General features: G+C 43.4%; 2 protein-coding genes across 3 annotated transcripts in view; both read left to right on the plus strand.

The window, feature by feature from the left end:
• Nucleotides 1-3,616: 3,616 nt before the first annotated feature.
• On the plus strand, nt 3,617-46,385 carry thbs3a (thrombospondin 3a). The gene is made up of 23 exons (XM_061717745.1): nt 3,617-4,207; nt 11,179-11,385; nt 15,586-15,839; nt 19,052-19,154; nt 20,046-20,072; nt 20,167-20,249; nt 21,288-21,339; nt 21,677-21,825; nt 22,949-23,086; nt 24,051-24,125; nt 25,218-25,370; nt 27,205-27,315; nt 27,396-27,503; nt 27,597-27,756; nt 29,737-29,855; nt 29,943-29,995; nt 32,194-32,375; nt 32,461-32,639; nt 33,237-33,285; nt 33,377-33,573; nt 35,473-35,645; nt 43,453-43,592; nt 44,521-46,385. The coding sequence occupies exons 1-23, from the start codon at nt 4,126-4,128 to the stop codon at nt 44,580-44,582; spliced, it is 2,856 nt and encodes a 951-aa protein (XP_061573729.1). The 5' UTR covers nt 3,617-4,125; the 3' UTR covers nt 44,583-46,385.
• A 17,953-nt stretch (nt 46,386-64,338) lies between these two features.
• hjv (hemojuvelin BMP co-receptor) overlaps nt 64,339-72,089 on the plus strand; it is a 17,104-nt gene continuing 9,353 nt past the window's right edge. For both annotated transcript variants that reach the window (XM_061718596.1, XM_061718597.1), the window contains exon 1: nt 64,339-64,478. The gene's annotated coding sequence lies outside the window, so the exon portion shown is untranslated. The remainder of the gene's footprint in view (nt 64,479-72,089) is intronic.

The following is a 72,089-nucleotide window of genomic DNA, read 5'->3' on the forward strand; positions in this document are numbered from 1 at the left end:
CAGGTCCTGGTTCAGGTTCTGGTCCTGGTTCAGGTTCTGGTGTGTTCGGGGCCCGTTGGGCCCGTTGGGAGTAAATTGTTCCAGCAGAGCTCCACCCGTCCCAGACATGTCTGGCCCGTTCCCAACCGAGCCCTCGGTTCCCTCACCGGTTTATAATCCTGCACTTCCAGAATCTGGACTAAATCCTCCTTAAAAACCCGGTCCAGGATCTGAACCAGAACCAGAACCAGAACCCAGCACTGGTAGCGGACTCTCCTGCAGATGTTTGTTGATAAAGCAGCAACATGAACCCAGAACAGCTGGGGGGGTTCTGCCCCGAGTTCAGACTCTCAGGGTGCGTCCGAAAAGCCAGACTAAACAGTATTTACTAAAAAAGTATACTTAAGTTCGGCACACTTTTGAGTAAATATCAGTAGTCTGCATTAATTGGGTGGTGCCGGGTCGGGCCTCCCCTGGCCGGGCGGTGCACGGGCGGGCGCGGCGGCGGGGTGGAGTCATTCTTAGGTGTCTATGTCTTATGTTGTCGGTATGAATGGGGGGATGTTGGACCGTTTCCCCCTCCGTCTGGGGGCTCCGGCGACGCCGGTGGCGCCCGTGGAGGTACGGTGGGGCCCTGGCCCGGCTTGGAGGTCCGGCCCCCGTCTACTGGATGGCCGGTGGGGGAGCGTGGGCGTCCTTCCAGGGCCGGCTCTACTGGCCCTGCCTCCTGGCTTCAGCTTCTGCTCCCCCTCCTTCCCCCCCTACACGATTCATACGCACATAGGCAGGGGCGGGGGGTCCGGGTCGTGGGGGGCATTGTCCCGCATGGCCCGGCACTTCCCTCGCCGGGTGGGGGTCATTGGCCTGGAGGGTGAGGGCCTCTGGTGGCCGGGGATTGCCTGGGTCGTGGTCCGCCGCTGCGGGATCCCTGGCTGCTTCTTCCCGTGTCGTGGGGGCACCGCCCGCGGGCCCGCTCGGCCGCCGCCGGGGGGGGGGGCCTCGCAGGCGGTGGGTTGCCTCCCGCCCTCTTCTCCCCTCTGTGGGGTTGCTGGTGGCCTGGGTTCCGGGTTCTTCCGTGTCGGCCCCTGGTCTCGCGGGTGGCGGGATTGCTCCCCCCCCCCCCCCCCCCCCCCCCACTATAGATGCACTTCAGGTGGAGCTTTGATAGGACTCACACACACACACACACACACACACACACACACACACACACATGTACACATACACACACACACACACACACACATGTACGTGCACACACACACACACACATGTACACACACACACACACACACACACACACACACACACACACACACACATGTACACATACACACACACACACACACACATGTACGTGCACACACACACACACACACACACACACACACACACACACACACACACACACACACACACACATGTACGTGCACACACACACACACATGTATACACACACACATACACACACACATACACATAGCCACATAGACATATACACACACACTCTCTCAAGCACACATACACATATATATGTATGTATTCATACATGCACACATACGCACACATAGCCACACAAACATGTTACCATGGTAACAACTCCTGTCACAGCAGCAGTAGCTCCGCTCTTTTCCGTTTATTCTGGCCCAAACAAGATGACATTATATAATATTATTAAATACGAATATTATAATATTAATATTATATAATAATATTATTATACTTAATATTATACTTATGACATATACGTATCACTTAGCAACCAAACACCGCTGCATTGCATTGTGGGTTTCTGTTTAGCTAGTGTACATCAATCCACACTAATAAATGTCTCCAGATTGAGTATGGATAGTACATACTATTGAGTATGGATAGTACATACTATTAAGTATGGATAGTACATACTATTAAGTATGGATAGAAATACTATTGAGTATGAATAGATCATACTATTGAGTACGTACTAATGTTTCGGACGCACTAAAACATTTTTTTTGCTACTCATTAGGTGGAAGTTTGGGATTTCGGCCGCAGCTTTAGGTTGAGGTGGTTCTGCCCCGAGTCCAGACTCTCAGGCGGGTCGACGCCTTCAGGGTGAGTTCAGAGGAGAAATGCGGTTCCTCCACGACCAGCTAGGGTCCGGGTCCGGGTCCAGGTCCGGGTCCGGGTCCGGGTCCGGACCTGGGGTTCTTCTGCCGACCACAATGTTTTGGATACGGACCCGGAAACCGCGGCTCCTACGCAGACCGGCCTCCTGCTTTGGTTCCAACAGTGGATCCCCCTCAAACCCCTTTTCCACCAAACCGGTTCCAGGGCTGGTTCTGGTTCTGGTTCTGGTTCTGGTTCTGGTTCTGGTTCTGGGCCAGTGCTGAGTTTGGAACCGGGCTTTCTGTTTCCACTGACAAAGAACTGGCTCCGGGTCAGAAGAACCGGTTCCAAGGTAGCAGAAACTCTTTACTGGGCTAAGATGAAAGAGCCGCTGGTTCACCAACTTGTGAACCAGAACCAGAACCAGAACCAGAACCAGCCCTGGAACCGGTTTGGTGGAAACGGGGTACCAGTGGTCCAGTCTGGTTCAGACTGACTGAAGACACCTGAAATGTCATCACAGGACACTTTAGTCCAACACGTCACCATGGAAACGTTATTTACATCTTTTACTGTCGGCTAATAATCCGTCCAGACTACTTCCGTTTGTTTGTTTAAATTGATTTATTTTTATTTATTCTTTATTTCAATCATTGATAAAATAAAACAACAAACAATTCAATATGAACACAAACGTTCCTAAATTGTGACTGAAAGGTAGCAGAAAGAAGAAGAATCTTATTTAATCTCCCCTTTTTCCGAAAAAATCAATTTACAAAGAACATAAATTAAAAAATTGAAAAGTAAAGTAAACAAAAAACTAAAATAAAATAGCCGACACAGACAGTCACATTCCTTTTTACTTCCCAAGTTCCAATTCAGTTAATACCAATACAACAACAAACAATGTTCATACCTTTCATGTCAATCAAACGTAACTAACATATTTCATTATATTTCATTATATTTCCTTAACATACAGGCTTTAATTGTTCTTTTGAATGTAATGTTTGATTTGATTCTTTCTTTTCTTTGTTCAGATTGTTCCATAAACTGATTCCTTTCACAGAAACACAACGTTCCATCAATTTAGTCCTGAATCTTGGTTTTTTAAAGATCTCTGTTCCTTTTAAGTTTTACTTGCTTTCTCTTTTTTCAAATCTTTTCTGAATGTTGATTGGTTAAATTATTCTGTTGAACAATTACAAAGTGAAGTCTGATTTTAACCAGGTTGTGTTTAGTAAATTATACTGAATTAATTAATTAATTAGTTATTAATTCACTTAATTAGTTAATTAATACTTTGGTTAGTTGTAACTGGATGGGGTTGAGCAGCTCTGACGTCATCACAACAACAATTCACTGATGAAGTTGTTATTTTGTGTGAATCTGTCTTTTGTTTTAGTTTTTAGTTGTTTTTTATTTGTTTTTGTTTTTTGTTGCTTCTATTAAACTTGTTCAGTCTCGTCTGCGCTCGCGCGCGTCCGCACGAGCGCTCTGAGCGCGCGACACGCACTTTCTGAAGTTTCTAGTTCAGTTGCTGCAGCGGCGCTCGGTCCAGCCCGTCTCTGGTACCGTCTCCTCCGGCCCGGTTCCGTCTTTATCCTGCGGTTCCGTCTAGTCTCGTGCAGGTCCAGTTTCCTCCAGCCCGGTTCCGTCTAGTCCAGTCTTTTATCGTCCGGTACCGTTTACATTCGTCCGGTTCCGTCCAGTCTCGTGCGGTACCGTCTCCTCCGGTCCGGTCCGGTCTTATTCCGTCTAGTCTGGCCCAGTCTGGTCCAGTCTTCTTTTCTCCGGTACCGTCTAGTCTCGTCCGGTACCGTCTCCTCTGGCCAGGTCCAGTCTCGTCTCCTCCGGTTCCGTCCTTCTCTGGCCGCTCAACGGGACCGTTTAGACCCAGCTCGTGTCCCGGTACCGGACGGTTCGGAGGATCCCGGAGAAGAAAATTGGATAAAACCAGAAAGTGTCCCGGCTCGGTTCTGCCTCAGAGGTTCGGTCAGAACCCGGACTACTGGAACCCCTGTTGCCCCGGTTCTGCTCGCCTCCCCCCGGTCCAGCATGGCCTGGTCGGTTCTGGTTCTGCTGTCTCTAGTCTGGTCCCGGTTCACGGCGGGAGTCCCGGACGGAACCGACGCTCAAGGTAACGAACCGAACCGAGCCAGCAGAAAAGTTCTGCTGCTATTAATACTAGACTGGTATTTGGTTTATTTTATTTTTATTTTATTATTTTATTTTATTATATTATTTTATTATATGATTTTTATTATATAATATATTATATTTATTTATTATTATTTTATTATATATTTATTTATTATTTTAATTATATTATATTATTATTGTATTATATTTTATTGTTTTATTTTATTATTTTTATTATTGTATTTTTATTATTTTATTATTTTATTATTTATTTTATTATTTTCTATTATTATTTTATTTTTATTATTATTATTTTTTATTTTATTATTATTATTTATTTTTTATCGTTTTACAGAACCATTACAGAACCTTATTGATGATTATTGATCTTATTGATGGTTATTGATCACTTATTTTGGATGTTGCGGTAGATCCTCCTGAGGGACACTACGGGTGTTTTTGGTTCTTGTTAAAAACGCATATCTGTCTGTCTCACCTGTAGCTCAGTTATATAGTTATATAACCACATATTTCACCCAAAACAAACTTTTATTGTGAAGCAGAAACTGGAAACGAACCGAACGAACCCGGAGCGGTTCTGCTCGGATCGATAGTGACGTCATACGGAAGAGTCTCAGGGCCAGGCAGGAGGAAAATAAAAATGATATTTTAGAGGAAGGGTTTTTTTTCATTATGCACTTCGAGAAAAAAGTCGAAATTTTAATTTTATTCATGAAATTTTGATTTTATTCTTTAAATTTTTACTTTTTTCTCGACTTTTTTCTCGACATTTTGACTTTTTTCTCGAAATTGTACGACTTTTTTCTTGAAGTGCATAATGAAAAAAAAATCTTCCTGTAAAATATCATTTGTATTTTTCTCCTGCCTGGCCCTGATCCTCTTCCGTACGTCACCCGTGTTTGTCGGTTGCCATGGCAGCGAAACCCAAAACCGTGAGTCTGCGACCCGTAAACCTTCACCCCGAGTTTCTGCTCGTTACCCAGAATCCCTCTGTGACTCCGGTCCCGTTTGCTTCTGGTAGAAAAAAACTTAGTCTGAAACATCTTGAGAAAAGGTTTCCGGTCATTATTGTAAACACGACTGTCTACGTAGCAACCGTAACTAAGGGGCGTGGCCTGGCCAGCTGTTTTCAGGACCGTCTGCGTAGCAACCGTAACTAGGGGGCGTGGCCTGGCCCAGCTGTTTTCATAGCAACTGTAACTAGGGGGCGTAGCCTGGCCAGCTGTTTTCATAGCAACTGTAACTAGGGGGCGTGGCCTGGCCAGCTGTTTTCAGGACCGTCTGCGTAGCAACCGTAACTAGGGGGTGTGGCCTGGCCCAGCTGTTTTCATAGCAACTGTAACTAGGGGGCGTGGCCTGGCCAGCTGTTTTCATAGCAACCGTAACTAGGGGGCGTGGCCTGGCCCAGCTGTTTTCATAGCAACCGTAACTAGGGGGCGTGGCCTGGCCCAGCTGTTTTCATAGCAACCGTAACTAGGGGGCGTGGCCTGGCCCAGCTGTTTTCAGGACATCTGTCCCTCAGCCTGGACGGTTTTCCTCCCCATGACGTGGACATTAACTCAGGTTTTATGGATCTGAATGTCTGTCTGTCTGTCTGTCTGTCTGTCTGTCTGTCTGTCTGTCTGCATGTCTGCATGTCTGCATGTCTGTCTGTCTGTCTGTCTGTCTGTCTGTCTGTCTGTCTGTCTGTCTGTCTGTCTGTCTGTCTGTCTGTCTGTCTGTCTGTCTGTCTGCATGTCTGCATGTCTGCCTGTCTGTCTATTCAGCACATATGTTAACAACAGAAAGTGATGAGGTTTATTGTTCCAGTTTATGACAGTCGGGGGGTAGGACATCGTTGCCGTGGCAACCTCCTCTTTCTGCAGGTGTCCACCAGCGACGTCTTCACTTAATTAGTGCCACGGCTGCAGCAAGAGGCACTCCTCCTCCAAAGCTATGCAATAGCAATGGAGGAGGAATGCTACTAATGTTATCCTGCGGGTTTATTTTTCTGATTCATTTTCAGGACAAAACTTCGGTTCGCTACTCCTCCTACAGCTTTGAGAAAACGCCAAAAGTAAAAACGTAGAAACGTGCGCCTTAAGCGGGAATCGTGTGCTATGACTTTTATTAGCGATTGGCATGCACGTTTTTGCGCAACGTGCACAAACGTGCGCTTTTTGCCCCATCCGGAACTCATTGCGTGAACTTTGGGGCCTCACCACTCGCACACCGTTACTCGAAAAATTCTGAACCGATTTAGAAAGTTGTAGGTCCTGAATTTAACTACAGTCCTGTGGATTTTCAGAGCGATTGCACAAAGGGTTTTTGCACGAGGTGCAAAAACATTTCCAAATTTCCAAACTAATGGGGAACTATTTTCCCATGTATTTGTATGGCCCCATTAAAAGCGGATGGGAAAATGTCGAGAAAAAAAAGACAAAATTCACCTTTTTTCTGAGTCATCTAACTTGCTCATACTTGCACGTAGAACTGTCATTCAAACTTCAAAACGGAGGAAAACTTCTCTTCTCTCTCCAAACCTGAAACAGTTTTTTCCTAAAATGTACACTTTTCAAGATATGAGCGCTCAAGCGAGGAATGGAAATCACTTTTTTGTCAAATCTAGAGTGAAGTTCTAATTTTTTAGAGTGAGAGAAACATTCAAAAATGACCATAATTTTTATTTGTAACTCGAGCTCACGGCCGAACCGTAAAAGCTGGACAAATAATTTTTGGTCAAAATGTAGACATAGGTGTTGGGATTCATATAATGTGACTTTGACAGGCGGGGTATGCACAAAATATAAACGGGGGGGCTAACAGCCACGCAAATTCCTGCCTCGGTCTCCATTGACTGCAATGTAATAAAAAAAATAAAAAAGTTTTCTTCAAAAAAATCTCACTTTGTTTTCGAACTGCCGTTACTAACACATTTTAAGGAATATCTGAATAAAATTAAGATTGTCAGAATCTGCCGGGTTCTGTGTCTCTCAGGATGTCTTTGTTTTTCTGCTAGGAGCTATGGTTTTCTCACAAATCGGAGTTATTTGAGAACTTTCACAAGGCAAAAGCTGGGGTTTACTCACGGTGAACCTTCCTCAGGTTCGAGGTTCTTGTTGTCGGGGCAACCAGAGCACAGCTGTTGACTGATTAGACTGAGCATGACTGGTCACATGACCCAGTCAGTAAAGACTTCATATACTTTAACCTGGAAAATGGAGAAATCTGAACCCTGACCTTTTGACCTTAGATGATCAGCACTCCTGCTGGGAACCGGTTCATGGGATATATATATATATATATATATATATATATATATATATATATATATATATATATATATATATATATATATATATATATATATATATATACTATATATATATAAATATATACATTTGTATATTATATATACAAATTAGCCCCGCCCCTTCTTCTCATTGGCCGATATGTTATAGTCCAATAACTTTTGAATGGTTTGACATAGAGAGTCATGGGTGGTGTCATTGGACTCGGTATTGAGTCCTTCACCTTTATTGCTTTTAAAATGTGCACAAATGTGCAGCAGCCCGCCGTGGTACTCTCGAAATTTCTGCGAGGAAATTGGCTAGTTATCTGTTACTGTTGTTGTTGGTTTCAGCTCATCTCAGCGACCGTTTCTTCTTCTTCAGGGTAAAAGTTACAGTAAGGTAGATTTCACCGGGATGCTGTTCCTGCATTTCCACGACAACCAGTAGTTCCTCATGGGCTGATCTGAGTTTAGCACCGATGAGGAAACGTAGTCAGAAATGTGTCATAAAAAGATAAAGAGGTGAATCTGATGGTGTCTGGAACTCTGAAGTATCTGCAGGGAAGTTTCTCCCACAGCATTCCCGGCGTTCCTGGTGTTCCCAGCTTTTCACGGGGTTCCCAGGGTTCCTGGCGTTCCTGGTGCTCCCGGCGTTCCCGGTGTTCCCGGCGTTCCTGGTGTTCCCAGCTTTTCACGGGGTTCCCAGGGTTCCCGGCGTTCCCGGTGTTCCCGGCGTTCCTGGTGTTCCCAGCATTCCTTGTGTTCCCAGGGTTCCCGGGGTTCCTGGTGTTCCCAGTGTTCACCGGCATTTCCGGTGTTCCTGGCATTCCAGTGTTCCCGGTGTTTCCGTCGTTCCTGGTGTTCCAGGTGATCCCGGTGTTCCTGACGTTCCTGTCGTTCCTTGTGTTCCCAGCGTTCCCGGCGTTCCCGGTGTTCCTGACGTCCCCGATGTTCCCGGCATTCCCGGTGTTCCCAGCGTTCCCGGTGTTCCTGGTGTTCCCGCTGTTCCCGGTGTTCTCAGTGTTCCCGGTGTTCCCGCTGTTCCCGGTGTTCCCAGTGTTCCCAGCGTTCCCGGTATTCTTGGCGTTCTAAGTGTTCTCGGTGTTCCCAGCGTTCCCGGTATTCTTGGCATTCCAGTGTTCCCAGTGTTCCTGACGTTCCTGGCATTCCCAGCATTCCTTGTGTTTCCAGTGTTCCTGGTGTTCCCGATGTTCCATGCATTCCCGGGGTTCCCAGTATTCCCGGCATTCCCGGTGTTCCTGGCGTTTCCGGTGTTTCCGGTGTTCTCAGTGTTCCTAGCGTTCCTGGCGTTTCCGGTGTTTCCGGTGTTCTCAGTGTTCCCAGCGTTCCATGTGTTCCCAGTGCTCCTGGTGTTCCCGGTCTTCCTTGCAATCCCAGCGTTCCTGGTGTTCTCAGTGTTCCAGTGTTCTCAGTGTGCCCGGCGTTCCCCGTGTTCCTGGTGTTCCCAGCGTTCCTTGTGTTCCCAGTGTTCCCAGTGTTCCTGACGTTCCTGGCATTCCCAGCAATACTTGTGTTTCCAGTGTTCCTGGTGTTCCCGATGTTCCATGCATTCCCGGGGTTGCCAGTATTCCCGGCATTCCCGGTGTTCCTGGCGTTTCCGGTGTTTCCGGTGTTCCCAGCGTTCCTGGCGTCCCCGCGTTCCCAGTGTTCCCGGTGTTTCCAGTGTTCCCGGCGTTCCCAATGTTCCCGGTGTTCCCGGCGTTCCCAGTGTCCCTGGTGCTCCTGGCGTTCCTGATGTTCCCAGCGTTCCCAGTGTTCCCAGCGTTCCCAGTGTTCCCCATTTTCCTGACGTTCCCCATGTTCCTGATGTTCCTGGCGTTCCTGATGTTCCTGGCGTTCCCGACGTTCCCAGTGTTCCCGGTGTTCCCGACGTTCCTGATGTTCCCAGCGTTCCCAGTCTCAGCTCTGAGCTTTAATCAGCAGCAGAGTCTGAGTCAAAGTTTTCACGAGCAACGTGTTTTCAAACCTCCTTCCTCTTGTGGTTTCAGCGTAACGAGCTGTTCTGCCTTCACGGGTTTTAATCAGGTCCAGGTGTGAACCGGCCCCACCAGGCCCCTCCAGGCCCCCCCGGGGACCGCAGGGACTGCAGGGCTGGATCCCCGTCAGTCACTCTGGGTTATGTTTCCCCCCTAACAACGAGAGAGGGGGGGGGGGGGGGGGGGGGGGCGTCAGGTTTGCAGCTGTGGTTTTAGTCCAGATGTTGAGCAGCTCGTTCCCAGACCATGAAACCGCCGCCGCAGGCTCCCAGATAATTTAAGAGACGAGAGTTTCCACGACCCGGGAACCTGACCCGGGAACCCGACCCGGTCCCCTGCAGGTCCTGCTGCCACATTCAGGTGCGTCGTAACCTCCATCGGTGCAGCGGCGGGTCGGACGGGAAGCCACAGGTTGTTGGGTCGAATTCTTCCAGTCAGAATCCTGAAGAGTTCAGACGCTTTTATTGCACACGTGTGTTTAAGTTTCACAGTCAGTGCGTTTACATGGGAAGTTTAATTCCTCTTTAATTCAGAATTAAAATTAAATCCTATTCAAAATGAGTAAAAATTACCATGTAAACACCTAATTCTGAATGAAAATGGCCATTCAGAATTAAACTTAATTCCGAAGTAAGTGGCTGGTTTATTTCGATTTTAAATCTGAATAGAATAATTCCAGATCATGTATAAACTCATTCCTCTTTAAATTAATCCCGGTCTTTCTTTCTGCTCGTTCCCTCGCCCGTCTGTCTCCATGATCTTATATTCCACTGGGCTGGTTTTCCAAACAAAGTTTCAAGATGCAGCAGCAGTAAACGCTGGTCAAGAGCAGAGAACATTTATTTAAGAAATAGAAATCATTAAAAGAACAGATGGAAACAGGAAACATCAAAATTGTGAGCTTTTCAAAGTTGTAGCGGCTAATCAATCAATCAATCAATCAATCAATCAATCAATCAATCAATCAATCAATCAATCAATCAATCAATCCAATCAATCAATCAAATTTTATTTATATAGCACCTTTCATCCAGGTACATGAAATAAAAAGTGCTTTGACATTTTGACTGAAAAATAAGCATAATAAACAAATAAATAAAAACTGGGAGACCAAAAAATAAAAACTGGGAGACCAATGCACCCTGACATACAATATAGTTAATTAAAATGAAAAAAGAAAAAAAAAAGATAAAAGTTCAAGGATTAAGGCTAAAAAATAATCAGTCCACAACAATAAAAAATAATAAAAACATTATAAGAGATAGATAAATAAATAAAACACATACCTTTAAAAAATGTTAAACAGAATAAAACTATAAAATGTGATGCTACATAAAAGCCAGACCAAAGAGATTAGTTTATAGTCTACGTTTAAAAATGTCCACATTTCCAGCTCCTCTCCTCTAAGTTAGTTTTTCTTCCGGTAGTTTAACTTCCGGACCGGTCCCCCCCCCTATCCAATCAGAACCTTCCCAACCCCCAGACCTGGAGAGGAATTGGAGAAAGACCAGCAAACGTTTTTTCCATGTAAACCTAAATTCAGAATTACTATTTCCATGTAAACTCCAAGGAAAATAGTTTAATTCTGAATGATTTAATTCTGAATAATGAATTCTGAATTAAAAACATCCTGTAACCGTGTCCAGTAAAAGCCTGATGTTTGATCGCTCTGCTCCGCAGTGATCGACGTGTTGGGGCTCCAGGACTCCAAGCAGAGCGTGGCCGCCGTGGAGAAGCTGTCGGGCGGACTGAGCGCGCTCAGCGACATCTACCTGGTCTCCACCTTCAGGCTGCCGCCCAAGATGGGCGGAGTCCTGCTGGGCTTCTACAGCAAGCAGGACAACAGGAAGTACCTGGAGGTCGCCGTCATCGGGAAGATCAATAAAGGTTGGTGATCGTCCGACTGCAGGTGTCAACGTCTCTGCAGGAAATATGTTTCTCTGCTATGGAAAGATCGAAGCCCCTTTCCACCAAACCGGCTCCAGGACTGGTTTCTGGCTCACAACTCGTTCAACTTCTGAACCGGTTTGTTTTTCCATAACTCGGGTTCCAAGGTACGGAAAAGTATTAGAGCCAGACAGGAGAAAAATAAAAATAATATTTTGGAGGAGGAAGATTTTTTTTTTCATTATACACTTCGATAAAAAAGTCGAAATGTCGAGAAAAAAGTCAAAATGTTGAGATTAATGTTGAAGTAAAATTTTGAGAAAAAAGTGAAAAAAGAACTTGTTTTCTAGGTGTAGGTTATCACTTTTAACCTACACCTGCCAGCCAATCAGAATCGAGTATTCACACAGACCGTGGTATAAAAAACTTGGGACGTTAACACTTAAACGTTAACGTCCCAACTTTGATAAAACAAAAGAAATGTATTATTCGTAGGGCTGTCAAAGCTTAACGTCCTCTTAATGCCAACAATTTTTTTAACGCACGATTAACACGCAGGTTAAAAAAAAAAAAAAAAAATGCGTATTCTATTATTTCTGGCGGTCGACGGCAACGCAGCTTGAGGAAAAGTACGGTGGATTACTGCGTGAACCTTTTTGAAAAGCGAGGAAAGATGGAGAATGAAAAGGGACTTTTGAACGGCTAGTTCACTTTCAAAAAGATGCAGATGGTTCGCTGGACAAGACTAAGGTTATTTACATGTTCTGTCGATTTGAAATGAAGTACCATGGAAATACGTCGAGTCTCAAATACGACTTTCAAGCCAAAAACACGACCGATGCAGTAACAGCATCACCCCCATCAAAACCAGACAACGCTGGATAGCAGCTGCAGAAAAGGCGCCTGGACGAGTCTGCACTTTATAGGTTGTTACTCCCTGCTGGTACATGTGCACTTTATTTGTTTGTGTTTGTAATTAATTTTTTTTTATCACCCTGTTTTCATCCCTTAGGAGAAGATATAATTACATGGAAAATTTAACTGCACTTAAATGCACTTCTTGTACAATGTTTGTGATGCATATGGTGTTTTACATTGAGCTGCTTAAAAAAACCAGGGATCTTACGTTTTTGTGGAAAGTTTAATAAACATTGGCATAAAGCAGCATATTTGCCCTTTCTCATGTTGTTAACAGTATTAAAAACATTAAAAAAAAGTAAATAATGTGTGATTAATATGCGATTAATCGCGAGTTAACTATGAACAACATGCGATTAATCGCGATTAAAAAAATTAATTGTTTGACAGCCCTAATTATTTTTACCGGTAATTCAGAATAAATAATGACCAAAAACAGCTTTAGAGCGTGAATGCGCCAGACTTAGAGGGTTTAGCGCTCAGAGCTCCTAAGAAATGTGAATTTTTAACCTCGTACCACACGGCGTGTTTGGAGCCACCTAGTGGTCACAGGAGGAACCGCAGCTTTGCTTCTGTCCTCGTTGCTTCAGCCTGGAAGTCGGAAACGTTTATTGTATGGAGGTAGATTTGTGTCTTAAAAAAAAGATGGCTTCAATCAAAAAATATATTTTCAATTAAAAAAAAGAAATTCACTTTCAATCAAAAAAAATGATTTTGACACTTCAAAATCACTCAAACATGTCTGACTCTGGTCTGACCAATGGGAAGCTCCGCCCACTGCGGGATGTTTGTGTCAAAATCATTCAATCAAAAAAAAAAGACTTCAAAACTTTTTTCACTTCAATCATCACTTCAAATCGAAAAAAAAAATATTTTCAATCCAAAAAAAACTGTTCAAATGCAATTTTTTGGGTCTCAAATATTTTTTTGCATTCAAACACTTTTTTCTTTGATTTAAAAAGTTATTTTTTATTGAAGTGATTTTTTTTCATTGAAAATATTTTTTTTCTTTTTGAAGCAACTTCTTTTTTGATTAAATGATAAAGACACAAATGTCCTACCCATAATAATACGGCCCAAACACAAAACAACACTACTTCAATTAAAAAAGTTGCTTCAAACTAAAAAAAACTTCACTTCCATCAAAGAAAACATGTTCAATCAAAGAAAAACAGTGTTCAAATGCATTTTTCTTTACTCTCAAATAATTTTTTGCATTCAAACACTTTTTTTCTTTGATGGAAATCATTTTTTGATTGAAGTTCATTTTCTTTAATTGAAAATATATTTTTTGATTGAAGCAATCTTCTTTTAATTGAATTTGAGACACAAATCTACCTCCATATTATTGACTTTTACACATCTTTTATGCATCAAACTCCCCGATTCTCCAAACTGAGAGCGCTGAAACAGAAACCCCTAAATTACCCAGAAACCCTTCACAAAAACCCGCTGCAACACATCCAGACTCTCCCGCTGAGGGTTTCCAAAGGTCACGAGGAAACCTGCGGTTAACGCCGCCCCGCTGCGCCGGCTGACTGTCACGTTTTAGGATTTATGGTCTTCTGTTTCGCATTTAACACGTTCTCGTCAGAAGTCGTCCCGGCGGACGCTCGGAAACATTGAGGAAACGTTGAGGCTCGACGGTTCCGGTCGGGAGTTTGAATCCAGACGGCGTTTGAAGCCGAGACAAACCCGTCGATGACGAAGTCTGCGGCCGCCTGGAACCGGTTCCATCTGGTTCTAATGAGCTGGTCTTCGTTCAGTTCAGCCGATTACTTTAATCTGACACGTCTCTTAAGCCGGGTTTGTGTTCTGACTCGTCCGGATCTCCGTGTGGCGTAAAGTTGCTTTCGTCAACGAAAATTATGACTAAATATCGTCGTCAACGAACCTTCATCACCTGAGGAAAACGGGACGAGACTAGGGATGGGCGGTATGGACTAAAAAATGTATCACGATAATTTCTGGCATTTATCCTGATAACGATAAAAAAAATACCAATTCAACTGCATCTTTGTAACTATAAATCTATCACCACATTCAGTCTTTGGAGCCAAATCACTGCTCTAAAAGATACTAAATACTAAACTACACCAATTACATTGAATTAATAAAAAACAATTAAATATGTTACACCTGTACTGCAAAACTGGAATGACACAAACACGTATCAACGGGAATTTATCCTTCTTTCTTTCTTTCTTTCTTTCTTTCTTTCTTTCTTTCTTTCTTTCTTTCTTTCTTTCTTTCTTTCTTTCTTTCTTTCTTTCTTTCTTTCTTTCTTTCTTTCTTTCTTTCTTTCTTTCTTTCTTTCTTTCTTTCTTTCTTTCTTTCTTTCTTTCTTTCTTTCTTTCTTTCTTTCTTTCTTTCTTTCTTCCTTCCTTCCTTCCTTCCTTCCTTCCTTCCTTCCTTCCTTCCTTCCTTCCTTCCTTCCTTCCTTCCTTCCTTCCTTCCTTCACGTACGTTGTGCGTGGATTTAACACAGAACCGCAGAGAATTTTTTTGACGGTTTATCGTGAATGGTAAAATATCACCCATTCCTAGACGAGATGCAACGAAAATGCTGGTCATGTGACAATAACGATAATTAAATATACAATGCAATATCGTAGAGGAATAAAAACAAGACTAAAATGTAGATTACAAAATAAAAACTGCTAAAATGTGTCTTCATTTTCAAAACGAGATGAGACGAAGTGTTATAACAAAGATCTTTTTTTAGGTTTTTCCTCTGGTTTAGTCTTTAAATCAGTTTAGTCTTTAGATCTCTGGATCCACTTTCCTACATAAACGTGGAAAAGAAAACCCAATGTGTCGTTGAAAAAGAAAAAGATGGGGAAAAATGCAGAAAAATAAATATGTTGTAAACTCAAATGAGAGTCTTCTGTATCTGGAATGAATGTATTCTGGAGTCTATAAGGTAACAAAAATATAATAACTAGACACAAAATTCCCTGGAAATGTTGAACTGCCACGGTACTGCCGGATGATTGATTTTGATGACATTCCCTTTATCAAAAAATTCAAAAGTTATTTCAGAAAATAGGAACTATCACATATCGACCAATCAGAAGAAGGGGCGGGGCTAATTTTCACCAATGAAGGTCAAATACTCAAAACCGAGTCCGATGACACCACCCACGAATCTCTATGTCAAACCATTCAAAAGTTATAGCATTTACTGTGGGTTATTCAGGAAGAATAGCTGCAGTTTTGCTGCAGCTAATGGGGATCCAAATAAAACTATCAAAAACTATAAACTATCCCTCCTCTCCTCAGTCCTGGTCCGCTACGTGAGGGCCGACGGGAAGATCCACACGGTGAACCTGCAGAACGCCAACCTGGCGGACGGACGCAGCCACTCCATCATCGTGCGTCTGGGCGGCCTGCAGCGCAGCAACATGGCGGCGGAGCTTTACGCCGACTGCCGTCTGGCCGACTCCAGCCAGGGCCTCCCCCCGCTGGTGGCGCTGCCCCGGGAGGCCGACATGGTGGAGATCCGGCACGGACAGAAGTCCTACGCCCGGCTGCAGGTGAGACGGGGGATGCACCTCCACACAACGGTCACTGAACTAAATTAAAACTGACTAAAATAATATTAAATACTAGGGCTGGGCAAGTTCACGCGTTATTATCGCGTTAACTCATTCATTTATTAACGCTGACATTTATTTTATCGCGCATTAACGCATGTTGCTCACATGCTTTTGTTTTGAAAAGTCTTTTGCCGGCTGCTGCGGAACCGGAAGAGAGTTGGCGGAAAAACATGCGGAAAAGCTAAAACAGACATGGAGAGCGGTAAAATTACGGTAACATGGACATTTTCATTTTAAAGTTCTCCCAGACGGCGGATTCGACCCCTGGAAAGGAAATTTCAATAGTGATTTTTTTTTTGGTGCTTCACACTTTCTAACAGGGACATTTGGTGCTGAATATAGACGGTAATGCTGCTCCCCGTTAAAAGTTTCTGCTGTTAACTCAGAAATTGCCTGTTTTAATGTCATGATTGTGGATCAGGATTTTGTTGGTACTTTTTTTATTTTTCATAAAAAAACAGGATGACATTAATGCCCTGGCAGTGGCAATAAACTATATTTTATTTGACATTTTTACACTAAATATGTGTTACTGACAAGTGCTGATGTTTGCACAACAAATGTTATGGCACTCTGGTTCATACCTTTATAAATAAAAATGCACTTTACACAACTTTTGAATTCATTATTTGATTTTGCATATACAATGTGGTTAATCGTGATTGATCAGGGAAATCATGCGATTAATTGCGATTAAAAATTTGAACCTGAGGTTCGCCACAGCGGTCCCGGAGGACGCGGTCCCGGAGGACGCGGTCCCGGGGGCGTCGGAGGCGGAGACTGAGGCGTGGCGCTGGAGTGGGTCACTCCGCTGGTCCCGCAGCCTCTGCCTCCCGGCCTGCAGGCTGCGGCGCCAGCAGCGCTTCCAGCGCCGCGAGCTGCCGCTCACCCTGGCCCTGAAGCACGGCTGCCAGGTCTGCCATTGCTCGGCCAGCGCCTCCAGGGCCCGCTCCGTGCCTCCCTTCTCCATCCCGTTGGGCCCCACGTTGGGCGCCAGTGTAGCACGGCGAGTGCCACGGGGCCCGACCGACAGGACAGAGAGGACACAGAGTTTCAGTGCAGGAACCTTTTATTTCACCCAACACCAACTTGCGTGCTTCAGCTCCTTCACAGCAGACTCTCAGTCCGACATCAACAGCAGCTTCAGTTTCCCACGAACCTTTTTCTGCTGTCCAGCCCCGCCTTATCAAGGCTGGCAGGGTGGAGAGGTTGACGGGCCACACCTGTGTCCCGTCAGCCTGAGTGGCTGCAGCTCCTCCACCCTGCCACAAGTCCTGACCTACATCCTGTTGGACATCTGGGGAAACATCTGGAACCTGCATCTGGAGAAGAAACAGTTCACACCTGAGACACCTGGAGAAGCTTGTCCATGAGGACCAGGACACCTGTCTACAGGTGGACAAGTGTCTGAATATGAAGTTGAGGATCCATCGTTTCTGTCCAGGACCGTTTCATTGGTTTTTTCTACCATTCTGTTGATCAACATTCGTTCAGTTAATGATTATTTGTGTTTATTTTTGTCAGTTTTAAAGTTTCTCAGTGACTATTGTGGTTTTCTTCCTTCTTGACCAACAAAGTTTCTTTTAGACTGAGCATTGTTTTGGTCTGAGCTGGATGTCTCGGCCTGACGTCACCGTGCCGGTCGGGCCAGAACTTGGTTCCTGTTTTGATTAAACTTTTAATCTCCAGAGAGCGGCATCACGGCGGGCGGGATCCGGCCCCGCGGGCCTTGAGTGTGACTCATGTGTCTTCCACCTTTGATTCGTCTAAAATTAGATATTTCAAGAGGTTTATTTCCGTTGAAAGTGCCAAAGTGATTTATCTTAGGTTGTAAAACGTAGTCAGGCCTGGATTTGAGATTACACGAGGGGCCGCTTGTTCTTGTTTCAGCCGTCTGGGGCGTCGGAGAAAAATGACTCATAAACTCGACTGGATGGAGGTTTGTGAGCCGTCCAGATGATGTTCAGATCCCTCCTCCCCTCCACCCAGGGGAAAATAAAATCCACTTCCAGCAGAGTAGAGATGATGAAAGTGAGTCTGAGAAAAACAGAAGCGTTGGTAAGGAAAGGAAAGGCAAGTTTATGTGTACAGCACAACTCAACACAAGGTAATTCAAAGTGCTTTACATCAACATTAAAAGCAGCAAGACACAATTAAACAGTAAATAACAAATAAACTGAAATAAAATGATAAGAAAAGAGGTGAAATAATAAATAGCACAAGTTGTTGAAAAATAATATGGTCCAGTTTCCTGGTGTAATACGGTCCAGTTTAGTCCTCTTTATAGCCGGCCTGGGCTGAAATAAATCGGCAGTGGCCCTTTCTGCGATTTGGGGTTCATGCCCAATGAGGGGGCTATTCCTTATCACCGAAGGGCCGTGAACGAACGAACGAACGAACGAACGAACGAACGAACGAACGAACGAACGAACGAACGAACGAACGAACGAACGAACGAACGAACGAACGAACGAACGAACGAACGAACGAACGAACGAACGAACGAACGAACGAACGGTATTTATTTCGGTCTTAAGTCTTTTACAAGTTATTTAACAAAACAAAATGAAAAAAGTAAAATAAACATAGCTTTTTTTGCCGTAGCTTATAGTGCCTACCCTTTTTATCTTGTGATCAGCTTAAATCTGAAACATTAGCATTAATCCGTGAAAACAAACAATGCATAAAGAAGACAAAAAATAAATAAGACAAAATATAAAACTGACGTTTCACATTCTAGAATGTTTTTGATCATATACTTTATAGTTATAGTGTTTATATTTATTAACAATATTTTCTTCAAACATTTTCTTGAACTTGTAGATAGAACTGCACATTTTTAGGGCGTTGTCACAACTATTCCATATTTCTCTAGCCTTAATCTCTTTTTAATATTTGTTCTTAAGCCTCCTGGGGCTTTGAGTCATTATGGAGGTTCCTTTGTTTCAAAAACATGCGGTCAACGTTAAGAAATCGAGGCTGAACTCAGAGTTGGGCCTCAGAGTAGAAAATTAAGTCTTTCCATGTTCAACCTGGGACTGTAAACTGTCAAAGGTTTTGTGTCGTCAGAGTAGACGAGCTGCTGACCTAAAAACTAGAGGACGCTGCTTTTAAAAGAAGCAGTTTTGATGTGTCCGTGTGTCCGTCAGGGGGCGGTGGAGTCCCTCCGTCTGGTTCTGGGGGGCAGCGTCGTCAAAGCCGGAGCTCTGACCGACTGTCCGTTCCAAGGAGACTCGTCGGACTACAACTCAGGTCAGTTCACTCGCCCCCGGTTCAGGTTCAGGGGCCGGATTCACAAAACATTAAGAAAAAAAATCTTCTTGAGTGTCTTTTTTTTCTTAAGTTCAGTCTTAAGAAGAAAAAAGAGAAGAAGTCCCATTCTCCAAAAAAGTTCTGAAGTATTTTCTCAACTTTCTTCTTAAGTTTCTTCTTAAGAAAAAACTCAAGAATAAATGGTATTCTTGAAATAAAAGTTCTTAAATTTGTTCTTGACTTTTTTCTTAACTTTAAGACAACCTTGACCTGTCTTAAAATGTCTTCTGTGAAAAGGTAAGCTTGAATGAAATGAATAATAGATATAATTTTGTATACCAAGTACGTAGAGGTGCACTAAATAAAAACCCAAACATATGTAGCTTAATAAAATAAAATGAAATTCAATAGACTGATATGTTCATTTTAATACATTTATTAAAATTGTGACGGCTCTGATGTACAGGCGTACTGAATCCTTCATTTTGTCCGCAGTATACAGTACACACTGATGCAGTTTGTAGCATGTAGTACTTAGTATGCCATTTCGGATACAGCCATATTTTAAGAAGTTCTTAAGTAGGAAAAATAAGAAATTCGTGAGAAATGACAGTTCTTAAGACGGTTCTTAAGAAAATATTGAGGAATTGCACTTAAGAACTTTCTTATGAACTTCTTAATTTTAGATCTTAAGACATTCTTAAGAAAATATTGAGGAATTGCACTTAAGAACTTAAATCTTAAGACATTTCTTAAGATGGTTCTTAAGAACATATTGGTGAATCCGGCCCCGGGTCTTCTCTGGTTCCTGCTGCTGTTAGCATGCTAGCATGTTAGCATGCTAACGTTCCTGCTGCCGGTCAATAAACCTCCATGACGTTTCCTTTGCAGTGAACGGGGAGATCAACTCCATCCTGGGTGAGGCTCGTTTGTTCAGCACGATTCAGACGGTTCCCGTCCGTCACCTCCGAGAACTCACTGTACGCCATGTTTGTCTCTGGTCTCTGGTCAGGTGATCACACCAAGGCTCTGATTGGACAGCTCATTATCTTCAACCAGATCCTGGGAGAGCTGCGGCAGGACATCAGGGAGCAGGTGAGACAAGGGGGGGCAGGACATCAGGGAGCAGGTGAGACCAGGGGGGGCAGGACATCAGGGAGCAGGTGAGACCAGGGGGGGCAGGACATCAGGGAGCAGGTGAGGCCAGGGGGGGCAGGAAGTGAGACAGGGCCGGTTCTAGAAAATGATGACTAGGCTGCATCTCAGATCAGAGGGGGTGCACATGCCTGGCACGTTATTCAACACTAAATTATGCATTTTCCCATAATTTCAAGCGGAATGATACTAGCAAAACAAGAATATTTAAAGTGTATTTCAAGTGCACTTTTGCAGCAATATTGCTGCAGAACAAAGAAAATGCTGCATTTAGTCTGGACTACCTCACCCATCAGACAATCTAGCAACAGAAAATAAAACATAGCAACAAAAATAAATTTAACCATAAATATACAGGACTGTCTCAGAAAATTAGAATATTGTGATAAAGTGCTTTATTTTCTGTAATGCAAATATGTCATCCATTGTGGATTCATTACAAATCAACTGAAATATTGCAAGCCTTTTATTATTTTAATATTGCTGATCATGGTTTACAGCTTAAGAAAACTCAAATATCCTATCTAAAAAAATTAGAATATTCTGGGAATCTTAATCTTAAACTGTAAACCATAATCAGCAATATTAAAATAATAAAAGGCTTGCAATATTTCAGTTGATTTGTAATGAATCCAGAATGTATGACATTTTTTTTTTTTAATTGCATTAGAGTGACGTACACTGGCTGATTTATGGTTCCGCGTTGCACCAATGCAGAGTTTACGGCGTAGGATACGTGTTGACGCGAACGTATGGTGCGTGTCGCCGCATATCCTACGCCGTAGGCTACGCCGTCGATTTAACGCGGACCATAAATCAGGCTGACGGGCGCGCATTTGTCAGTTTTCTTTTCGTCTTTTCAACTGAGCATGCAAACACATAAACTGAGGGTGCGATGCTTATGCACCCTCGTAGACCCGGGCCTGAAGTCAGGGAGCAGGTGGAGCAGCAGTGACTCAGCAGCTTGTCTCGTTCCAGGTGAAGGAGATGTCTCTGATCAGAAACACCATCCTGGAGTGTCAGGTCTGCGGTGAGTCAGCAGTTTCTGAAGCTTTGGTGGGAGTCTGAGGACCTGATTGAAGACGACCTGCGTGTGTGTGTGTGTGTGTGTGTGTGTGTGTGTGTGTGTGTGTGTGTGTGTGTGTGTGTGTGTGTGTGTGTGTGTGTGTGTGTGTGTGTGTGTGTGTGTGTGTGTGTGTGTGTGTGTGTGTGTGTGTGTGTATGTGTGTGTACATGTGTGTGTGTGTGTGTGTGTGTGTGTGTGTCTGTGTGTGTATGTGTGTGTATATGTGTGCGTGTGTGTGTGTGTGTGTCCATGTGTGTGTGCGTGTGCGTGTACATGTGTGTGTGTCCATGTGTGTGTTCAGGGTTCCACGAGCCGCGCTCCCGCTGCTCCCCCAACCCGTGCTTCAAGGGCGTGTCCTGCGTGGAGAGCCTGCAGTTCCCAGGATTCTCCTGCGGGCCGTGCCCCCCCGGGACCACGGGCAACGGGTCGCACTGCCGCGACGAGGACGAGGTAGCCGCCGCATGCTAACACATGCTAACATGCTAACGTAACTCCTCCCCCCACAGCGGGCCGCGGGTCACATGCTAACATGCTAACTAGGGTTGTCCCGATCAGGATGTTTTTGCTCACGATCACTTGAGTTTAAATATCTGCCGATCCCGATCCGATCACTTTTTTTGGCTCCTGATACATTTCCGATACTTTTTCCCGATCAGATACATTTTGGCAATGAATTAAAAAAAAAAAAGGACTAAAACTAAATGATCCCAAGTTTCTTTTCTTGTCCATTGGAAACAACATGGACATTTATTTCAACAAACTTATCAGTTCTGGTGCCACAAAATGTAAAAACAGGAAATTGTAAACTAAAACAAAAAGTGCAGAATAGTGCAATTACAAAAATAAATACATTTAACTTCAAAAGAAGAACACAAGAAAATGTAATTACTTTTTGGCTTAACCTTAGTGCAACATTCTGAATGGATAAAAGAATAACAGCAGCTTAATGAACATGAACATACATAAAATTTCACAATTCAAACATGTAAACCATGTTAGTTTCTCTTACTTCGTCACTTCCGGCCGGTGGCTGGAAGTGACGTTAAAAACAACGATATATAAAACGATTTACTATATATTAAAAACATTAATAACTAGGTTTGTCCCGATACTTTTTTGGCCGATACCGATGTTTTGAAAATGCCGTGATCGGACCCGATAACACTAATGCTAACCTAACTCCTCCCCCCCACGGCGGGTCACATGCTAACATGCTAACCTAACTTCCCCCCCCACGGCGGGTCACATGCTAACATGCTAACCTAACTTCCCCCCCCACGGCGGGTCACATGCTAACATGCTAACCTAACTCCTCCCCCCCACGGCGGGTCACATGCTAACATGCTAACCTAACTTCCCCCCCCACGGCGGGTCACATGCTAACATGCTAACCTAACTTCCCCCCCCACGGCGGGTAACATGCTAACCTAACTTCCCCCCCCACGGCGGGTCACATGCTAACATGCTAACCTAACTTCCCCCCCCACGGCGGGTCACATGCTAACATGCTAACCTAACTTCCCCCCCCACGGCGGGTCACATGCTAACATGCTAACCTAACTTCCCCCCCCAGTGCGAGCTGCAGCCCTGCTTCAGTCCGGACGCCTGCGTCAACACGGTGGGCGGGTTCAGCTGCAAGCCCTGCCCTCCGGGCCTGTGGGGGGCGCCGCTGGCCGGGACCGGGATGGACTACGCCAAGAACCACAGACAGGTCAGAACCGGGCGGGTCAGAACCACAGACGGGGTTCTGGGGGAAGTATTCAGGGGGGGTTGAGCCGCATTTTGTAATAAACGTCCAAAATGTAATAACTTTGTCATTTCATTTTGTAATACATTTTGCCGCATTATGTAATAAGTTATTACATTTTGAGAAGATTATTACAAAATGCACTTGCAACTTTTTTATTCTCTAAAAAAATAAGAAAATATAATAACATGGTGCATTATGTAATAACAATTCTAAAGCATAGTTTATTTGTTTGTTATTGGCCTATATAATTCCAAACTTCAAATTGGCAACTAAAGTTATATTTGGAGTATTATACATAGATTTATTGGGCTACATGGCTCTAAGGGAAATAAGGGACAATAATAACGTGCAATAACCATATGTGCAATAACCATATGTGCAATATCTGTCTACCTCACACTCATTTTACCTGCTTTTTTGCACTGTTTTTCTTCCTTTGCACTATTTTTTTATCTTATATTTTTTATCTCCACTGTATATTGTGTATTGTGTATATACTGTCCATATTTTTTTATTATATCTTTTACCTTTTTAAATCTTTTTACCCCCTTCCCCGCATGCGTGTGTGTGTGTGTGTGTATGTTAAGTGTACTGCTGCTAACACAGGAGTTTCCCCATTGAGGGAATAATAAAGGATTATCTTATCTTATCTCTTATCTTAAAAGTCCGTCTTGTATAAATTATTTGTTAAACAAACAACAAGAATAGATATGTTATTACATTTCCTAGAAAATAAAAAAGTTGCAGGTGCATTTTATAATAATCTTCTCAAAATGCAATAACTTATTACATAATGTGGCAAAATGTATTTCAAAATGGGGGAGTTTATTACAAAATGAAATGAAAAAGTTATGACATTTTGGAGATTTATTACAAAACGTGGCTCAACAGGGAGTTCTGCCTCCTCACCTCCTCTGTCTTCCAGGAGTGCGTGGACATCGACGAGTGCGTGGATCTTCCAGACGCCTGCGTGTCAAACTCCGTCTGCATCAACTCCGTGGTGAGTTCACGTCTCCGCCTGCCGCCGTTTCCACGGTAACGTATCCTGCTTCTACAAACTAGTTCCTAAACACGGATCATCTGGAGCAGCAGGAGGATCAGGAGGATCCACCAGACCCTGGTGATGAAGACTTTTAGTCAGGGCTGGGGATCCATTCAAATGTCAAGAATCTATTCGATTCTGATTCTTAAGATTCAGAATTGATTATCAAGATTTAATTCGATCTGATTCGATTCCGATATTGATTTGGGTTAGTGTTATTAAAATGTTTTTTAAGCTGTTGCATGAATGATATGACTGTAGTTCTGCAACATATTAATACTAGTATTATATTGAGACTCAACAGCAAGTATTGCAGCTAATGATGCTGTAAGGACCAATCAGCTCCCAGAATGCTGAATGAAACAGAAACATCGTGGGGCAGAATTACCAAACAGATCCAGGGAGGAAACAGAGACGGAGGAAATCGCTTTTATTTTTTCCCACATTACGTTAATCTTTTTCCATTTTCGGTCTATTTCGGTTTTTACATTTTTTTTTTAATTTGGTCTTTAGCATTTTATGCAAATGTAACCCCAAGACAGTATATAAAGTAATGAAATATAGACAATTTATGCAATTATAACTGAAAACGTTAATGTTTTCATACCTTTAAACATGTTTAAAGGCAAAAACATGGCACCAGTTATTCTCGTGTCCAACAAAACATTCCTTTTTTTGGGCATAAACAAAAAAATACCAAAAGTTATAATGTAATGATGAAAAAAAAATGTGATCTTTAGACATACGAATTTTTAGGATTTGATAGGAATTGATATGAGAATCGATTTAGAATCGGAAAATCGATTTTTTTCAACACAGGCCTAGTTTTTGTACATTTTTAATTTTTTTTTAAATCCCTTCTGAATTTTATCTCCTTCTATATCTTCTAATGTTATCTAATATTATTTATGTGTTGTTAGTTTGGGCTTTTAGCACTGAAATGCTGTTCTTCTGAAGTCCATCCTGTCTTTGATCCCAGCCGGCTCGACGGCTCCCTCTGGTGGTCGTGCAGCCGAAGCGCAGCTGATCCGATATCTCTGTCTCTCTCAGGGCTCGTACAAGTGCGGAGGCTGCAAACCGGGTTTCCACGGCAACCAGAGTTCGGGCTGCTTTCCCAGGAAGTCATGTGAAGCGCTGACCTTTAACCCCTGCGACTCCAACGGCCACTGCGCCATGGAGAGGAACGGAGAGGTCGCCTGCAGGGTGAGGACAACGCTCACGTCGCCTAGGAACGTGGGAACGTTCTGCTCTTTGGATATCAAATATCACAAACAGTTTACATTTTTATTGAATATTAAAAGGTCAAGCTTTGTGGGTTTTGTACAATTGATCCTCAGTTTACTTCTGAGCATCACTCGGCTGTCCATCAGCGTCTCATCACTCAGGACTCTTTCTAGAACCTTCATAGACACTTTCAATTCAATTCAGTTCAATTCAATTTTATTCATATTGGCAAGGCAAGTTTATTAGTACAGCACAATTCAACACAAGGTAATTCAAAGTGCTTTACATCAACATTAAAAAAAATTAAAATAAATAAAATGAAATAAAATGATAAGAAAGGAGGTAAAATAATAAAAAGCACAAGTTGTTAAAAAGTAAGGGCAGTAGCGGCAGCAGCAGGTCCATCTCATTCTTAAAATGACAAGAGTTACATTTGTATACAGTCAAAACGTACAAAGACCGGGTCAAATACAGGATTACAAAAGTAATCTGTAACAATTCGTACGTTAAATTAAACCAATTTGACAATTCTATGCCACAATACCTGTTACAGTACAGAGAGAGGAATGGACTATTACTAGCAGTCTTAGAAAGTCTTAAATTCCATTTTTGCTAAAATAAGGCCTTTAAATGTCTTAATTCGTCTTAAATCTCAATCCAAGGGTCTTAATTTTAGAGGGAATGTATCCAGTCATTGTTAAAAAGTTTATTTCATCGTTTTGAGGAGAATCTCCCGTGAAGGTTCTAAATCTGTGTTGCCAGGTTGGACAAGTTTCACCCCGATTGGGCGGAAAAATATATATTTTGCCTCCTTTTCCTGGTTTTTATTCAATATTTAGGAGAAATCATTTACAAAAAGGTTTCCATTATGGCAGAGAAAAGTAGAAACTTACACAATAAACTCACTGATATTTTATTTGTCTTAATCTACTCAATTTAATTGTAGTCTTTGTTTGGAGCCTGAACCTTTTTTTGGCTATTTAGTGGTTTTGTGAAGCATGAAATTTATTACGCATGTAATTTTTTTTTTATGGCTAACTGGTGAAATACAGGGATGACTATATAAACAGATGTAGACAGCAGACACTGAGGTGTTCGGGGGGGGGCTACCTACCACACAGGCAGGTGGAAGCAGCAGTGGGATGATCAGAGGGCGGAGCTGCAGGTCGGCATGCAACTCCTGAAGCTCTGGCCTGCAGACGCGCACAAAAGAGAGAGAGAGCAAACAGAACGTGACATGAATGAGTCCAGGTCGTCATGGAGACGCTGGTGTAGCTCCTGATTGACCTCATAAATACGCACGGCGATTTTAAAGTAGGACCCTTTCACTTCTAATAATAATAATAATAATACAATTTATTTTGTTAGGCGCCTTTCATGGCACTCAAGCTCGCCGTACAACAATCAAAATATAAAAACACAATTTAAACAGAAAACAGCACAGTTTGCAGCAGAACAAAAAAGCGAATTAAATATTAATTGTGACATTTCAAAAAGATAATCCAACATATGTAGGAACAATCGGTTAGACAGACTGCACATTCGCAGTTATAACTATTACAGGCTTTTTTACAAATGCATTTAGTGCCGGATTTTGTGTCGACTAAAAAGAAAAGGTCTACATTTACATTTTCGTGGTTCTGAAGCAGATTCAAGCGTGTGAAGGTCGAACCTCGTCTATGACACGAGACACGGCAGTCTCTCCGGTCTTTCTCTCCGGTCTTTCTCTCCGGTCTCCTTCTTCTGGAGTGTGCGTGCTATCGTGGACAGTCCTGTTGTCCTGGTACCGTTGATGACGAGTGTGTGTTTGCAGTGCAACGTGGGCTGGGCCGGGAACGGCAACACCTGCGGGAAGGACACGGACATCGACGGCTACCCGGACCGCGCGCTGCCCTGCATGGACAACGACAAGCACTGCAAACAGGTCGGCCGCCGCGTCCCGCCGTGGACGTCTCTGGTTCAGGTCCAGGAAGTGCGTGACAGACTTTGTCTCTGTCCCTCCAGGACAACTGCGTGTTCACCCCGAACTCGGGTCAGGAGGACGCCGACAACGACGGCATCGGGGACCAGTGTGACGAGGACGCGGACGGAGACGGCATCAAGAACGTGGAGGTTGGATAAAGACGGGTCTCGCGGTGTTGGGGACGTCGACAGCTGCCGTGTGGTCATGTGACCTCTGTGTCCTCTGTCCCCTCTGTCCCGCAGGATAACTGTCGTCTGGTCCCCAACAAAGACCAGCAGAACTCGGACAGCGACTCGTTCGGAGACGCCTGCGACAACTGTCCCACCGTCCCCAACAGCGACCAGGAGGACACGGACAACAACGGGCAGGGAGACGCCTGCGACCAGGACATCGACGGGGACGGTGAGAGACAAACGTCTTCACCCGTTACTTTGTCTTGTCCCAAACACTTTTCCTTGTTTTTTGGACGTCCGTCCGTCCATCCAGCCTTCCTTCCTTCCTTCCTTCCTTCCTTCCTTCCTTCCTTCCTTCCTTCCTTCCTTCCTTCCTTTCATCCATCCATCCATGCGACCTTCTATCCTTCCTTCCTTCCTTCCTTCCTTCCTTCCTTCCTTCCTTCCTTCAATCCTTCCTTCCTTCCTTCTATTCTTCCTTCCTTCCTTTCATCCATCCATCTGTCCTTCTATCCTTCCTTCTTTCCTTCATTCCGTCCTTCCTTCCTTCCTTCCTTCCTTCCTTCCTTCCTTCCTTCCTTCCTTCCTTCCTTCCTTCTTTCCTTCATTCCGTCCGTCCTTCCTTCCTTTCTTCCTTCCTTTCATCCATCCATCCATCTGTCCTTCTATCCTTCCTTCCTTCCTTCCTTCCTTCCTTCCTTCCTTCCTTCCTTCCTTCCTTCCTTCCTTCCTTCCTTCCTTCCTTCCTTCCTTTCATCCATCCATCCATCCATCCGTCCATCCTTCTATCCATCCAGGTGGTTTCTACCTTTTTTCTCCTTAAGCTGCTCCACCCGAGGCAGCACCTTGTCCCCGACCCGGAGAGGTCACGCCACCCGTTACCGACAGAGAACTATAGTCTCAGATTTGATCCTGGTTTGAAAAAAAACACATCATCTGCAAAAGCCGAGATGGAATCAGAACCCAGAACCCTTCCATCGCCTGACTGCCTAGAAAGTCTGTCCATGAAAGTCACAAACAGAATCTGTGACTTATTACCGGCCGCCTCAACCAGATGGATGGATCTATAGAACCCTCCAACAGAAAGGTTCCTTCACCTCTACAGCACCTTCGTACAGTCGATGGATCTAGAGACACTCCCAACAGGAACAAGGTTCCTTCACCTCTACAGCACCTTCGTACAGTCGATGGATCTAGAGACACTCCCAACGGGAACAAGGTTCCTTCACCTCTACAGCACCTTCGTACAGTCGATGGATCTAGAGACACTCCCAACGGGAACAAGGTTCCTTCACCTCTACAGCACCTTCGTACAGTCGGATGGATCTATAAAACCCTCCAACGGGAACAAGGTTCCTTCACCTCGACAGCAACTTCGTACCGTTGGATGGATCTAGAGACACTCCCAACAGGAACATGGTTCCTTCACCTCGACAGCACCTTCGTACAGTCGGATGGATTTATAAAACCCTCCAACAGGAATTCAATTCAATTCAATTCAATTTTATTTATATAGCGTCTAATACAACAGAGTTGTCTCTAGACGCTTTACAGAGACCCATACCCAGAACATGACCCCCGAGCAGTTATTACATAAACAATGGCACAAGGAACAAGGTTCCTTCCCCTTGATGCACCTTCGTACAGTCGATGGATCTAGAGACACTCCCAACAGGAACAAGGTTCCTTCACCTCTACAGACTCTTCGTACAGTCGGATGGATCTATAGAACCCTCCAACAGGAACAAGGTTCCTTGACGTTGCCAGTACCTCTGTACAGTTGAATGGATCGTTATTACTTCTCCGAAAGGAACAAGGTTCCTTCCCCTCAACAGTACCTGCGTACAGTTTGATGGATTTGTAGAACCTCCCAACAGGAACATGGTTCCTTCCCCTTGATGCACCTTCGTACAGTCGGATGAAGCTATAGAACCTTTGGGGCATAGTTCCAAGACTTACCATTTATACAAATACGCACACACACACATGTGCACACAATGATAAATACACTTCCCTCATTGTTCAAGACCTTCCCTGGCTCCTTCCGTATCACCCTCCTAACATAACAAAGAGGTTGGAGACCGGTGCCATGAAGGCTGCGGTGCTCGGTTGGATGGCCGTCGCCGGGAACACCCCCCTCCCGTCCATGCGAGTCTTCATTATGATAGAAAACCACCTCTCAGTTCAGTGTTGTGGTTGTTGTGTCCAGGGATTCCCAACGTTCTGGACAACTGTCCGAAGGTGCCGAACCCGATGCAGACGGACAGAGACCGGGACGGGGTCGGAGACGCCTGCGACTCCTGTCCCGAGCTCAGCAACCCCATGCAGGTAGGACGGGTTGGGCGGCACCTGAGCCGCGGCGGGATGTGATCACTGATCAATAACACGCGGGTCATCAATATGTCTCCCCCTCAGACGGACGTGGACAACGACCTGGTGGGAGACGTCTGCGACACCAACCAGGACATGTATGTCTCGCACTCACACCCTCCTCTGGACCACTAAGGTCCAGATCCAGACCTGCAGGTCCTCTACAGACCACTAGGGTCCAGATCCAGACCTGCAGGTCCTCTACAGACCACTAGGGTCCAGATCCAGACCTGCAGGTCCTCTACAGACCACTAGGGTCCAGATCCAGACCTGCAGGTCCTCCACAGACCACTAGGGTCCAGATCCAGACCTGCAGGTCCTCTACAGACCACTAGGGTCCAGATCCAGACCTGCAGGTCCTCTACAGACCACTAGGGTCCAGATCCAGACCTGCAGGTCCTCCACAGACCACTAGGGTCCAGATCCAGACCTGCAGGTCCTCTACAGACCACTAGGGTCCAGATCCAGACCTGCAGGTCCTCTACAGACCACTAGGGTCCAGATCCAGACCTGCAGGTCCTCTACAGACCACTAGGGTCCAGATCCAGACCTGCAGGTCCTCTACAGACCACTAGGGTCCAGATCCAGACCTGCAGGTCCTCTACAGACCACTAGGGTCCAGATCCAGACCTGCAGGTCCTCTACAGACCACTAGGGTCCAGATCCAGACCTGCAGGTCCTCTACAGACCACTAGGGTCCAGATCCAGACCTGCAGGTTTTACAGCAGAAATAAACATCTTTACAGTGTTGGTCTCCACGGTTACACGTTGCATCCATGACGACTGCACGGATGATGAAATATTTTGTACCATTTTCTGGTAAAATTATATAAAACAACAAATGTCTATAATTAGTGGCATAGATGTTTGATTGACAGGTCAGCATAGCCAATGGCTAGCTGTGGTCACTTCCTTGTCATTCATCACGTTTGCTGGCGTTTAGCGATGCACTAACTTATAAATATAGATATAAAGGCCTAGTGGAGCGAATATGTTTCGTTTGGTGGTTATTTTAACGGGTTGATACCGGTTGTTGGTCGGTCTTCCAGGATCTGTATCAGCTGTTCCCACCTGGCCGTACGTCTTAACGCAGCAGTTATTCGTGACTTCACCGAAACGACATTTGAAACGGCTCCGACTGCAATAACGCAAATATTTAAAGGGTGTAGTTGGATCTTGTTCACACCAAACAAACTTTTCACCCGAGTCAGTGACCTGATAGTTCCTCGTGTTCCTAACAGAGTTCTCCGTTCCCGGACTGCAGGTTTACTCGTAGTTCCTAGAGTATCTAAACATAGATCTGGAGGGCGGGCGTTCTGCTATCAGGCACCATTACTATGGAAACAACTTCCAATCTGGGTTAAGGAGGCTGACACCACCTCCACCTTTAAAACTAAACTTAAAACCTTTCTGTTTAGTAAAGCCTATAGTTAGTGTTTAGTAAACCTCTAGCTGGTGTTGGTAAATCTCTAGTTAGCGTTTAGTTTACGTCTAGTTAACGTTTAGTAGTGATGCACCGATGGTTCGGTAACCGAAATTGTTCGGTAACCGAAATTGTTCGGCCGAAAATGGCAAAAAAACACTTTCGGTGTTCGGTGGAATAAGTGGGAAAAAAAACGAACAATTAATAACGGCGTTGTAATATAAGGAAATAGACTGGCCGCTCCCGTAACTGTTGCACCACAAACATAAATCGTTGGCCAACCAAAAATTCACCACATAAGAATTTTACCTAACATTCACCAGGAGATGGAACCAAAACAACATAATGCTGGGAAATTAAAAAATGTTCAGTTTTTTATGTTCAATAAATATTTTCTACCTTGTAATTTTGTAAAAGATTTTTTTCTTTGAAAAGCATGCCTAAATCAAATTTATTTCATTTATGCAATGGTGAAAAAATTGGCAAAATAAATGAAAAACTGCGAAGAACCATGTTGGGTATTGTTCGGTATTCGGCCAAGTGTTTATTATTATTTTCGGTTTCGGTTTCGGCCACAAATTTGGATTTCGGTGAATCACTAGCATTTAGTAAACCTCTAGTTAGTGTTTAGTAAACCTCTAGTTAGCGTTCTTCTCTTCTCTTACATTTTTTATTAATTGTAAGTATCTCATAGACATCATTGTTGTCCATCGTTCTTGTAGTTTGTTGTGCTGGTCTGCCCCCTCTTTTTCTCTTTTGTGCATGTTTGCAGGCCAGAGCTTCAGGAGCTGCGTGCTGAGATGAGTTATACACGCTTTATAAATAAAATTGAATTGAATTGATGGACGCGCTGTTCCCGTTGGATCTCCGCAGGGACGGAGACGGCCACCAGGACAGCAGGGACAACTGTCCCGACATCGCCAACAGCTCCCAGCTGGACTCCGACAACGACGGTCTCGGAGACGACTGCGACCACGACGACGACAACGACGGCGTCCTGGACGACTACGACAACTGCAGACTGATCGTCAACCCCTACCAGAAGGACTCTGACGGTAAAGCTGCCGCGGTGCCGGCGTCTCAATCGGGATTGGAGGGAGTCTGTCCGTCCTTCAGCCGCTGCCGTCTGTCCGTCCTCAGCCAACGGCGTCGGAGACGTCTGCGAGAACGACTTCGACAACGACGCCGTTATGGATCTGGTGGACGTGTGTCCGGAGAGCGCCGAGGTCACGCTGACGGACTTCAGAGCCTTCCAGACGGTGATCCTGGACCCCGAGGGCGACGCCCAGATCGACCCCAGCTGGGTGGTGCTGAATCAGGTGACTCCGCCCCCAACACCAACCAACGCCAACGTTTCTGACGAGGAGTATGTATCGGTCTATACTACCAGTTAGGGCTGTGCGATTAATCGATTTTAAATCTAAATAGGATTTATCAATCAAGACGATGTTAAAAAAAGGAAAATCGGAAAATGGATTTTCCTTTTTTGCAGCTGGCTGCATTACAGACATAGTCATCTTTGTTTGGTCAAGAAAATTGTAAATGTTGTCACTTTACTAAACTCAAGGAGGATTTACAGTATCTTTCAATTGCACTTCATTCCCAATAGGGAAAATTTTTAAAAATAAAGATAAAATATTTGAAACAATTTATTCCATTGTCTTTTGTAGTTTTACCAAAAAAATCGAAATCAAAATCGAAAATCGGGTTTTCAGAGAAAAAAATCGGGATTTTATTTTTGTCCAAAATCGCCCAGCCCTACTACCAGTGTGTACCAGTTTAAATATAGAGTTGTGTGTCATCGGTATAAGTGTGGTAGTTTGGACACAAAAAGACTGTCTTTCATCGAAGAGAACTGAAGCGGGACTTATATTCTCAATAACAATGTCAACAATGACACTAACGGCTGTTTCCAGGGCATGGAGATCGTCCAGACGATGAACAGTGACCCTGGTTTAGCTGTGGGTAGGTGGTTCAGATCCCGGTCCATCACAGTCTCCCCAGTGCGTCCCCCCGTCCTCCTCCTCACCACGTCCCCTCTTCGGTGTGTCCCCAGGCTACACGGCCTTCAACGGCGTCGACTTCGAGGGAACGTTCCACGTCAACACGGTGACGGACGACGACTACGCCGGCTTCATCTTCGGCTACCAGGACTCGTCCAGCTTCTACGTGGTGATGTGGAAGCAGACGGAGCAGGCGTACTGGCAGTCCCTCCCCTTCCGGGCCACGGCGCAGCCCGCCCTGCAGCTCAAGGTGTCCTACCTGGTCCTACCTGGTCCTACTGGTCCTACCTGGTCCTACCTGGTCCTACTGGTCCTACCTGGTCCTACATGGTCCTACCTGGTCCTACATGGTCCTACCTGGTCCTCCTGGTCCTACATGGTCCTACCTGGTCCTACCTGGTCCTACCTGGTCCTCCTGGTCCTACATGGTCCTACCTGGTCCTACCTGGTCCTACATGGTCCTACCTGGTCCTACATGGTCCTACCTGGTCCTCCTGGTCCACCCATAGACCCATGTATACATAGACACCTCATGGACCAAAGACATATATACATAGACATATTCATCGATATCATGTGACGTCACACAGTACTCGCAGCGCCATCTTGAGGACCGACTTGCAACATGCCGTCCATCTGTTGTGCCGTGGGATGCGACAATAATAATATATATTATTATATATATATATAATAAGTCTAAAAAAACGGGATTGACCTTTTACCAGTGCTTTAAGTGGGCCGTGGGATATTGTGATATTTAAATGTTCTTCTATTTTCTTCCTGTCACTCGTGTTGAAAGCCCGTTGAAAGCGCTGTAGGAAACAGTCATGATGAGGAACGGCTGATCCAGTTAGTTGAAATGAGAAGTTATCTCTATGATTCCTCCTCATTTCAGCACAAAAACCACAATAAAGTGGCAGAAATAAATAATATCCTATTATTATATTATATAATGTTCCGGGACCTATATAATTTATATAGGTCCCGGAACATCGGACGGGAGGGAGAGAAAAGGTCCTGTAAGTGGGGAAAAAAAACAACATTTAATAAATGCGTGTGGTGACGCAATCAAACAGCAAACAGCGTGGAATGAGCGGCGTGTGGTGTTAAAGTGGTTTTATAATAGATCCATGTGTTAAATGCAGCAAATATGTCAGCATGTCAGATCATTACTGAGATGTGGGGAAAAAGCAGAGGACACGAGAAATGATCCAGGCTGAGTTGGATTTGGGAAACGGCTTGGAGCTTCGCCGGTGTATGGAGAAGGATTGTGGACCAGGTAGATTTATGTCCGCAAACGACAAATCTGGCAGGTTTTTGGCAGACTGGAGTGGAGTCAGTAATTGATTAGATATTAGATACGGATCGAAACCTAAAGTGTCAATTTTCTGTAGATACCGTTGCTCTTCTTCGGGAGTTAAGTGAGTTATTAGGTGAGACGTCATATTGGCTGCGCGACGTGAAGGTCCTCGGTTGGTCCTCAAGATGGCGCTGACAACAAAAATGTCACGTGACTGAAACCCATGAATACACATAAACACATACACACAGACATATATTCATAGACATGCATACATAGAAATACACACATAGACATATATACATAAATGCCTCCAACGGTCAATGAGGCATCTATGTATATATGTCTATGTGTATATGTCTGTGTGTATATGTCTGTGTGTATATGTCTATGTGTATATGTATGTGTGTATATATGTCTGTGTGTATATGTCTGTGTGTATATGTCTATGTGTATATATGTCTGTGTGTATATGTCTGTGTGTATATGTCTATATGTATATGTCTGTGTATATATGTCTATGTGTATATATGTCTATGTGTATATGTCTGTGTGTATATGTCTGTGTGTATATATGTCTATGTGTATATGTCTGTGTGTATATGTCTGTGTGTATATGTCTGTGTGTATATGTCTGTGTATATATGTCTGTGTGTATATATGTCTATGTGTATATGTCTGTGTGTATATGTCTGTGTGTATATATGTCTATGTGTATATGTCTGTGTGTGTGTACTGTATATGTGTATATGTCTGTGTGTATATATGTCTGTGTGTATATGTATGTCTGGGTCCACCTGTTCCGGGGCCGGGCCTTCAGAACCACTCACCTGAGGTTCTGTCCTGCAGGTGGTGAAGTCCCGGACCGGGCCGGGGGAGTTCCTGAGGAACGCCCTGTGGCACACGGGAGACACGCCCGGGGAGGTGCGTCTGCTCTGGAAGGACCCGCGCAACGTGGGCTGGAAGGACAAGACCTCGTACCGCTGGCAACTCAGCCACCGGCCGCAGGTGGGCTACATCAGGTGAGACCAGAACCAGACCTGGTACCGCTGGCAGCTCAGCCACCGGCCGCAGGTGGGCTACATCAGGTGAGACCAGAACCGGACCGGACTCAGACCTGTGGAAGAGTTCAGACCGGAGCCACAGTCGGGTCAAAACGGGTAAAAACTGGACCTGCAGACGGGTCAAAAAGGGTCAGAACCATATGGAGCTTGGACAGTCTCATAATTCACAAATGCACACGCCGATCCGCAAATGTACAGGACAAAATTCACAAATGCACAGGACAGAATTCACAAATTCACAGGACAAAATTCACAAATGCACATACCGATTCACAAATGCACAGACCGATTCACAAATGCACAGACCGATTCACAAATGCATAGGACAAAATTCACAAATGCACAGACCGATTCACAAATGCACAGGGCAAAATTCACAAATGTACAGACCGATTCACAAATGTACAGACCGATTCACAAATGTACGGACCAATTCACAAATGCACAGACCGATTCACAAATGCACAGACCGATTCACAAATGCACAGACCGATTCACAAATGCACAGACCGATTCACAAATGCACAGGACAAAAATTCACAAATGCACAGACCGAACCACAAATGCACAGGACAAAATTCACAAATGCACAGACCGATCCGCAAATGCACAGGACAAAATTCACAAATGCACAGGACAAAATTCACAAATGCACAGGACAAAATTCACAAATGCACAGGACAAAATTCACAAATGCACAGGACAAAATTCACAAATGCACAGGACAAAATTCACAAATGCACAGGACAAAATTCACAAATGCACAGGACAAAATTCACAAATGCACAGACCGTTTCACACGTTCACACGACAAGATACACATATTTGTGTGTGCATCAAAAATACATCTGTGTATCTTGTCCTACGCACGAGTGAACTGTTCTGTGCATTTGGGGATCGGCGTGTGCATTTGTGAATTATGAGACTGTTCTAGCCCCATAGAACCAGACCTGCAAATGGGTCAAAACCGGTCAGAACCAGGTCTGCAACGGGTCGTTGGTTCCTGCCAGTTCTGGTTTCCAACATTCAGAGTAGAAAGTGATTTTAAAAGTTTCCTGAAAACAAATAAAACATTTAACTTCTGAAACTAGAAAAAAGAAATAAACCATTTTCTTTTATTGTCGTTTATTTTATTTTCCATCAGGTTGATCAATATTTACTTCATCACTACTGGAACAGTACTAATGACGTAGTACCAGAGTATGTGTGTAGTACTAGATGGTATACTACAGTACAGCATGTACGGTAGTATTTTGTGATACAGGTACTTCTGCAGGTTCATTTAAAAGTAGTTAAAAATAACATAAATATATAATAATAATACATATAAATAATAATCTAAACCATCAAAACAACAAGTGACATTTGTAGTACAAATACTAAAAAACATGAAAAAAACGTTTTTATTTGTGGAAGAAGAAAGAACAAAATACTCTGCAGTAGTACTCTGTGGTACCACGCTGGCAGCTATGTACCGTACTGTACCTAGTACTAATACTGCAGTAACATGAGGTACTTCAGTACTCTGTAGTACCGGTACTGTGCCCAGTACTGGTACTACAGTAACGGAGGTACTTCAGTACTTTGTAGTACTCAGCTGGCAGTTATGTGCCGTACTGTACCCAGTACTTATACTACAGTATAGTGTACCCAGTACTTATACTACAGTAACCGGAGGTACTTCAGTACTCTGTAGTACCAGTACTGTGCCCAGTACTTATACTACAGTAACCGGAGGTACTTCAGTACTCTGTAGTACCAGTACTGTGCCCAGTACTGGTACTACAGTAACTGGATGTACTTCAGTACTCTGTAGTACTTAGACGGCAGCTATGTGCCGTACTGTACCCAGTACTAGTATTACAGTAACTTGAGGTACTTCAGTACTCTGTAGTACCAGTACTGTACCTAGTACTGGTACTACAGTAACTTCAGTACTCTGTAGTACCCGGCTGGCAGCTACTGTATGTGCAGTACTGTACCTAGTACTTATACAACAGTAACCAGAGGTACTTCAGTACTCTGTAGTACCAGTACTGTACCCAGTACTGGTACTACTGTAACTTGAGGTACTTCAGTATTCTGTAGTACACAGCTTGCAGCTATGTGCAGTACTGTACCCAGTACTGGAACTACAGTAACTTCAGTACTACTGTAGTACCAGTACTGTACCTGGTACTGGTACTACAGTAATTTGAGGTACTTCAGTACTCTGTAGTACCAGTACTGTACCCAGTACTTATACTACAGTAACCAGAGGTACTTCAGTACCCTGTAGTACCAGTACTTTACCCAGTACTGGTACTACAGTAACTTCAGTACTCTGTAGTACTCGGCCGGCAGCTATGTGCCATACTATACCCAGTACTGGTACTACAGTAACTTGAGGTACTTCGGTACTCTGTAGTACCAGTACTGTACCTAGTACTTATACTACAGTAACTGGAGGTACTTCAGTACTCTGTAGTACCCGGCTGGCAGCTATGTGCAGTACAGTACCCAGTACTGGTACTACAGTAACTTCAGTACTCTGTAGTACTTAGACGGCAGCTATGTGCAGTACTGTACCCAGTACTGGTACTACAGTAACTTCAGTACTTCAGTACTACTGTAGTACTGTAGTACTCCCTCGGCCTGCAGATGTCTCTTAAACGTGTCCGTCGTCCTTCTTTTCGCCTCTTTCTTTCTCTCCGTTTTGCTGCATTCCTTCCCTCTGAAGCTCCTTTGTGGCCCCGGGGCCCCCCGGTCCTCCATTGTGCTGGTCTCCATGGCGACCGGAGCCCTGGCAAGAATCCGCCTCGGCGGCCGTTGATATGCAGATGAGCCGGGGAGGCGCGGGAGGAGTGAACTCTACTGTAAGCAGTCGGAGAAACGGGCCCCGCGAGGAGGGAGCACCTTTCACAAACACCAATGAGGCCCCGTTTACACGGGGGTGTTTTCAAGCTCAAAGTCACCAAAAACAATCATTTCTGGAAACTCCGGCCAAAGTGGAGATTTGCTAAAACTCCATCTTCAGGTTTGCTTGTAAACAGAGAGAAACGGACATTTAGGCTTCAGAACGTCACATTATGAGACAGAAACGTCACCAGCGTCATGAGTGACACCTGCGTTTACAATATTTTATATTCTAAAGTCACACTTAAAGCAGCACTATGTAACTTTTCCAGCTTAATCTAATATTTCATCATCATCATTGTGATGGAACATCAACTTCCAACAGGTTTAATGAACCTCTGTCATGGTCTGAGGGGTCTGTATCGCCTTCACTGGCACTATGTAACTTTGAGGTGCATGGTAGGAACCCTGCCACACTAAAAAACTACAAATCTTTGACTGCTTTACGGCATACGTCACTTCCCCCTCCTTCCCGATTCGTAGTCGAGACCAAAGCTGGGCGGGGCGTGGAGCGAAAGCTCAGCAGAAGCTGGTGTCATGGCCGAAGTAGCGAAAAAACTGAAGAAAATAAAAGTTTTATCGGAGGAGGCGAAAAAAGAAAGTGGGAGAGTAACAAGCTAAATGCCCGGACAAGAATAAACATTGGCCCGGCGTTCACTCGCTACAAGCCCTTGTAGCCGTCGTCATGGACAAGAGATGTTGAAGGATGTAAAGACGTTCGTCACCTTCAGGTATGCACTTTTGTCAACACCTATAGTACGTTTACATGCAGCAGTTCAATCGGGTTTCTGATCGTATAAGACATCGTTCGGACTTTTAAACTGCATGTAAACACCTGAACCCCATCTACTTCGGACCTATTTCGGACCTATGTCGGACATTTAGTAATCGGGTTGCAGCACCTAGATAACCCGTTCACAGTCGGAATGTTAACGCCATGTATACACGAGTCCAGCAAAAAGTCGAGCGGCCGCCATTACTGCGGTGGCGGCTCCGCTCCAGCGCTCCCATGGATCTATTATATTACATATAATAGATTATAGGGAGCGGACATTATTTATGTCCGCTCCCTGCCAGTCTCTCTTAATGTATTTGTATCATCGGAAAACTCCTGTCCCGTCACGTGCATTTGTTTTGATAGTGAATGAAGACGGGACGGACTTTCAAAACTACTTTTCTGTTTCACCAAGTGAACAGACGGAACGCAAAAAAAAAAAGTTAAACTGCTGGAAAGGAACTGGAATTTACCGGGATACCTTAAACAAGGAAGCCAGGGAGCGGTATATGGAGCAAATAATGATTATTAACGGTTTGGGTTCATATGAAATCCCTATCAAAGAGTGGAGCTCCGATGAGGATTTACTGCCGCAGTTCTGCAGAACCACCGTCTTACTACCTTGTTTAGGAGTGTTTGGCAGCTGCTTTGGTAAATGTTTGACTCGCCATGTGTTTCAATAAATTTGAATAATAGTACAACATACAGTACATCTTTTTTATTACTCTTACTTCTCTTTTCTTTTTTTTGACAGCTATATTATGCTGAAGAGGCTCCGAGGCGTGAGCAATATTTTTCTTTTCCTCGTGAGATAATTTTTTTCTTCTGCAGCTACAAATAGAGTTGATATTTTTTCCTCAACAAACTATTTTTATCTGCAGATTGGGGTTATGTATGTATGTATTCTGTATCATCCGGAGCTGAGATAGTTCTGCCCTTCAATTAGAGACCTGTAATTGCGTTTTTTTTGGTCATCGGACGCCAGGCGATCAATAAAATATTCTTGGATACCTAAAATAAAACAAAACATAAACAGGTGTTGTTGTTGTTTTTTTAATGACGTAGCCTTTCCATAATGATTACATTTCGCGCTGCTAACGTCACACGTAACGTATGCTATATTACAGTGTTTAATCATACACTCCCTTATCTCCCTATTCCTCTATTCTTTCCTGCTTATCGCTCAAACAAATCATTATTTATAAATTGACATCAGCATTAATTTAAGATACCTTCATTACTTATGGGAGGCCACTGTCTAACATCATCAATCCAGCTATAATGATGCTGTAGAGCGGCAGGTTACAATAACTGCGCTGCGGTGGCAGATTGACACCTGCCATCGCAGCAATGGCGCCGCCGCAAGATGCCGGCACACACAAACCGGTCGCCGGATTCGTGTATACGAGGGATCGGATATTGCAGTCTGCGCATGCTCAAGAATTTCCTCTGGGAAAACAAATGCACGCGACGGGGACAGGATCTTTCCGGCAGTACGCGCTGGTGCTCATGGGAAATGTAGTGTTCTTTCTGGTAAAGCACTACCGCTTTTGTCCAAAGGAGCCGCCAAACTCAACAAAAGCTGAAAGTTACGTTGTGCTGCTTTAAAAGTAACTCCACTTCTCTGTCACTCCAAACCAAAGACTCTCGTTCATCTTGGAAGTAACTGGAAGTTACTCGTGTCATTTGTTGATGTTTTTTTCCAGGATTCTAATTGGCTAGCATGACTTTATCTTCTCGTTACACTGCCCCCTGTAGGTTTTGCTGCTCATAGCACCTTAACAGATATTTATGCAGGTTCCTGGGAATGATGGTATTTTTCAAAACGTAGAAAGGGAAATATCTGTTTTTGAGAAATTTTGAGAAAAAAGACGAAATGTTGAGAAAAAAGTCAAAATTTTGAGAAAAAAGATGAAATGCAGAGAAAAAAGTTGAAAATGACGAGAAAAAAGTCGAAATGTTGAGAAAAGAGTCGAAATTTTGAGAAAAAATTCGAAATTTTGTGAAAAAAGATGAAATGTCCAAAAGAAAAAGGGGGGTAGGTGGCCGAGAAAAAAGTCAAAATGTTGAGAAGTAACTCAACTTCTCTGTCACTCCAAACCAAAGACTTTCGTTCATCTTGGAAGTAACTGGAAGTTACTCGTGTCATTTGTTGATGTTTTTTTCCAGGATTCTGATTGGCTAGCATGACTTTATCTTCTCGTTACACTGCCCCCTGTAGGTTTGGCTGCTCATAGCACCTTAACAGCTATTTATGCAGGTTCCTGTAAATGATGGTATTTTTCAAAAACGTAGAGGGGGAAATATCCGTTTTTGTAAATACCTGGCTATGTGGAAACGTGGCCTAAGGGACGCCCCGATTTCAGCAGCGCAGGCGCCCAAAAAAAAGGGACATCCCCAAAACTTCTAAACTGCATAGAAATGCATTTATTTTATATGAAAAAACAAAATGCTTTGATTTAAAGTTTAAAGTGCTTTAATAGCATTGAACTTGCTTGACTGTACAGATAGCCAACCATATAGCAACTGAAATGCTATGTACGTCCACATCAGCCAGGATGTACACGCAGGTAAATATAAATATAGCTACAGGTGAAGGTTGGAAAATTAGAATATGGTGTAAAAGTTAATTTATTTTAATAATTCAATTTAAAAGGTGAAACTAATATATTACATAGTCTCATTACATGCAAGGCAAGATATTTTAAGCCTTTATCTGTTATCATTTTGAATTGATTGAATTGTTTATTCATCTCATAAAATATTCAAATTTTTTGAGATTTTTTATTTGGGGTTTTCATAAACTGTGAGCCATAATCATCAAAATTATAACAAATAAAGGCTTGAAATATCTCACTTTGCATATAGTGGGAAATAATATATTTAATATATTTGTTTCACCTTAGTTGAATTAACTGAAACCAATGAAGCGACATGACATCAATAAATAACAGAGAGTGAACCAACACATGTTGTGGCAGGGTGGAGGAGCTGCAGCCACTCATGAGTTTAGTGCAGAACCCTTTATTTTCCAGAAGCAAACACCCACATGTGCACAAGCACAGCATCACTCCCCAGCTTCAGCTTCAGTCTGACCCTTGTAAGGCTGGCAGGGTGGAGAGGCTGACGGGCCACACCTGTGTCCCGTCAGCCTGAGTGGCTGCAGCTCCTCCACCCTGCCACAACATGTTGCTGATGTATCCTGTCCTTTATTTTGTTCATTATTGTTAGTTCGTTGTTCATGTGTGTGACAGACGTTCATGGGACAATCGTGAAATACGGAATAAACTTTTAATTCCCAATTACGTTAACAATTCCGTATTTCAAGGGACGGGTGGTAACCCTGCCCGCGAGGACCCTGCCGGTGCCCCGAGGGGATTCTCCTCGGCTCCGTCTGTGCAGCTGGGAAACACCCTCATTGATCGGGGATATCGATCAGCTGCCGGGGCTCCAGGAATTAGTCCGACTCCAGACAACCGTCCGAAGTTTCTGGCGGCAGAAGGGGAAACTTCTAAACCGACGTTTGTCATTCGGTCAGGAGGAGAAAGAGAAAAGAGGAGGAGGAGGAGGAGGAGGAGGAGGAGGGAGGAGGAGAGTCTATTCAGAGTCTGAGGAGCGAGAACAGAGGCTGGGATGCGTCGTCCCCGACAACGTGTCCAACATGTCCAGATGAAATGCACTTCAGCCTCTCAGTGATCAGAAAACTCGGAATTCTTGTTCTTTCAAGTTGTTTCGCGTTTCGTGCTGTTTTTAGTTTCCAGGAAACGCTTTTCGATTGTCCTTCTGATGATGTCAGACCGACCTGGTGTTTACGATGACTGATCAATACGACTATTGATAACCATCTTATTGATACTCGTCTCATCACATGAAAAAAGCCCTTTTCTGACCGCAGTGTTCTGTGTGATGGAGGATGATGTTCTTGGGTGTCGGGTGACCTAGACCAGGGTTGGGGAAACCTGGTCCTCCAGGGTTGGGGAAACCTGGTCCTCCAGGGTTGGGGAAACCTCGTCCTCCAGGGTTGGGGACCCCTGGTCGACAGAATCGCCAGAACCCCGGTCCCCCGCCTGACCCCACCTGTGTCCGTGTGTCCAGGGTGAAGCTGTTTGAGGGGGCCGTCCTGGTGGCCGACTCGGAGGTTCTCATCGACACCACCATGCGAGGCGGTCGGCTCGGCGTCTTCTGCTTCTCCCAGGAAAACATCATCTGGTCCAACCTGCGCTACAGATGCAACGGTGCGACCCGTTCACCCTCCTTTCAGCCTCGGCCTCTCACACCGTGTCCTCACTGCATGCGACGCGAGCGAGCGTCAGCGACAAAAACAATTCCATTGCTTTATTTTCTATTAGACTGTCCTAACTGGCCGTTTTGAGCTGAACATTTGTCGGACGACCTGTTTCTATTTTCTTCCTGTCGCTCGCGTTGAAAGCCGGTTGAAAGCGCTGTAGGAAACAGTCATTTCAATACAAGAACCTCAATAAAGTGGCAGCTGCTGGAGGGAGATCGCCAGGGAGCTGGAAGGTTCTGATAAGATAATAAGATATAATAATAAGATAATATTTCTTTCTGCCACTTTATTGAAGTTTTTGTAGTGAAATGAGGAGGTATCATAGAGATAACTTCTCATTTCAACTAACTGGATCAGCCGTTCCTCATCATGACTGTTTCCTACAGCACTTTCAACCGGCTTTCAACGCGAGCGGCAGGAAGAAAATAGAAGAACATTTAAATATCACAATATCAAGCTTGTTTTCTGTTTTAGAAAGTACAAACGTAGAAAGATAACAAGTACTCACCCATCTTTTACTTGTCTCTTTACTCTTTTAGGAGTTATTTTAGGAGTTTCTTTCAGGAGCGCATGAATAAAGGCTGATTTATGTTCCGCTGATTTATGGTTCCGCGTTACACCAACGCAGACCCTACGGTGCGCGACGCCGTGCGCGACGGCGTAGGGTCTGCGCTGGTGTAACGCGGAACCATAAATCAGTCTTTTAAAAAGCAAGTTTCAGCTGTCAATCAAAAGAACGTGGGGCCGATAACGCTTTCAGTGTTTCAGGACAGAGAGCGTCCGATTCCATGCAGTGCGACGCGATAGTCGGACGCTCGCGTGCAGTTAGGACAGGCTGTCACTCTCATGTTAATTCTGGTCTGTCCTCGTTTCAGACACGGTGCCGGACGACTTCAAGACTCATCGTAAACAGGTTCTGCTGCACTACCAGGTCTGAGCCCGTCAGACGGACTGAACACCAACACCAACCCGGAACCGCGTGGATCCACCTTAACTGTAGTCCGAACGAGTGTTTGTGTGTAACCGGACCGATGCTGACGAACGACACAAACGGGTCTGGGGGAATCGCACCCGAACGCACCGCCAGTGTCTTCTGATGCTTTTCAGAGAATCAGAAACTAGAAAATTATAGTAATAAAAGTATGAATGAAGCATCCTTTTGATGAGAGCTACAGTTAAATCATTTCACCAGGGCTGGGGATCCATTCAAATGTCAAGAATCGATTCCGATTCTTAAGATTCAGAATCGATTATCAAGATTTGATTCGATCCGATTGCGATATTGATTTGGGTTAGTGTTATTAAAACTGTTTTTTGGGCATGAATTATATGACTGATATGAACAGATCCAGGGCAGCAAACAGAGACGAATGAAATCGCTTTTATTTTTTCCCACATTCCGTTTTAATTTTTTCCATTTTCGGTCTATTTTGGTTTTTAATTTTTGAGAATTTGGTTTTTAGCATTTTATGCAAATGTAACCCCAAGACAGTATATAAAGTAATGAAATATAGACAATTCATGCAATTATAACTGAAAACTTTAATGTTTTCTTACCTTTAAACATATTTAAAGGCAAAAACATGGCAGTAGTTATTCTTGTGTCCAACAAAACATTACTTTTTTGGGCATAACCAAAAAAATACCAAAAGTAAATACGAAAAAAAATCTATCTTTAGGCATACAAATCGATTTTTACGAATTAATATGAGAATCGATTTAGAATCGGAAAATCGATTTTTTTCAACACAGGCCTACATTTCACGTTAATTAACCACCAAGGTCCCGACAATCCAGGTCCATCTAACAACCCATTCACACGTCTATTTGGTTCTTTAAAACATCTACAAACATAACCTACACAACTATCAGTAAGCCCCGCCCCCTCGGCCACGCCCCCAAACACGGCTGTCGAGTATTAGTTCCTCAGGGACCCGAACTCGGACTTCTGCAGTTTTTAGTTCCACAGAAAAACATCGATGTATCCGAGGAACTTGCACCGCTGACTCCAAAGTTAGTGCTTTAAATCGAACGTTAGGTTGCTAGTAGTTAACCAACGTGAATGAACTAATCTTCCCCTCCGGTGCATGAATCTGTAACCATGACGATGGTAAAATGAGGCTTCTGTGAACCAACATCATCTAAATTTACATTTCCTACATTTACCGCCATGACACATTTACGTTCCACTTCAAATCCTTAACATCTCTGACGGACGTCTCTGTGAAACTGTAAACTACTCCGTTGGCAACAGTAACTAAGGGGGGCGGGGCTTACTGATTGATGGATGTGTAGGTTTCATTCGTCTGTTTTTTGACTCATGAAAGGAAGCGTTTCCATCCCTCGCCGTTGGCGCCGCCTCCCTCTGGAAGAAAACACCTCAAGTTGGTCCTGAAAGCTTTTGATGTGAAACTGAGGAAACCTTTTTCCAGTTTTTACTGTTTGTATCAAACTTTCCTGAGATTGTACAGCGGTGGTTCCGGTCCACTCCCAACCCACGTCCATCAGAACACGACCAAAGACAGCAGGGACCAGTCCGGCTTTGTGTTTTTGCTGCTAGATTTAGTCTTTTTAGTACGGAAGCGTGTTGCATTCACTTGAGAAAAAATAAATCTGCTCTATTTTTCTGAATTAACGATATAATTATCTCAGAATTCGGAGAAAGGTTTTAAGGAAAAAAAATAATTCTGCTCTGTTTTTCTGAATTAAGGAGATAATTATCTCAGAATTCAGAATCTCAGAAAATATCCCAGAGAAAAGTTTTAATAATAATAATAATTTTTTTTTCATTAAAATTGTTTTCCAAATTCTGAGATAATTATCTCAATAATTCAGAAAAACAGAGCAGATTTTTTTTTTAATTAAAATTTTTCTCGTAATTCTGAGATAATTAACTCGTTAATTCAGAAAAACAGAGCAGATTTTTTTTTTTATTAAAATTTGTCTCGTAATTCTGAGATAATTAACTCGTTAATTCAGAAAAACAGAGCAGATTTTTTTTTTAATTAAAATTTTTCTCGTAATTCTGAGATAATTAACTCGTTAATTCAGAAAAACAGAGCAGATTTTTTTTTTTATTAAAATTTGTCTCGTAATTCTGAGATAATTAACTCGTTAATTCAGAAAAACAGAGCAGATTTTTTTTTTAATTAAAACTTTTCTCGGAATTCTGAGATAATTAACTTGTTAATTCAGAAAAACAGAGAAGATTTTTTTTTTCTAGTGAATGCAATACGCTTCCGTATTTTAGACCTTCTGGTGACTTTTTTCCATAAAAGCACCAAACTAACCCCCCTCTCCCCGAGAACTTTTGACCAACCATGCGAGTCTGGGTCCAGTCCTGCCCCCGTGTTCCCGGTGGACCCCGGAACGAGGGGGCAGGATGTCCCAGGGGCCCCCCAGGGGCCCCCCCACCGGGAACCAGGGGGCAGGATTCGGTTTTCCCACCTTTTTTTCCTTTTGTTTTAATTGATCAGTTTTAATTTCTCAGTCTGATTTGGTTCCGGTCCACTACAACCCCAGATACTCCCGGTGAGACCAGATCCAGATCCACCAGGATGTTGCAGGGTCTTTGCTTCCAGTGGAAAAGTGATAAATCTGTGTTGTGTATTTTCAAATGTTTGTTAAATAAAAAAACACCCGACCGTGATTTTTCCATCAGTCGTGTTTTATGTCTCATTCACTGCATTTACATGGGAAGTTTAATTCTTCTTTAATTCAGAATTTAGATTAAATCCGATTTTAAAATGAGTACAAATTACCATCTGAACACTTAATTCTGAAAGAAAATGGCCGTTCCGAATTAGACTTAATTCCAAAGTAAGTGGCTGGTTTATTCTGATTTTTCCATGTAAACCTCAATTCGGAATTAGTATTTCCATGTAAACTCGCCAGACCCTCAAGTGGAGGCGGGTACCAGGGGTACCAGGGCTGCAGGTGGAGGCGGGGTACCAGGGGTACCAGGGCTGCAGGTGGAGGCGGGATACCAGGGCTGCAGGTGGAGGCGGGATACCAGGGCCACAGGTGGAGGCGGGTACCAGGGGTACCAGGGCTGCAGGGGGAGGCGGGTACCAGGGGTACCAGGGCTGCAGGTGGAGGCGGGTACCAGGGGTACCAGAGCTGCAGGTGGAGGCGGGATACCAGGGCCACAGGTGGAGGCGGGTACCAGGGGTACCAGAGCTGCAGGTGGAGGCAGCGTACCAGTGCTGCAGGAGGCCTCAGCCGGTCCCTGACCCGTGTGGACTGGGTCGGGGTATGAGGGTCGGACGGTTGATCTGGAGGAGGAGCGTCCCGGACCTGAACACTGGCAGGGTTCTGGTTCTGGACCTCAGACGGTTCTTGAGCGCCGGGTCGCTCCAGGAACCAGGGTGTGGATTGGTTGGTGCTCGAAGGTTCAGGTACGGGACAGCTGAGTGGATGAAGACCTGGATCAAAGCCGGACCAGGTCTACGGGGGGAGAGACCCAGGCGACCGGCCGCTGGACCTGCTGGTCCTGCTGGACCCGTCTCGTGTGGGGGGGCTCGGGGGTCGTGACCCCAGAGCCGGGGAGGCCGGGACAAGTGCAATATTGGAGGGAGGACATGACAACAGTGCACCGGGTCCCGGACCTGCCCGGCCCTGGGAGGGACCGGGACCAGCACCAGAACCAGCACCGGAACCAGGACCTGGAACACACGGGTCGGGTTCAGCGTTCCGGACCTGCCAGACCCTGGGACCGGAACCAGCACCGGAAACATACTTAAACATCCTTAAACATCCTTAAACATCCTTAAACACCCTTAAACATCCTTAAACACCCTTAAACATCCTTAAACATACTTAAACATCCTTAAACATACTTAAACATACTTAAACATCCTTAAACATCCTTAAACACCCTTAAACATCCTTAAACACCCTTAAACATCCTTAAACATACTTAAACATCCTTAAACACCCTTAAACACCCTTAAACATACTTAAACATACTTAAACATCCTTAAACACCCTTAAACATCCTTAAACACCCTTAAACATCTTTAAACACCCTTAAACATCCTTAAACCTCCTTAAACATCCTTAAACATCCTTAAACCTCCTTAAACATCCTTAAACACCCTTAAACACCCTTAAACATCCTTAAACCTCCTTAAACATTCTTAAACACCCTTAAACATCTTTAAACACCCTTAAACACCCTTAAACATCCTTAAACACCCTTAAACATCCTTGAACACCCTTAAACATCCTTAAACATTCTTAAACACCCTTAAACATCCTTAAACATCCTTAATAATCCTTGAACACCCTTAAACACCCTTAAACATCCTTGAACACCCTTAAACATTCTTAAACACCCTTAAACATCCTTAAACATCCTTAATAATCCTTGAACACCCTTAAACACCCTTAAACATCCTTAAACATTCTTAAACACCCTTAAACACCCTGCGTACACATAAATAAATATACACATAATATACACATACAAACCCAGTGATTTTTTTTTTTTTGGGGGGGGGGTGTGACATCCACTGCCAATCCAGGAAGCAGGAAACACGGAAACACACGTCAAGCACTGGAAATCTGCAACAAAAAACCACAAAGAAAACATGAAACCGGCACGGAGCCAACCAAAACAACAACAGCAATCGACCTAAATCTTGAGATCTGATCGCAGTCTGAGCTAAGCTACCGCTAACTAACCACAACAACTAGAGAGCGAGCATGCAGGTGAACAAGCCAGTGTGTATGTCTATGTGTGTGTGTGTGTGTGTATGTATATGATCATGCGTGTGTGTGTGTGTGTGTGTGTGTGTGTGTGTGTGTGTGTGTGTGTGTGTGTGGCTGTGTATGTTTGTGTATATGCATGTGACTAAGTGGCTGTGTGTGTGTGTGTGTGTGTGTGTGTGTGTGTGTGTGTGTGTGTGTGTGTGTGTGTGTGTGTGTGTGTGTGTGTGTGTGTGTGTGTGTGTGTGTGTGTGTGTGTGTGTGTAATAAACCAAACAAAGCTCTACCTGAAGTGTATCTATAGTGGGGGAGGGGGGGGAGCAACCCCGCCACCCGCGAGATCAGAGGCCGACACGGAAGAGCCCGGAACCCAGGCCACCGGCAACCCCACAGAGGGGAGAAGCAGGAGGGAGGCAACCCACCGCCTGTGAGCCCCCCCCCCCCTCCGGCGGCAGCCGAGGGGGTCCGCGGGCAGGGCCCCCACGGCGCGGGAAGAAGCAGCCAGGGATCCTGCGGCGGCGGACCGCGACCCAGGCAATCCCCGGCCACCCGGTCCGGGCCGGACACGCGGCCAGGAGGCCCTCACCCTCCAGGCCAACGACCCCCACCCGGCAGGGGGCCAGCCTGCCCGGAGAGACAGAGCCGCCCCGGCCGCCGACGCGGGCAGGCGCACCCGCCCCCCACGAAAGTGCCCTCCAAGACCAGAGGGGCGCCCCGCCGCAGAGGCAGCGTGGGGGACCGGAGACGGGCCCGGAGAGAGGGAACCCCCCAACAGGGCGACACCCGTGCAGGCCCGACAACGGAGGGCCCCAGACCCAGGCATCCCATTCATTCATCCATTCAACTATCCGATATCTATACTAATAATAATATGATATACTATACATAATAATAATACTACTAATAATAATAACCATCTTTGTATAATATAATATTGATAAATTATTAAGTTTTGATGTCCTGCCAATGGAGGCCCAAATCCTCCATGGCAGGACCCTTCCATACCGCATTCTCACCGACACAGACACACAATCACGCACCCTTAAACACCCTTAAACATCCTTAAACACCCTTAAACATCCTTGAACACCCTTAAACATCCTTAAACATCCTTAAACACCCTTAAACATTCTTAAACACCCTTAAACATTCTTAAACACCCTTAAACACCCTTAAACATTCTTAAACATCCTTAAACATCCTTAAACACCCTTAAACATCCTTAAACATCCTTAAACACCCTTAAACATCCTTAAACATTCTTAAACACCCTTAAACATCCTTAAACACCCTTAAACATTCTTAAACACCCTTAAACATCCTTAATAATCCTTGAACACCCTTAAACATCCTTGAACACCCTTAAACATCCTTAAACATTCTTAAACACTCTTAAACATTCTTAAACACCCTTAAACACCCTTAAACACCCTTAAACATCCTTAAACACTCTTAAACACCCTTAAACACCCTTAAACATCCTTAAACACCCTTAATCATCCTTAAACATCCTTAAACATCCTTAAACATCCTTAATCATCCTTAAACATCCTTAAACATCCTTAAAACACCCTTAAACATTCTTAAACACCCTTAAACACCCTTAAACATCCTTAAACACCCTTAAACATTCTTAAACACCCTTAAACATCCTTGAACACCCTTAAACATCCTTAAACATCCTTAAACACCCTTAAACATTCTTAAACACCCTTAAACATTCTTAAACACCCTTAAACACCCTTAAACATTCTTAAACATCCTTAAACATCCTTAAACACCCTTAAACATCCTTAAACATCCTTAAACACCCTTAAACATCCTTAAACATTCTTAAACATCCTTAAACATCCTTAAACACCCTTAAACATCCTTAAACATCCTTAAACACCCTTAAACATCCTTAAACATTCTTAAACATCCTTAAACATCCTTAAACACCCTTAAACATCCTTAAACATCCTTAAACACCCTTAAACATTCTTAGACACCCTTAAACATCCTTAATAATCCTTGAACACCCTTAAACATCCTTGAACACCCTTAAACATCCTTAAACATTCTTAAACACCCTTAAACATTCTTAAACACCCTTAAACACCCTTAAACACCCTTAAACATCCTTAAACACTCTTAAACACCCTTAAACACCCTTAAACATCCTTAAACACACTTAATCATCCTTAAACATCCTTAAACATCCTTAAACATCCTTAATCATCCTTAAACATCCTTAAACATCCTTAAACACCCTTAAACATTCTTAAACATCCTTAAACACCCTTAAACATCCTTAAACACCCTTAAACATCCTTAATCATCCTTAAACATCCTTAAACATCCTTAAACACCCTTAAACACCCTTAAACATTCTTAAACACCCTTAATCATCCTTAAACACCCTTAAACACCCTTAAACATCCTTAATAATCCTTGAAAACCCTTAAACACCCTTAAACATCCTTGAACACCCTTAAACATCCTTAAACATTCTTAAACACCCTTAAACATCTTTAAACATCCTTAAACACCCTTAAACATCCTTAATCATCCTTAAACATTCTTAAACACCCTTAATCATCCTTAAACACCCTTAAACACCCTTAAACATTCTTAAACATCCTTGAACACCCTTAAACATCCTTAAACATTCTTAAACACCCTTAAACATTCTTAAACATCCTTAAACACCCTTAAACATCCTTAAACACCCTTAAACATTCTTAAACACCCTTAAACACCCTTAAACATCCTTAAACATCCATAAACACCCTTAAACACCCTTAAATATCCTTAAACATTCTTAAACACCCTTAATCATCCTTAAACACCCTTAAACACCCTTAAACATCCTTAAACACCTTTAAACATTCTTAAACACCCTTAAACATCCTTAAACATTCTTAAACATCCTTAAACACCCTTAAACATCCTTAAACACCCTTAAACAACCTTAAACATCCTTAAACATCCTTAAACACCCTTAAACATCCTTAAACATTCTTAATCACCCTTAAACACCCTTAAACATCCTTAAACACCCTTAAACATCCTTAAACATTCTTAATCACCCTTAAACATTCTTAAACACCCCTTAAACATCCTTAAGCACCCTTAAACACCCTTAAACAACCTTAAACATCCTTAAACACCCTTAAACATTCTTAAACATCCTTAATCATCCTTGAACACCCTTAAACACCCTTAAACATCTTTAAACATCCTTAAACACCCTTAAACACCCTTAAACATCCTTAAACATCCTTAAACACCCTTAAACATTCTTAAACATTCTTAAACCTCCTTAAATATTCTTAAACATCCTTAAACATCCTTAAACATCCTTAAACATCCTTAAACACCCTTAAACCTCCTTAAACACCCTTAAACATCCTTAAACACCCTTAAACATCCTTAAACATCCTTAAACACCCTTAAACATCCTTAAACATTCTTAAACACCCTTAAACATCCTTAAACGGTGTGGCATCTCGGTGTGGACGGCCACCCATAGGTAGTGTTTTCCTCACCTGGATCGTTAGTGCTAAGCCATGTCACCAGTCCACTTATTGTGTGTTTGTGTGTGTGTGTGTGGGTGTGGGCGTGTGAGTGTGTGCACATGTATATGAGTGTGAGTGAGTGTGTGTGTACGCGTGGGGGGTGGGGTCGTATGGAATGTTTTAAATTGTGTTTTATTGTTATTTTATTCTGCATGTAAAGCACCATGTGTTGCATTTTATATTGTATGATTTGGCGCTATACAAATAAATAAAGTTTAAGTTTAAGTTTAAGTTTAAACATTCTTAAACATCCTTAAACATTCTTTTTTTTTTTTGTTTCTACCTTGTCTGCACACACGGAGACACACGTCAAGCACTGGAAATCTGCAACAAAAAACCACAAACAAAGCACGAAACCGGCACGGAGCCATCCAAAACACGAACAGCAATCGACCTAAATCTTGAGATCTGATCGCAGTCTGAGCTAAGCTATCGCTACCGCTACCTAAACCCAAAAACTAGAGAGCCAGCATGCAGGTGAACAAGCCAGTGTGTATGTCTATGTGTGTGTGTTTGTATGTATATGATCATGCATGTGTGTGTGTGTGTGTGTGTGTGTGTGTGTGTGTGTGTATGCATGTGACTAAATGACTATATGTGTGTATGTGTGTGTGTGTGTGTGTGTGTGTGTGTGTGTGTGTGTGTGTGTGTGTGTGTGTGTGTGTGTGTGTGTGTGTAATAAACCAAACAAAGCTCCACCTGAAGTGTATCTATAGTGGGGGAGGGGGGGGAGCAACCCCGCCACCCGCGAGACCAGAGGCCGACAAGGAAGAGCCCGGAACCCAGGCCACCGGCAACCCCACAGAGGGGAGAAGTAGGAGGGAGGCAACCCACTGCCTGCGAGGCCCCCCCCCCACCCGGCGGCGGCCGGAAAGAAGCAGCCAGGGATCCCGCGGCGGCGGACCGCGACCCAGGCAATCCCCGGCCACCCGGTCCGGGCCGGACACGCGGCCAGGAGGCCCTCACCCTTCAGGCCAACGACCCCCACCCGGCAGGGGGCCAGCCTGCCCGGAGAGACAGAGCCGCCCCGGCCGCCGACGCGGGCAGGCGCACCCGTCCCCCACGAAAGTGGCCCTCCAAGACCAGAGGGGCGCCCCGCCGTAGAGGCAGCGGGGGGGACCGGAGACGGGCCCGGAGAGAGGGAACCCCCCAACAAGGCGACACCCGCGCAGGCCCGACAACGGAGGGCCCCAGACCCAGGCATCCCATTCATTCATCCATTCACCTATCCGATACCTATACTAATAATAATACTATACATAATAATAATAATAATAATAATACTAATAATAATAATAATAATAATAACCATCTTTGTATAATATAATATTGATAAATTATTAAGTTTTTGATGTCCTGCCAATGGAGGCTCAAATCCTCCATGGCAGGACCCTTCCATACCGCATTCCCACCGACACAGACATACAATCACGCACCGTATCCTTAAACATTCTTAAACACCCTTAAACACCAGGTTCAGGGTCCTGGACCTGCCCGGCCCTGGGAGGGACCAGAACCAGCACCAGAACCAGCACCAGAACCAGCACCAGAACCAGCACCTGAACCAGCACCTGAACCAGCACCTGAACCAGCACCTGAACCAGGACCTGGAACACACGGGTCGGGTTCAGGGTCCCGGTTTATCCGACCTCCAGAGACTCAGCTGAACGTCTCAACAAGTTTCCTGTTTTTTGTAAAGTTCTTTAAAGTAAAAGCAGATAAAAGTGAAGCTTCCAGTTCAGAAGTGGAACTTTATCAGATTTTAGTTCCTTTAAACCGACGCAGCAACGTTTCCAGCTGGTTCCGACTGAGACGATACCGGTAAAGATTAGTGTTCTCCTCCCAGTCAAACCAGAACCACCAACTCCCAAACTACGACTCTTTGGTCTGATGTCGTTTAGAGTTTCTGTTCGTTTCATCGGCTGCTCGTTCCCTTCAGACGTTCTGATCCGAGACCTCAGAGACACTTATTTAACCCAGACAGGACTCTGAAAAACGTCTGAATATTTTTAGGTGAAGACGGTATAAAGACAAGAGGAAGAGTTTTATCTTTTTTTTAGGTTAGTTTACCCGCCAGAGGAGCAACAAAGGACATTTTTTAAATAACTAAAACTGAAAGAAATAGGGAAAGAAATGGGAAGTGAAAATGCGCGAGCACGTGATTTAACCGTGGACACGTCACGTGGTCGGTTCTGAGATAAACAATCATTTAATTAATTTAATTAAAACGAGGAAAAAATGGAGATCCAGAAACTACAGAACTAATTTTGATCATGATGAAATATAGTTTAGGGGGTAGGATTTAATAAGTTTTGACTTCTTCCTACTCCTTTTCGAGCATGTTAATTATGATGGATGCATGTTTTTATGTATGTATGTATGTAAATATAACATATTTAAATCTGTGATATTAACAATTAAAAATTAAGTTTGTTGCTTTACATGAATACATCTAGTGTTGAACTTAATCTGCATTTGTTCAAAAAACAAGACATTGTGCATTTTTTCCTTAACCAGCAGTATTTATGTGAATCCCAGTAATCTTTTCATTTACACACAAACAACAAGCAACGATCTTGTTGTATTTACTTTTCCTTTAACAATTGTAATCTATTGGGCAGATTGACCAACGTTTAGATGAAACATGCTTTATTTGTTTAAGTAGAAACCACAGTAAAAAATATCTTGATTTTTATTTAGATCAAGAAAGACTAGTCTTTGTATAAACTACTTAATTTTTAGTATGTACAAAAGTCATTTGCAAGTAAAGTCAACTTAATTTTGTAAATTTCAGAATTTATTAAAGGATAGCCCCTTAAGATGTGCCATCTCATTTTCAAGGGGGTCCCAAGAAAACATACAACATTACAATATATTACATTACAGTATAGACATACATACATATCCTGTGTTTATACATATTTTATACGTATCTTTTTGTATTTTTTATATATTTTATATTTCTGACTTTTCAGTCTTTTTACCCCTCCCCTATATGTGTGTGCTAAGTTACTGCTGACAACAAAATAAGTTTCCCCACTGAGGGAGAAAATAAAGGATATCTTATCTTATCTTATCTTATGACATAAAACAAACACAGACAGGAAATAAAGTGAAAAACTTACTTTTTGCAAGTAAAGTCAACCTAATTTTGGTAAATAAAGTAAACTTAACACAATTAAGTTGACTGTACTTGCAAAATGTATTATTTACATACAAAAAATTAAGTAGTTTATACAAAGACTAGTCTTTCTTGATCTACATCATAATCTCATGCAAAAAGTTGACTTATTTTTTTTAAATAGATCAAGCACAATATTTGTATCAGTGTAATGTTCTTTTTCTTTATTTGCCTTTAGACCATAAGTACAGTCAACTTAATTGTGTTAAGATTACTTTATTTACCAAAATTAAGTTGACTTTACTTGCAAATGAATTTTGTACATACTAAAAATTAAGTCGTTTTTATTTTATTTTTTTTTATTTTTTCACTTTTTTATTTATTTTTTTATTTTATGTTTTTATCTTTTTTAATTCTTAATTTTTTTATAAACTAATAAAGTAGTTTATACAAAGACTAGTCTTTCTTGATCTACATATTAATCTCATGCAAAAAGTTGATTTATTTTTTTTAAGTAGATCAAGCAGAATATCTGTACCAGTTCTGGTCCTGGTTCTGGTTCTGGTCCTGGTCCTGGTCCTGGTCCTGGTTCTGGTCCTGGTTCTGGTCCTGGTTCTGGTCCTGGTTCTGGTTCTGGTTCTGGTCCTGGTTCTGGTTCTGGTCCTGGTTCTGGTTCTGGTTCTGGTTCTGGTTCTGGTCCTGGTTCTGGTTCTGGTTCTGGTTCTGGTTCTGGTCCTGGTTCTGGTTCTGGTCCTGATCCTGGTCCTGGTCCTGGTTCTGGTCCTGGTTCTGGTTCTGGTTCTGGTCCTGGTTCTGGTTCTGGTCCTGGTTCTGGTCCTGGTTCTGGTTCGGACAGAGCTGACTCACCTCTGCAGCGTCTCCTCCGTGCGTCCGGTCCGTCCTGCGTGTTCTGGTTCTGGTTCTGGTCTGCTGAGGGTCTGGGTCCCCCCGCCTGCTTTAAAGCCCCCACTCCCCCCCTCTTCCCCCCGAGGAACTAACAAAGGCCCTGGAGCTGCGCAGTGAGGCGTGGAGGGGCCCCTCCGGGGGCCACTGCTGCACGCACTTTTATACAGGACTGTCTCAGAAAATTAGAATATTGTGATAAAGTTCTTTATTTTCTGTAATGCAATTAAAAAAACAAAAATGTCATACATTCTGGATTCATTACAAATCAACTGAAATATTGCAAGCCTTTTATTATTTTAATATTGCTGATTATGGCTTACAGTTTAAGATTAAGATTCCCAGAATATTCTAATTTTTTGAGATAGGATATTTGAGTTTTCTTAAACTGTAAACCATTATCAGCAATATTAAAATAATAAAAGGCTTGCAATGTTTCAGTTGATTTGTAATGAATCCAGAATGTATGACATTTTTGCATTACAGAAAATAAAGAACTTTATCACAATATTCTAATTTTCTGAGACAGTCCTGTATTATTAACCTTTTTTTTACCAGGAAAATCCCTTGAGATTGAATCTCATTTGCGACCTTTCAAGGCAACAAGGAAGAGACAGTTTTTTACAATTTGACTGAAAAAGGCTCAGGCAGAAGCAAAGCTTATTAATGCTTATTAACGCTATTATACAACTATACAAGTGTAAAGGAAAAAAAAGAAAAAAACAAACATATAATATATACATATACTGTACATACACATGCATATACACACACATAAATATCTCTTTTCCCCTTTTTTCAATTACAGCCATAACTCCAAATATAAATACACATAATAATTTTTTTAACATAACAAAGGAAGTACATTGCTTAAGTTTAAGATCAACACTATTCCACAGCTGGACCCCTTTAAAAGAAATACATCTTCTTTTAACTACTTTTATCGCTTTTGGTAACAAAAATCTGCATCCATCTCATCATCCATCAGTGCAAACAACATAACAATAACTTACATTAAAAATAGCAGGTGCATATTTGTGTCTGTTAGTTTCTGTTTAAGAAGAACCTTGAATTCAGAGTTCTGAATGTGGTTCCAGGACCAGGAGCAGCGTAGGAGAAAGCTGCTTTGCCAAGTTCTGTATGAATCCTGGGGACTTTCTCCAGCTTTCTGTGGAAGAGCGGGAGCTACACACTGTGTAAATAAAAAGAATCCAATGGTGTTGTCTCCTCAGGGTCAGTGAGGGCCAGGAGACCAGAGAATGGAGAACACAGCGATGTGTCCTCAACGCTGAGTTAGTAATAAAACTTAAAGCACTGTGATAATATCACTGTGATATACTGTGTCAAGGCAGTGAAGTGTTGAGGAGGCAGCATGCATATAAATCATGTTCCTGTAGTCCAGAGTGCTTCAAAACGTTGCCTGGACCAGTTATTTTTTTTTGGCAACAGTGAAAAATGTCCTCACTTCGTCCCCAGGTGAGACACGGGACGGAAACAGACCTGGGGGGACCCGCTTCTGCAGGTGGAGGTCTGAGGATCCGGGGGGGACCCGAAAACGCTCCGGACAGGAGCCGCTGGCTCTCCTGCTGCAACAGCGCCCTCTACTGGTCTCTACTGGTCTCTGCTGGTCTCTCGGGGTCTCTGCTGGTCTCTGGGGGTCCCTGCTGGTCTCTGCAGGTCTCTACTGGCCTGTGGGGGTCTGTACTGGTCTCCAGGGTTGTCCCCCCCTGCTCTAAAACCTGCAGGACACTTCACCTCCGAAGATGGAGAGGACGCCATCCAACATCACACCCATCTTTGTTTATATCTGTGTTTTGATCTCCATGTCAACTACCGTTGCGTGCGTGCGTGCGTGCGTGCGTGCGTGCGTGCGTGCGTGCGTGCGTGCGTGCGTGCGTGTGTGCGTGTGTGTGTAATAGTCCTATCAAAAATCCACCTGAAGTGTATCTATAGTGGGGGAGGGGAGGAGCAACCACGCCACCCGCGAGACCAGAGGCCGACACGGAAGAACCTGGAACCCAGGCCACCGGCAACCCCACAGAGGGGAGAAGCAGGAGGGAGGCAACCCCCACCCGGCAGGGGGCCAGCCTGCCCGGAGAGACAGAACCGCCCCGGCCGCCGATGTGGGCAGGCGCAGAGAGAGGGAACCCCCCAACAGGGAGGGGGGGGACCGGAGACGGGCCCGGAGAGAGGGAACCCCCCAACAGGGCGCGCGGGCCGACAACGGAGGGCCCCAGACCCAGGCATCCCATTCATTCATCCATTCTCCCATCCGATTTCTATAATAATAATAACAATATACTAACAATAATAATAATAATTAAAGCTGCAAGCAGCGATGAACGGGCCCTCGCACTCACGGCCACCGCCCCCCATAAGTATCAGAAATGACACCACCCACGACTTCCTATGTCAAACCATTCCAAAGTTATAGCAGAAAATCGGGACAACCAATCAGAAGAAGGGGCGGGGCTAATTAAGGCCAACGAAGCTTAAGGACTCATTACAGAGTCCCATGACACCACCCACAACTTCCTATGTCAAACCATTCAAAAGTTATAGCAGAAAAAAGGGACAACCAATCAGAAGAAGGGGCGGGGCTAATTTAAGCCAATGAAGGTCAAGGGCTCCATAAAGAATCTGATGACAACACCCATGACTCTCTACGTCAAACCATTCCAAAGTTATAGCAGAAAATCGGGACAACCAATCAGAAGAAGGGGCGGGGCTAATTAAGGCCAACGAAGCTTAAGAACTCATTACAGAGTCCCATGATACCACCCATGACTTCCTATGTCAAACCATTCAAAAGTTATAGCAGAAAAAAGGGACAACCAATCAGAAGAAGGGGCGGGGCTAATTAAGGCCAACGAAGCTTAAGGACTCATTACAGAGTCCCATGACACCACCAGCAACTCTCTATGTCAAACCATTCAAAAGTTATGGCAGAAAATCGGGACAACCAATCAGAAGAAGGGGCGGGGCTAATTAAGGCCAACGAAGCTTAAGGACTCATTACAGAATCCCATGACACCACCCACAACTTCCTATGTCAAACCATTCAAAAGTTATGGCAGAGAAAAGTATTCTAGGGGGCGCTGTTGAGCCGTTAGGCCACGCCCATTAATGCAAACCATGAAATATCAAATTTATCGCCAAGTCTGTCTTGCATGCAAAATTTGGTGACTTTTGGAGAACTATCAAATATGGACCAATCAGATTTCAAAATGGCCGACTTCCTGTTCGGTTTCGGCCATGGCTCCAAGAGACTTTTCTTTAAGTTGTGCCATGATACAGGTGTGTAGCGATTTTCGTGCATGTACGTCAAACCGTATTATGGGGCTTGAGGCACAAAGTTTTCCGGGGGGCGCTGTTGAGCCATTTTGCCACGCCCATTAATCCAAACCATGAAATATCAAATTTATCGCCAGGCCTGGCTTGCATGCAAAATTTGGTGCCTTTTGGGGAACTATCAAATATGGACCAATCAGATGAAGTGGGGTGCGCTTGTTGGCGTCTAGCGTCGCCACGGTAACACTTTTGAAAGAGAAAAGTAATGCGCGTAGTCGCAGGATGGAGACGGACATTTTGATGTATAACACATCTGGGTTCATGATACGGTTCGGGCCGTATTAATTCTCGAAGGAATGGCATATATTGCTCCAAAATTACGCGATTAATTAAGAATGTTCAAAATAGCCGACTTCCTGTTCGGTTTCGGCCATGGCGCCAAGAGACTTTTCTTTAAGTAAAGACATGATAAATAAGTGTACCGATTTTCGTTCATGTACGTCAAAGTGTATTATGGGGCTTGAGGCGCAAAGTTTTTTCTGTCTGAACCAATCAGATGAAGGGTGGGCGCGCTTTTTGGCGTCTAGCGTCGCCACGGTAACGCTTTTGAGAGAGAAAAGTAAAGCGTGGTGTCGGAGCATGGAGACGCACATTTTGATGTATAACACACTTGGGGGCTCGTTACGGTTCGGGCCGTATTAACTGCCGAAGGAATGGTATAAATTTCGCCAAAATGACACGACCAATTCAAAATGGCCGACATCCTGTTCGGTTTCGGGCATGACTACAAGAGACTTTTCTTTAAGTTGCGTCATGATACAGGTGTGTACTGATTTTCGTGCATGTACGTCAAACCGTATCGTGGGGCTTGAGGCACAAAGTTTTCAAGGGGGCGCTGTTGAGTCATTTTACCACGCCCATTAATGCAAACCATTAAATATCAAATTTTTCGCCAGGCCTGGCATGGGTGCAAAATTTGGTGACTTTTTGGGCACGTTTAGGGGGGCAAAAAGGCCCTCCTTTCGTCAGAAAAATAATAATAATAATAATTAAAGCTGCAAGCAGCGATGAACGGGCCCTCGCACTCACGGCCACCGCCCCCCATAAGCATATCAGAAATGACACCACCCACGACTTCATATGTCAAACCATTCAAAAGTTATAGCAGAAAAAAGGGACAACCAATCAGAAGAAGGGGCGGGGCTAATTCAGGCCAATGAAGGTCAAGGACTCCATACAGAATCTGATGACACCACCCACGACTCTCTATGTCAAACCATTCAAAAGTTATAGTAGAAAATCGGGACAACCAATCAGAAGAAGGGGCGGGGCTAATTCAGGCCAAAGAAGGTCAAGGACTCAATACAGCGTCCAATGACACCACCCACGACTCTCTATGTCAAACCATTCAAAAGTTATAACAGAAAATAGGGAGAACCAATCAGAAGAAGAGGCGGGGCTAATTCAGGCCAATGAAGCTCAAGGACTCAATACTGATTCAGATGACATCACCCACGACTTTCTATGTCAAAACATTCAAAATTTATAGCAGGAAATATGGACAACCAATCAAAAGAAGGGGCGGAGCTAATTTTCACCAATTATGGTCAAGGACTCAATATCGAGTCCCATGACACCACTCACAACTCTCTATGTCAAACCATTCAAAAGTTATGGCAGAGAATAGTATTCTAGGGGGCGCTGTTGAGCCGTTAGGCCACGCTCATTAATGCAAACCATGAAATATCAAATGTATCGCCAAGCCTGGCTTGCGAGCAAAATTTGGTGACTATCAAATATGGACCAATCACATGAAGGGGGGGCGCGCCTTTTGGCGTCTAGCGTCGCCACGGTAACACTTTTGAAAGAGAAAAGTAATGCGCGTAGTCGCAGGATTGAGACGCACATATTGATGTATAACACACCTGGGTGCACATTACGGTTCGGTCCGTATTAATTGCCGAAGGAATGGCATAAATTGCGCCAAAATTACACAATTAATTCAAAATGGCCGACTTCCTGTCCGGTTTCGGCCATGGCTCCAAGAGACTTTTCTTTAAGTTGTGCCATGATAGAGGTGTGTAGCGATTTTCGTGCATGTACGTCAAACCATATTGTGGGGCTTGAGGCACAAAGTTTTCCGGGGGGCGCTGTTGAGCCATTTTGCCACACCCATTAATGCAAACCATGAAATATCACATTTAACGCCAGGCCTGGCTTGCGTGCCAAATTTGGTGCCTTTTGGGGAACTATCAAATATGGACCAATCAGATGAAGGGGGGGTGCGCTTGTTGGCGTCTAGCGTCGCCACGGTAACACTTTTGAAAGAGAAAAGTAATGCGCGTAGTCGCAGGATGGAGACGCACATTTTGATGTATAACACATCTGGGTTCATGATACGGTTCGGGCTGTATTAATTCTCGAAGGAATGGCATATATTGCTCCAAAATTACGCGATTAATTCAGAATGTTCAAAATGGCCGACTTCCTGTTCGGATTCGGCCATGGCGCCAAGAGACTTTTCTTTAAGTTGCGACATGATACAGGTGTGTACCGATTTTCGTTCATGTACATCAAACCGTATTATGGGGCTTGAGGCTCAAAGATTTTTCTGTTTGAACCAATCAGATGAAGGGTGGGCGCGCTTTTTGGCGTCTAGCGTCGCCACGGTAACGCTTTTGAAAGAGAAAAGTAATGCGTGGTGTCAGAGGATGGAGACGCACATTTTGATGTATAACACACCTGGGTGCACGTTACGGTTCGGGCCGTATTAACTGCCGAAGGAATGGCATACATTTCGTCAAAATGACACGATTAATTCAAAATGGCCGACTTCCTGTTCGGTTTCTCGACATGTCGCCCAGAGACTTTTCTTTAAGTTGCGCCATGATACAGGTGTGTACCGATTTTCGTGCATGTACGACAAATGGCATTGTGGGGCTTGAGGCACAAAGTTTTCAAGGGGGCGCCGTTGAGCTATTTTGCCACGCTCATTAATGCAAACCATTAAATATCAAATTTTTCGCCAGGCCTGACTTGCATGCAAAATTTGGTGACTTTTTGGGCACGTTTAGGGGGGCAAAAAGGCCTTCCTTTTGTCAGAAAAATAATAATAATAACGCGAAGAATTCCTACAGATACAATAGGGCCTTCGCACTGTAAGTGCTCGGGCCCTAATAATTGTGTTGAAATTATTTTATAACATTCCTCCTCGGGATATTTCCTTTGCACACAGTTTGCAATCTACAAATTTGTTGTCCTGTTCGGACATTGTAAAACTTCCATACCGGCGACGCCGGTCAAGCCCCCTTAGTAGACCTGGGTCTGAGATGTGGGAACGCAAGCGCGGGCGGTGGTTTGTTGTTGTAAACGTCATCAGATCCGCTTTGAACTATTATTTTGAGAATCAAAACCAATCGGTTCCCAATCGGTGCATCTCTAATACAAGCTGGTTTAGATTTTGGCCCTTTCTTGAATCTGGTAAATCTAAATGTTCCTGTAAAAGTGAGGAGATGTCACCAGCCCCTGGTTTTGGGTCTGGAATCCCCGGGTCGTTTCCCGGGTCGTTTTTGCCTCAGTTGCATCACGTCTCAGAGCCGCCGCCTCAATGTTGATCACATGTGGGATTTGACCCGGAACAGGAGCGTCTGCAACCAGCCGAGTCCGAACAGCTGACCGGAGCCCATTAACGACGGGTCGGAACCGGATCTCAGAAATAAATCCGACCAAAGCTGGACTTTTCTAATGAGTTGTTTAAAAAAGGAGAAGCAGTCGGTTACAGCCAGAGTTTGACTTGCTGGACGTCTGAAATAAAAATAAACTGCTGCAGTGTGTGTGTGTGTGTGTGTGTGTGTGTGTGTGTGTGTGTGTGTGTGTGTGTGTGTGTGTGTGTGTGTGTGTGTGTGTGTGTGTGTGTGTGTGTGTGTGTGTGTGTGTGTGTGTGTGTGTGTGTGTGCATATATGTGTGTGTGTGTCCCAGTGAGGACAGTTGTGCAGCAGGTGGCTGTGGGTGTTTTATTTAGAAACTCCTGAAGCTCCCAGTCGACTGCGGGTGCAGCACGAGCGTCAGACCCGGCAGACCTTCAGGGTTCTGGATAGACCTGGACCTGGACCTGTACGTGGACCTGGACCTGGACCTGGACCTGGAACTGGACCTGGACCTGGACCTGGTCTTGGCAGAGTTTCCGGATGGTTTTTGCTTCAGAAGCCTGAACGTCATGGACGAGGTCTGACCCTGAACCAGCAGGAGGTAAGAGACCGGGGCGACCCGAGGCGCCAACGCGTGGTGGAAACGTCGTTTCTGCGCCGTAACCATGACAACGGACTCACGCAGCTGTCTCTGATGGCCGTGATGGAGTCAGAGAAACAACGAACAGATGAACGCATTTAATCTGGTTTCAAGCTGCCGGGTTGGCGTGTTCACGCTTCCTAGCAGGAAAGTTTAAAGGTTTTACAGTTAAAAGTCCTTCACAAGCTTAAAACACTAACTAGAGGTTTACTAACACTAACTAGAGGTTTACTAACACTAACTAGAGGTTTTCTAACACTAACTATAGGTTTACTAAACACTAACTAGAGGTTTACTAAACACTAACTAGAGGTTTACTAAACACTAACTAGAGGTTTACTAACACTAACTAGAGGTTTATTAAACACTAACTAGAGGTTTACTAACACTAACTAGAGGTTTACTAACACTAACTAGAGGTTTACTAACCACTAACTAGAGGTTTACTAAACACTAACTAGAGGTTTACTAAACACTAACTAGAGGTTTACTAACACTAACTAGAGGTTTACTAAACACTAACTAGAGGTTTACTAACACCAACTAGAGGTTTACTAAACACTAACTAGAGGTTTACTAAACACTAACTAGAGGCCAAGTACCAGTTGAACCTATCCTACAAATCCGTATGACGTATCCGACGACACAAAAGCGTGAAGCTTGAATTTCTGACCATGTTCGAACTATAACCAGAATATCGGCCCAAACCTCCTGAAACGTCCAGGAACGGTGGCCTATCAGCTTCAGGATCAATAACTGTTACGTGCATGAAAACAGATCCTAACCTCCACGTCTCCTCCAGATCAGTCTCTTCTTCAACTGATGGATCAATAAAACAGTTCAAAAGTGACCCGAGATTCTGTTTAAGAAAATGATGATAGACTAATATCTGATTATCTGACTGATGTCTGACTGATGTCTGACTGATATCAGACTGATGTCTGACTGATGTCTGACTGATGTCTGACTGATGTCTGACTGATGTCTGACTGATATGTGACTGATGTCTGACTGATATCTGACTGATGTCTGACTGATGTCTGACTGATAACTGTCTGACTGATATCTGACTGATGTCTGACTGATGTCTGACTGATATCTGACTGATATGTGACTGATATCTGACTGATATCTGACTGATATCTGACTGATATCTGACTGATATGTGACTGATGTCTGACTGATAACTGTCTGACTGATATGTGACTGATGTCTGACTGATATCTGACTGATGTCTGACTGATATCTGAGTGATATCTGACTGATATGTGACTGATGTCTGACTGATGTCTGACTGATAACTGTCTGACTGATAACTGACTGATATCTGATTGATATTTGACTGATATCTGACTGATGTCTGACTGATGTCTGACTGATATCTGACTGATATCTGACTGATGTCTGACTGATGTCTGACTGATATCTGACTGACATCTGACTGATATTTGACTGATGTCTGACTGATTTCTGACTGATGTCTGACTGATGTTTGACTTATATGTGACTGATATCTGACTGACGTCTGACTGATGTCTGACTGATGTCTGACTGATGTCTGACTGATATCAGACTGATGTCTGACTGATGTCTGACTGATGTCTGACTGATGTCTGACTGATATGTGACTGATGTCTGACTGATATCTGACTGATGTCTGACTGATGTCTGACTGATGTCTGACTGATATCAGACTGATGTCTGACTGATATCTGACTGACGTCTGACTGATATTTGACTGATGTCTGACTGATGTCTGACTGATATCTGACTGATGTCTGACTGATGTCTGACTGATATCTGACTGATGTCTGACTGATGTCTGACTGATGTCTGACTGATATCAGACTGATGTCTGACTGATGTCTGACTGATGTCTGACTGATGTCTGACTGATGTCTGACTGATGTCTGACTGATATGTGACTGATGTCTGACTGATATCTGACTGATGTCTGACTGATGTCTGACTGATGTCTGACTGATATTTGACTGATGTCTGACTGATAACTGTCTGACTGATATCTGACTGATGTCTGACTGATGTCTGACTGATATCTGACTGATATGTGACTGATATCTGACTGATATCTGACTGATATGTGACTGATGTCTGACTGATATCTGACTGATGTCTGACTGATATCTGAGTGATATGTGACTGATGTCTGACTGATGTCTGACTGATAACTGTCTGACTGATAACTGACTGATATCTGATTGATATTTGACTGATATCTGACTGATATCTGACTGATATCTGACTGATGTCTGACTGATTTCTGACTGATGTCTGACTGATGTTTGACTTATATGTGACTGATATCTGACTGATATCTGACTGACATTTGACTGATATCTGACTGATGTCTGACTGATATGTGACTGATGTCTGACTGATATCTGACTGATGTCTGACTGATATCTGACTGATGTCCGACTGATTTCTGACTGATATCTGACTGATATCTGATTGACAGCTCAAGTTTCAGCAGAAATGTCATCATTTCTGTTCAGAAAAGCACCTGAAATACTCGGCCAGTCTCAAACGCACCCGGCTGTGTGTGTATTTATAAGAGCGTGTGATGGAGCTCTGAGAGGCAGCTGGAGTTTAAATTTAGCCCCCCCTCCCAAACACACACACACACACACACACACACACACACACACACACACACACACACCTGTTGCAGTTGGAGGGCTGAAGGTCAGCTGACTGCCGTCCGTCACAGGGAAAACTGCTCATTTCAAACCGACAGCTGGATATTTTCGTAGAAATCTTCTAAATGTGTCTGACAACTGCAGAAAGAGGGACCTGCAGGTCTGGATCTGGACCCTAGTGGTCTGTAGAGGACCTGCAGGTCTGGATCTGGACCCTAGTGGTCTGTAGAGGACCTGCAGGTCTGGATCTGGACCCTAGTGGTCTGTAGAGGACCTGCAGGTCTGGATCTGGACCCTAGTGGTCTGTAGAGGACCTGCAGGTCTGGATCTGGACCCTAGTGGTCTGTAGAGGACCTGCAGGTCTGGATCTGGACCCTAGTGGTCTGTAGAGGACCTGCAGGTCTGGATCTGGATCCTAGTGGTCAGTAGAGGACCTGCAGGTCTGGATCTGGACCCTAGTGGTCTGTAGAGGACCTGCAGGTCTGGATCTGGACCCTAGTGGTCTGTAGAGGACCTGCAGGTCTGGATCTGGACCCTAGTGGTCTGTAGAGGACCTGCAGGTCTGGATCTGGACCCTAGTGGTCTGTAGAGGACCTGCAGGTCTGGATCTGGACCCTAGTGGTCTGTAGAGGACCTGCAGGTCTGGATCTGGACCCTAGTGGTCTGTAGAGGACCTGCAGGTCTGGATCTGGACCCTAGTGGTCTGTAGAGGACCTGCAGGTCTGGATCTGGACCCTAGTGGTCTGTAGAGGATCTGCAGGTCTGGATCTGGACCCTAGTGGTCTGTAGAGGACCTGCAGGTCTGGATCTGGACCCTAGTGGTCTGTAGAGGACCTGCAGGTCTGGATCTGGACCCTAGTGGTCTGTAGAGGACCTGCAGGTCTGGATCTGGATCCTAGTGGTCTGTAGAGGACCTGCAGGTCTGGATCCGGTCATTTGGTTTGTGATTGCCACGTATTGCCTAATGGGCCCTCTGAGGTTCTGAAGGGCCCTTTTTTTTTATTTTTTATTTTATTTCACCTTTATTCAACCAGATAAAGGCCTCTTTTCCAAGGGTGACCTGGCCAAGGAAGGAGCAGCACACGTCCACAAATAACACACAAATAACAGCAATCACAAAATAAACGTTAAAATGAGAGTGCAAACTGTTTTAGCAAATAAAGTGCAGTAGTGGTGACTTCAGTAACATGTAGAGAACAACAACTTCAGTAATAATTTAAAAACACGGGCACATGTAGTTTAAAAACACAGGCACTGCCGAAAGGATTCTCGTCGTCTTTTAGAAAAGAGCGAAAGGCTTTCAAATGAAACAAATTAAGATTCAATTCAAATTTTCAGTTCAAATTGGAGGATATTTCAAGCAGAGGGTGCAGAGAAACTAAAAGCTTTTTTTTCCCCAAGTTAGTCCGAACACGAGGAACAGCCAGGTGCAAAGTGTCATTCGATCTTAAAGTATAATGGCTTTTAGTTCTCTGAAGAAATAAACATAAATAACCAGGAACCAAGCCAAGAAGAGCCTTATGAATCAGAGTCATCCAGTGTGTAAATCGTCTTACACAGTACTGGAGTTGAGGGGGGACGGCATCCACCCCTGAAATAAAAACGGTCCAAATCATCCCCCCTGAAATAAAAACGGTCCAAATCATCCCCCCCTGAAATAAAAACGGTCCAAATCATCCCCCCTGTAAAACTGCCACCCCTCCTTTCCATCCCTTATGTCATTTCATCAATGAATGTGGTTTTACTGCTATTTCAACAAAATAACACCAGAAAAATAACTTATTTGACAATTTTCACCTGTTTCAAGTAAATTTTCACTTGAAATAAGTAGGAAAATCTGCCAGTGGGACAAGATTTATCTTCTTATTACAAGCAAAAAAATCTTGTTCCACTGGCAGATTTTTCTACTTATTTTAAGTGAAAATTTACTTGAAACAGGTGAAAATTGTTGTTTTTTTTCCAGTGATGAGTCTTGTTTTAAGTGTAATGATATTTTTTTTACTAAAATGAGACATTGTAACTAGAAATAAGACAAATATTCTTGTTAAGATTGTGAGTTTTTGCAGTGATCCATGTTACTTATCCTGTGAAGGACAGAGTCATATTGATAAGTTCAGAAAAGTGTTTTTATTGTTGTGTTTTGATGTATTTGATGTAAGCCCAGTGGATATTTAAAGCTTACAGAAGGCTGCATTTAACTGCTGCTATGTCATTCCTGCAGTATTTCTGCAGGTGTTTTGGTCACTGCTATTATTTGTAATATATTATATTATTTGTAATCAGCACAAATTATCTGTCCCCATATGATAAAATCCACCACCCCCCTGATTTTCTTTTACAACTCGAGTACTGGTCTTACATTCAGAGAAGGCTAGCCAGCTTTAGCATACAATTCACATGGTGAGGACAGTGGACCTCTGAGGTTCTGATGAGCCTGAGGAAACAAACTCCAGAGGTACCGATTACGCTCCCTATTTCCCTCATTGACGCTGCAAGCTCCACCTCCAGCTGCTGCTGTTTGTTCTGGAGGACGGACGGACGGACAGAAACACAAACAAACAGATGAGAGTCCATGTTTCAACACAGGCAGAACAAACCGCACAGACGGGTCACAGCCACCTGAAAACACTGAGTCGTGGAGCAGCAGCAGAAACATGTTTCGGCAGCGAGACCATGAGCGGCAGCGACTTCATTCGTCCAGAAGTGCAGCAGCTCCGCAGGTACAGTCGGCCTCGGGCCAGATACCGGAGTCTGGACGGGTGAAAGTGCTAAACGTCTGTCCTACGGTGAAGGAAACCAACCCTGACCCGCTGAGTCTGTACCGGTCGCTCTGACGGAGTAAAAAACAACAAAACACCGTTGACACTCGGCCTGTGTTGAAAAAAATCCTTTTTACGATAAAATCGATACTCATAATTCCTAAAAATCGATTAGTATGTCTAAAGATCGATTTTTTTTCATCATTACATTACAACTTTTGGTATTTTTTTGTTTATGCCCGAAAAAAAAGAATGTTTTGTTGGACACAAGAATAACTGGTGCCATGTTTTTACCTTTAAACATGTTTAAAGGTATGAAAACATTAAAGTTTTCAGTTATAATTGCATAAATTGTCTATATTTGATTTCTTTATATACTGACTTGGGGTTACATTTGCATAAAATGCTAAAAACCAAATTCTCAAAAATTAAAAACGTATGTATGTATGTATATGTATGTACAGCACTTCATATAATAATAGTTCACGGATCCACCAACATGTTCCAAACGGAGTAGGATTGACGTAAACACTTATCCAGTTCTACCCCTGAATCTTACATACATTCTTAAATATAACAAGAGTTTCAATACATTTACTTATAAAACACACATAACCAAACACCCCTACTTTAATAACTGTTCTATACAGTGATATAATACTCAATTATATGTATATATATATATATATATATATATATATATATATATATATATATATATATATATATATATATATATATATATATAAATATAGTCAAAAACTAAACAAATCAAGGCAAACAAAACAAAACAAAACAAACGCCCAGCATTTAGTTGTGATACTATGTATGTATGTATGTAATAATATAATTAATTATAATGCATAGTATTACATTATCATTACTTCACAATAATACTACAATATAATAGAGAACAATAGACAGCAATGGTATAACAATATACTTGAATAACTATATAAGAGTAGATATGCTATATATATACACTAGTTAATACATTTACCTCCAATTATATACTTAAAAATTACTATAAATCTTTATAGTGGCATATCTACATATAACTATAAATATATATATATATATATATATATATATATATATATATATATATATATATATATATATATATAAATACTGTATGTATAATATAACTCAATATATCCATATACATACCTACATATAACATATTTATATCCATAATATACATCTATATATCTACATATACTGATAAATATACATATCTACATGTTTATTCGCATCTGTATTTTGAATAGAATGTTTCTTTGTATCTTTGTTTGAATTGTGTTCTTCTTTTTGTGTTCTTGACATTTGAGTGGATCCCCAGCCCTGGTTAACACAGCAGGCATTTTAACGTGGTCAGGTCTGGATCTCCCTCTAGTGGCCGGTCGGGGAACTGCAGTTTATCTGACAGCCGCTTTGTCAGAACCATGAATTGTCTTTATTTCGGTCTCGTACATGTTATTTTACAAAACAAGATGAAAAAAGTAAAATAAACATTCCTTTTGCCGAAAAAGTGTAGGCTGAAGCCGTAGCTTATACCCTTTTTATCTTGTAATCAGCTTAAATCTGAAAAAAATAGCATTAATCCGTGGAAACAAACAGTGCATAAAGAAGACAAAAAATAAAAAAGACAAAATATAAAATGTACGTTTTACATTCTAGAATGTTTTTGATAATATACTTTATAGTTATAGTGTTTTATATTTATTTACAATATTTTCTTTAAACATTTTCTTGAACTTGTAGATAGAACTGCACATTTTAAGGTCGTTGTCACAACTATTCCATATTTCTCTTGCCTTAATTCATGTTCATCTCTTTTTAATATTAGTTCTTGCTGAGTTTCCCCCTCAGGTCAGAGCAGGTTTCTTTTATTTGGAACAATTCCTGAATGTAGTTTGGAAGCAGTTTCTGCTGGGCTTTAAAGGCAAATAAAACCGTTTGTACCACGTTTGTAACGTGTCAACAGCACCTCCCAGAACCCTCTGACGGGTCAAGCGGCTCCAGCTGAGCCGTTCAGCCTCCATCACTCTTTTCGTTTGTTTGTTTGTTTGTTTATTTCAAACATGTAAAAAAAAAAAAAAAAAAAAAACACATAAGAAGACAAGAAAACCAATTCCATCACATGAAGAAAA

Source organism: Cololabis saira, chromosome 3 (genome assembly GCF_033807715.1).
Source record: "Cololabis saira isolate AMF1-May2022 chromosome 3, fColSai1.1, whole genome shotgun sequence".
NCBI lineage: Eukaryota > Metazoa > Chordata > Actinopteri > Beloniformes > Belonidae > Cololabis > Cololabis saira.

Coding starts and splice junctions, on each gene's coding strand:
- thbs3a (XM_061717745.1), top strand. CDS start 4,126: ATGGCCTGGTCGGTTCTGGTTCTGCTGTCTCTAGTCTGGTCCCGGTTC. Junction 20,073..20,166: donor GGAGATCAACTCCATCCTGG/GTGAGGCTCGTT, acceptor GTCTCTGGTCAG/GTGATCACACCAAGGCTCTG. Junction 29,856..29,942: donor AGCTCAGCAACCCCATGCAG/GTAGGACGGGTT, acceptor TCTCCCCCTCAG/ACGGACGTGGACAACGACCT.